General features: G+C 35.3%; 1 protein-coding gene and 1 long non-coding RNA gene across 3 annotated transcripts; one reads left to right on the top strand and one right to left on the bottom strand.

Moving 5' to 3' along the window:
- Positions 1–15,133: 15,133 nt before the first annotated feature.
- LOC141560653 (uncharacterized) lies at positions 15,134–44,659 on the bottom strand. Of its 2 annotated transcripts, XR_012487767.1 has the most exons (6): positions 44,570–44,659; positions 43,740–43,795; positions 42,115–42,250; positions 41,725–41,814; positions 34,657–34,739; positions 32,683–33,324 (listed from the first exon to the last, which is right to left on the bottom strand). It is a non-coding gene; the product is annotated as an uncharacterized LOC141560653 (long non-coding RNA). The 2 variants fall into 2 exon arrangements; XR_012487768.1 differs by lacking the exons at positions 32,683–33,324; positions 34,657–34,739 and adding an exon at positions 15,134–15,919.
- LOC141560652 (protocadherin-8-like) lies at positions 44,389–51,140 on the top strand. Its single transcript, XM_074299208.1, has 4 exons — positions 44,389–47,044; positions 47,419–47,483; positions 47,581–47,714; positions 50,488–51,140. Exons 1-4 carry the CDS (start codon positions 44,456–44,458, stop codon positions 50,838–50,840), a joined length of 3,141 nt encoding a protein of 1,046 aa, XP_074155309.1. The 5' UTR covers positions 44,389–44,455; the 3' UTR covers positions 50,841–51,140.
- The last annotated feature ends 20,949 nt before the right edge of the window (positions 51,141–72,089 follow it).

Consider the following 72,089-nt stretch of genomic DNA (forward strand, 5'->3'; position numbering starts at 1 on the left):
GTTCGGGGTTCAGGGTAGATTTGGCTCCCCTGCACCCCCTTGGGATTTGGCACAAGGGTAGGGAGTTTTGGGTAACCCCCTTCTGGTGATGCAGAAGTTCCCTGTAAAGGAATTTATAGACCTGAAAACCTAGATTGATAAAAGAACTTTATTATGGGGATTGGAAGTAAAATTAAAGTCTGGTTAAGGAAATAGGTGAGGGTAAAGAGAATATGGCACTGGAAAAAGTATTCCAGTGGGTAGAGGTTCCTTGGGATGCCAAGCATAGGGCTAGCATGTTTGGAACCTCTGCAAAGAGAGGATTTTAGTTTGGCTCTTTTTATAATGAGAGATTTAGCTAAAGGGGGCCCAGGGGTGGAGTCCCAAAGAGGCTTCTCACTGGATTTTAGCTAGGGCTAGAATCTGAATTGAATTCAATGGGTTCCAGGACTGAGCCAACTCCATCCAGATAATAAAGATGAAACTCTTTGTCCTTTGGGGTGGAGTCCCTCACTGAGGTAGAGTTGAAGGAGATTTTCTCCTTTAAGGATTTTCAGAGTTTCTGGGTCCCCTCTTCATTCTTTTCCATAGACTAAAAACCCTCTCAAACTAATCTCAACATCTCTCAACAGACAAGTTGCTTTTATTAAGAAGGTTTTAGTGTTTTCTCCATTCCTCCTATGGGGAAAAGTTCCCAACTTTAGGAAAAAGCAGGTATTCATATATTTACATATCTACATATGTGTATATATATGTATATAGATATATATATATATATACATATACATATACATACTCATATATAAGCACATATACACTCATATATAAGCATAAGTATACTCATATAGAAATACAATTTATATATATGGAAATATATATTACATGTATATAGATATGTATAATTCTCTCTATGTGTATATATATATATGTCTATATCTAGATATAAACATTTCTATGTTTATAGCTACATAGATATAGATCTGTGGTGTGTTTGTGGGCACCTCCCAATGCAATCACTTTTCTTTCTTTCCTGGCTTCTGTACAAGATCTTAAATTCCCAGGACAAGGTACTGATCTCTGATAAGGTTGTCCTTTGTCTCCACTGTGGTGTGTTTGTTCTGGCACTGATGGCATTATTTTCTGACAAGTTTGAACTTGCCTTGACCTGAATTGCCAAGATTTACTTAAAGGCCAATCCCAGGGTGATTCAGAAGTATGAATGAGCCATAAATTCCATCCTCGATATTATGTCAATGTGGAAGCATGGACCAAGAACAAGATCAGTTCAAACTTTGCCAAAGAGTTGGCCCTGTCAAAAATTAATCCCTTTGGGAAATTTCACACTTTGTTCAGATGACACAAAAATAGAAGAGGAGTTCCTTGTGAGGCACACTCACTACATACAGCAATTTCTTGTTCTAAAAAGTTTACTCTTTGTAACAATCCAGTAAAATAAAAAATACAAATATTTTACCTCTGTTTCATAGAAGATCTAACTGAAACTGATTAAATTGCTTGTCTAAGATTGTGGTTAGTAATTAGCAGAGTTATTTCTTAATCCCTTACAATCTGGCTTCTGACACTTATCATATTTGAGAGATGAGCTTTTGGGACACATCACTCATTCAGTCAAAAAGCATTTATTAACTATTTATTATAAGTCAGACACTGTATTATACACCTGGGGTACAAAAATCAGAGAAAATACAGTTCCTAACCTCAAGCAGCTGGCATTTGAATGAGGAGACAATATGAAAACAAATGTGTATGCACAAGATCTATATTAATCCATCATGTCTCTGTCTCTCATATAAATGGGAGGTAATTCTTTTTTTTTTTAATTTTATTTTATAATTATAACATTTTTGACAGTACATATGCATGGGTAATTTTTTACAACATTATCCCTTGCACTTACTTCTATTCAGATTTTTTCCCTTCCTCCCCCAACCCCCTCCCCCAGATGGCAAGCAGTCTTATATATGTTAAATATATTACAGTATAATTTAGATACAATATATGTGTGTAGAACCAAATTTTTTGTTGCACAGGAAGAATTGGATTCAGAAGGTAAAAATAACAGTTTACATTCATTTCCCAGTGTTCCTTTTCTGGATGTAGCTGGTTCTGTCCATCATTAATCAATTGGAATTGGATTAGCTCTTCTCTATGTTGAAGAAATCCACTTCCATCAGCATACATCCTCGTACAGTATCATTGTTGAAGTGTATAATGATCTTCTGGTTCTGCTCGTTTCACTCAGCATCAGTTGATGTAAGTCTCTCCAAGCCTCTCTGTATTTCTCCTGTTGGTCATTTCTTATAGAACAATAATATTCCATAACATTCATATACCATAGTTTACCCAACCATTCTCCAATTTATGGACATCCATTCATCTTCCAGCTTCTAGCCACTATGAAAAGGGCTGCCACAAACATTTTGGCACATACAGGACCCTTTCCCTTCTCTAGTAGTTCCTTGGGGTATAAGCCCAGTAGTAGTATGGCTGGGTCAAAGGGTATGCACATTTTGATAACTTTTTGGGCATAATTCCAGATTGCTCTCCAGAATGGTTGGATTCTTTCACAACTCCACCAACAATGCATCAGTGTCAATGGGAGGTAATTCTAGAGGTAAGAAAACAGTTTGGGAGTTAAGGTAGGAGATCTCTTGAAGAAGATCAGATTTGAATTGAGTCTTGAGGAAAATCAGGAAAACCAAAGGCAGAAGAAAAGAGGAAGAACATTTCAGATCTGTAGGACAGATTGTGAAAAGACATTGAATTAGTAGATGGAGCATCACTTGTATAAGGAATAACAAAAAGACAATTATTTCTAGATCACAGAGTATTTGGAGAATGAAACATCAACAAGACTGTAACAGTAGGAGGAGGACTTTAAAAGCCAAACAAAGGATTCTTTATTTGGTCCAAGGGGTAAAAGAGAACCACTGGAAGTTAGTGAATGGAAGGGTCAAAAAGTAAGTTCTTAGTTTTTTTTGGAAAATCACTGGCAGCTGAATGAAAGTTGTATTGGAGAGGAGAGAGATGTGAGACAGAGACACCAACCAAGAAGGATATTTCAATAGTCCAGGTGTAAGGTGATGAGAATTGGCACCATAGTAGTTATTGTGGGAGTGGAGAGATATAAAGGCAGAGATAATAAGATTTGGCAACACAATGGATATGTGTTTATTACTTAAATACAAAAATATAATTCCATGTGTATGAAATATGGGTGGATGTTTAGACAATGTTGTTTTGAAATGATCTGGGGATTTGGCCAATATAAAAAAGTGAAAATGATAAATGTTGAAGGGGATGTAGGAAAACTGGGACACTAATATATAAAAGTGTGTATGTTCTTTGATTCAGCAATTAAGCTAGGTATGTATACAAAGAGGTCAAGAAAATGGACAAGTATCTATTTGTACAAAAATATTTATATCAATTTTTTTAGTGATGAGTAAGAATTGTAAATTGTGGGGATGCCCATCAATTGGGGAATGGCTAAACAAGTTGTGCTATATGATTGTAATGGAATATATTGTGTTATAAGAAATGACAAATAGGATGATTTCAGAAAAGCCTGGAAAGATTTACATGAACTGAGGCATAGTGAGTTGATGTAAAGCGAACTAACACGAATCAGGAGACCACTGTTTTCAGTAAACGCAATATGGAAAAAAAACCAGTAACAATGAAGAGCTGTGAATGAATTAGCTATTCTCAGCAATATAATGATTCAAGAAAATCTGAAAGGACTCATGTTGAAGCATGCTAACCATCTCCAGAGAAAGAACTGATATTGTCTGAACATAGACTAATGTATACTATATCTTTCTATCTGTCTCTCACACACATACACATTCCCTCTTTTCTCTCTTTCTTCTTCTTTTCCTTCTTCTTCTCTTCCTTCTTCACCTCCTCCTCCTCCTCCTCTTCCTCCTTCTTTTCCTCCTCCTCCTCTTCCTCCTCCACGTATTTGTCCTCCTCCTCTTTGTCCTCCTCCTTGTCTTCCCCTTTCTTCTCCTCCTCCTCCACTTCCTTTTCTTCTTTTGTTCTTTTCTTCCTCCTCCCTCTTCCTTTTCTCCCTCCGTCCCTCCCTCTCTCCTTCCTTCTTACTTTCCCTTCCTCCCTCCCTCTCTTCCTCCCTTCTTTCCTCCATCCTTCTCTCTCTCCCTCCTTCCCTCTTTTCTTCCTTCCTTCTTTCCTTCTTTGACTCTCCCTTTCTCTCCATCCCTCCCTCTTTCCTTCCTGTTTAAATTTTCCTTTACAAAATTACTAATATAGAAATGTTTTACATGATTATCATTTCCATGGTTGCACAAGTATAAGCTCTGTCAAATTGCTTACTATTTTAGGGAGGGAGGACAAGAGGAAAAGAAATAGAATTTGGAACCTACAACTTTGAAAAAAAAGTTTAAATTGCTTTGACATGTAATTGAAGAAAAATAAAGTATGATTTAAAAAAAGAAAACGATCTGGGTATATTAGTGATTTGTAAGTTCAATATGTGTCAATAGTGTCATGGTAGTAGCCAAAAAAACTCCCCAAACCTAACAACAACACCAAAGACTCAATGTGATCAAGGACTGCATAGTTTCAGGAATAAAGAAGCAATAGTCCTATTGCATCCTACTCTCATGAAACCAAAAGATTGTTTTCCGTTTTGGTCACCATACGTTAAGTTGATAAGCTGAAGAATGTCCAGAGGAGGGAAGCCAGTATTATGAAGAATTTTGAGTTTCTGTCATGTGAGGAAAAAGTTGTGAAAAATGACTCAGCAACAGCAGCAGCAACAACAACAACAACAAAGGAATATATTGGAGCCTTTCTCTCCCTTACCTAATGTTACTTTATGGGAATCTCAATTGTTTCCCAAAGTTGATAAATTAGAATCTCAAAACAATGTTCTGCCAGAGATTCAGGGCTTTTACTGCCTCAGAATAATTTCATCATAATGAAATTAATTTTGTTCTGCTTGGTACCAGAGGGTAGTGTGAGGATCAATGAGTAAAAGTTACAGAAAGTCAGATTTTGGCTAGAAGAAAGCATTCTTTTGGAATAATTAGAATTAATCTAACCGTGGAATGGGTTGCTAAGGGTAGTATAATCTCACCTTCCCTGAATTTATTCCAACAAAGGCTGTACAAAATATATTCTTTTTCAGATATGATTTTGATTAAATGATTAAGGTCTATTCCAACTCTGACAATCTGGGGGATCCTCTGGTATGGATGATTTTAGCATAACATAACACTGATCTCAGCTTATGTAGTTCTAGCAGACTAGTTACAGCACATAATATGGCTACTGTACTTTATGTCTTTCCAGGCTACTTTCTCAATTTAGTACCATACCCATCGTGGGTCACTTTATGGAAATTCTTCAGGGAAATCTTGTAATATTACCATTTTCCCCCCCAAATTCAAGATGTCTACCATAGTATGAACCTCTTCCCAGGACTGATGAAAAGATTATAAGGCTTGATAGTAATTGCAATGATAATGATAAGCAATATTTATGTCATGTTTTATGGTCCACAAAATACTTTACAAATGTGATCTCATTTAATTTTTACAACTATGTTTGGTAGGTTTCATTAATTTTTGTTCAGATTAGTATTTTATTTTTTCAAATTACATGCAAAAACAACATTCTTAATTTTTTTTGCATCCCTCTCCTCTCCCCTTCCTGTGTTAGCAAGCAGTTTGATTTATATTATACCTGTGCAACCATGCAAAACATATTTTCTTTCATATTAGTTATGTTATGGAAGAAAAGACAAAAAATTCCCTACAAAAATAAGGAAAAGAAAAATAGCATGATTCTATCTGCTATAGATTCAGGTTCTATTAGTTGTTTCTGTGGAAATAGATAGTATTTTCCAATATGAGTAATTTGGAATTGTTTTTAATCATTGCATTTCAGGAAACAACTAAAGCTACCTAAGTCGATCATTGTGCAATGTACCTTTTACTATATACAATGTTTTCCTGGTTTTGGTCACTTCACTTTGCATCAGTTCATGTCTTTCTAGGTTTTTCTGAAAGCATTCAGTGCATCATTTCTTATAGGATAATACTATTTTATCACAATCATGTACCACAACTTGTTCAGCCATTACCCAATTGATGGGTATCTCCACCAATTTTCAATTCTTAGCCACAACAAAAAAAGTTGCTATAAAGATTTTTAGACAAGTAAGTCATTTTCCTTTTTTAAAAAATCTCATTAGGTTAGATGCTATGATTGCCATCATTTTTCACAGGGAAAAACTGAGACTTAAAGACTTGCTTAGGGTCCCATAGTTCAAAAGTATCTGAGACAGGATTTTAACTCTTCCAAATCCATCTCTATATCTGGTCTTCTACCTTGCTGTGCAAACCCCTATAGACATTTAAGGAAGAGCATCATTGAAACTCAGCAGTGGCCCGTCGTCTGACCTTTTCTATATAAAGGCTGTTAGTTTGCTATAGATTCTGTATAAAAGGACTATTACCCAGAATCGTAACATCTGATAGTGAAATAAAGGGTATGCAAGATAGGTTTGTTGGCCAAGTCAGACAGCATGGTACAGTGCACTAAGTACAAAATTTGAGGTCACAATGCCCAAAGATTTGAGGTCACGGTGGCCAGATTTGAATCCCAAATAGCATGCTATTTCTTGAAGAAGTCCCTTCTCTGCACTCCTGTTTCTTCCTTTTTAAAATGTAGGCGATCCCTGTCAGATTGGCTAAGATGACAGGAAAATATAATGATGAATATTGGAAGGGATGCAGGAAAACTGAGACACTGATACATTGTTGGTGGAGTTGTGAATGGATCCAACCATTCTGGAGAAAAATTTGGAACTATGCTAAAAAAGTTAGCAAACTGTATATACCCTTTGATCCAGCAGTGTTACTACTGGGATTATGTCCAAAGAGATATTAAAGAAGGGAAAGGGGCCTGTATGTGGAAAAATGTTTGTGGCAGCCCTTTTCGTAGTGACTAAAAATTGGAAATTGAATGGATGCCCATTAATTGGAGATTGGCTAAGTAAATTATGATATATGAATGTTATGGAATATTATTGTTCTGTAAGAAATGACCAGCAGGATGAATACAGAGAGGTCTGGAGAGACTTACATGAACTGATGCTAAGTGAAATGAGCAGAACCAGTAGATCATTATATACTTCAACAACAATATTGTATGAAGATGTATTCTGATGGCAATGGCTGTGTTCGGCAATGAGAGGATCCAAATCAGTTCCAATTGATCAGTATTGAACAGAACCAACTACACCCAGTGAAAGAACACTGGGAAATGAGTGTGGACTGCTTGCATTTTTGTTTTTTCTTCCCAGGTTATTTTTACCTTTCTAAATCTGATTTTTTGTGTGCAACAAAAGAACTGTATAAATATGTACACATATATTGTATTTATGATATACTTTAACATGTTTAATATGCATGAGACTGCCTGCCATCTAGGGGTCGGGGTGGAGGGAAGGAAGGGATAAGTTGGAACAGAAGTGATTGCAAGGGTCAATATAAAAAAATTACTCATGCATATGTTTTGTCAATTAAAAGCTATAATAATAAAAATGTAGGTGATTATTAAGATACCACCTAATTCTAAAACTATCATCCTATTATTGTCTATCATAGTTTTTCAAGGAATTTTACAAGGCCTTTAGCAATGACCTTCTTTGGTGAACACATGCTGTCTACTCACCCATTATTTTTAACAGGGAAGAAAACCAAAATAAATGTTATGGAGAAAACCCAAATTCTGACTAATAATGTTATCTTAATTTTCACATTTGCCAGAAAAATATGGGCAATTTAATGAATAACAGAATGCATTGCTCATTAGCTCTAATTAAAGAAGTGACATCCATTTTTCCTGAAAGCCTAATAATTGCTATTCTTTAGTTGTACAAATTTATCAGAACAAAATTGCAGATTTCAAACTAGTTTTCTGAGATTATTTTTGTATGAGAGAATGTTAAATCTCATTAGTTCATCTTGACCTTGGCAAGAATTTTGCCTTTAACCTGTGTGATAAATTTGGAGTGGGAGGATCTGAGGTATAAATCTTGGCTTTCACACTAACTCTATTACTAGAGATGAGTCATTTCAATTCAGTGGTGTTCAGTTCCTCATCTAAAAAATAAAAAGACTAGACCAAGATTCCTTTCAGCTTTAACTGGATGATCCTCGATTTCTTGTGAATGGGTTTCTAAAAGTATGGTGGTTTTTCACTGCTACATGAATCCTCTGGTTGCACAGTGACCCACAACAAGGTGCTATTTCCTTCTAAATATGTGCATTCAGCTAATAGAGATTCTGCCAATCGATCCCAATAAAATCCTCTCAGGTAATTAGTATATGTACATATACATATCTATCCATGAATATATGTCACTATTCTGGAAAAAGGGTACCCAACACAGGAATATGTAAATTATTAAAAAACAGATATCCTTATCATGATCATGATGATCATCACCAAAGAGCTATATTGAACCTACTATGTGCCAGGCACTGTGATAAGCACTTTTTTCCCCAAATATTATCTCATTTGATACAACCCTGAAAATAGGTGTTATTATTGTCCCCATTATATAGATGAGAAAACGGAGGTAAACAGATGGTTAAGTGACTTTCCCAGCATTACACAGCCACTTTGAACCTCCTGACTCCAGTATGACTCTCCTAAATCAAGTCAACAATCATTTTCCAAATATTCACTAATGCACCAGAAACTATAACTGTATGGTGGGGATTAAAGAAAAACAAAAGCAGTTCCTTCCCCTAAGAAGTTCTTGATCTAACTAGGCGACAACATGTAAGAAACTATGTATCTAGATGATATATACAAAGTAATTTGGAAGTACCCTCAGAGGAAAACTATTAGCCCTGGAGGGAGGGGAAGGATTAAAACTAACTCCTAACACCATGTGGCAAAGTTTGGATGGTGTCCATGTTGATCTGTGCAGTGGTCCATTTAGCATTCATTTTAAATTGGTCCTTTTAACTATAGCTTAAGTGTTTGCTCATAAGCAAGACTGAGCAATTTCTGAGTCCTTGATTACTAAATTCCTTACCCATGTGCACTGTAAAATTGATGAAGGTGTGTAACATTTCTGCCCAGAACATTATTATACAGCACACCAGGAAAACCTCATGGTGAATGTTTATTTATTTTTCAGATTAAAAAAAAATGCCCCCATTACAAAAAGCTTCTTGGAAGATGGCCCAAAATTGAATTTGAAATTAATTTTAATTTGTATAACACTTTTGTGTGTGTATGTATGTGTGTGTGTGTGTGTGTGTGTGTGTGTGTGTGTGTATGTGTGTATGTGTGTATTCATCTCTACTGGACTGGATCTCTGTTGCTGCCATCATTGAACTCCATTTTGTAGAAAACACTGATTCATAGAGTCCTTGAGATCTGCTTTTCTTTCTGCATGGCATAAAATAAGTGTGACATTTTTTTGACTCATTTCAGAATTTAAGAGACTTAATTATTCAGTTTAGTCATCTACATTGAGCTAATAATCATATTACTATTGGGTAGAAACAACTATGGATATCATTTACCTTCTTTTTTTCTGACCCACTTTTTCTGTCTCTTCATTTTCCTCTTTTACTTTTCATTTGTTTTGCTACTTTTATTACAGCAAGTAGTATAAGTTACTGGAACAACTTGATGGTTTTATGTTTCCTTCTCTAAACAATTTCAATAATGTATCCTACTTTCAGTGAAAAGCTTATCTACCTGACTCAATAAATAGCAACTATACTAGACTCTGTCTTGTCTTTTTGGTATGAAAGTCCCTTGAGACAAACTGCTACTTTTATAGAATTTTTGGTCAGAGGCAAAGATATTACTCTATATCAACAAGAACCATTTCTATTCCTGTGTAATAATTCTCTGATAGAAATAATAAAACTACAGGCACAGAATTATTCAATAAAGTAGCCACAGTCTATGCTTCTAATAGTTCTTGATCATCCTTTAGTCCAGTTCATAAACTAACTCAAATGGCTTACATGGCATCCATAACTGTCATCACAGATTATTCTAGAAATGGGCTAAGTGCCACAAAAGTTTAAAGACAGCCAAACTGATTAAAACAGCCCTTGTTTAAAAGTCAATAAATTTATTAAATAATGAATTAGACTAGATGACATCTCTATGACTGAGGCAGGTGACTCCCACTTGGTTCCTGATTTCCCCCAGAAATATATCAATCCAAATAATTGTGACTTTTAAATGCATTTTGGTGCAACCATTAAATGCCAAAGAAGTTGAACCAATCTACAACAATTTTTATCTGGTTTACTGATAATTGCTATGCTCATGAGCACATAGGTTTGGGTGCATTTACACAACACATGGAAGTACACTTGAGAATGAAGCTCATTTACCCTTAAGTATAAAGGAATGTAGAAATGGGATCCTATAGTGCAAGAAGGGCTACATTGGGAGAGACTGAAATCAATTCTCACTTCTGATATTAGTTGCAACTCTTTTACAGACAAATAATATAACTTGAGTCTCATTTTCCATATCTGTAAAACGGAGATAATATACAAAAAATAAGAAACAATGATATAGACCTCACAGTGTTTGGATAATTAAATAAGAAAATATAGATAGCTTTGCAAAGATTGAAGATTTTTTTAAAAAGTCAGATCATCATCACCACCATCACTACCATCATCATTATATGTTTACATAAATAATACATGAAAGTCAGTATTAGAGAGCTGATCTGTAACTAGAAAAAGACAGACTCAAGAAACATACTGACTCATTCAGTAAATAAAAAAGAATTTGTGCAGGGCTTACTAAATGTGCCATGAACTGCACATAAAGAGAGAAGGTGACAATTATAAGCTTACTGTCCATCCAATAAATGATATTCTTTTGTTATGGGAAATTGTATTAGTATTTTCTCTGATATTTATAATCATAAGAAAAGTTGTCCAGTAAAGGGGTTATATTGTAAATTATTACATGTCAAGATCAAGAAAAGGTTGGGACCTGTGGGACATTTGCTGATATATACATGTATCTTCACTGTACACTTTCTAGTTAGGCAAGTTTCCTATCAATGTGTTTTCATGCATACTTCTTCCCCCAGTCAAACTGGCAAATTTTCTATTCTATAGACAAGATGACATTCTAGATTTTATCTCCCTACCTCTGCAAAGGTTGCCTCCTTGTAACTCCAATACCCTTCATCCTTGTGGCTTCTTAAAGGAAGCTTTAGTTTAAAGACTTAGTTCAAATGCCACTTCTTCCACAAGTCCTTTCCTGATATCCTTGTTTGTTGACATTCCCATCTCTGACAATTTAAATACAAAGGGGTGATTTATCTGTATTTACATTTTTTTGGGAAAAAAATTGATTTCCAGCATCAAATTTTCTCTTCCTTCACCCATTGAGAAGGAAAGAAATAATACAATACCTATTATACATATGAAGTCTTTTACAACATATGTTAGTCATAAATATATTTTGTATATACTTGACACTGTCTTATTTGTATATACATTGTATGCTTCCCCTTCCCCAATTTAATATAAGATTCTTCAAAGGAGAAACAGATTCATTTTTGTTTTAATAAACATAGCACCTGGCACCTGATAGGAACTTAATAAATGCTTGTAGATTTGAAGATCTAAACCAACCATGAGAGGAAGCCTGGTGCAGGGGTAATGGTGGATTCAGAGATTATAGGCTCCATTTCTAGCACTGCTACTCACCATTTGGGTGGCTCTGATCAAACCAGTTTTTTTATCTGGTATTCTGTTTTCTAATTTGTAAAATGGAGAGGTTGGACTAAAGGGCCTGTGAGTTCCCTTATAGCTTTATTTCTATGATGCTATAAGCAACAATCATTTCCAACTCTGAGAGTCTATGAAATTCAGGGATTTTCTGTATTGAAAGGAAAGAGAAAAGTATTCCCTTTGGCAATATAAAGGGATGATTTATAAAGCAATGCAAGCACCAGCATCTCACAAAGCAAATTTTCCCTTGAAACCATCAATGCCATTTTTTTTCTTGTTTTATACAGTATCAATTTACAAAACTTCAAAGGTCATAAATGACTAATCTTGATCAATATAATTGCTGTTTAAGGTACTCTATTGCTATCAATTCTAGCCTCAGTGTTAAACTACTACAAAGGCTAAATTGTGCTAATGCCTTCCTATGTGTTCATTTTTTAGAGAGAAAAAAGCTTCAGTAAATCATCCCAAAGAATATATGTTCTTATGCTAACATCTGTCCTGTTCTTTGCTTTACACAAGTGATTTCTTTTCTGTGAATGATAATTCTCTTCCAAGAGAAAGAAAAGTTTTGATATGGCATGAAACTAAACCTTTTTATTCTTTTATGTGGATTCTTACTTGTCATCTTTTTTAGGCTTCCTATTATGAAATTTAATTTCAAAATGAAATATACACACAGGACAGAATATTTTTTTAATTTAATTATAGTTTTTATTTACCAGATATATGCATGGGTAATTTTACAGCATTAACAATTGCCAAACTTTTTGTTCAATTTTTCTCCTCCTTCCTCCCCACCCAGATGGCAGGTCGACCAATACATGTTAAATATGTTAAAAGTATAAATTAAGTACAATATGTATACTTGTCCAAATAGTTGTTTTGCTGTACAAAAAGAATAGGACTTTGAGATAGTGTACAATTAGCCTGTGAAGGAAATAAAAATGCAGGCAGACAAAAATAGAGGGATTGGAAATTCTATGTAGTGGTTCATAGTCATCTCCCAGAGTTCTTTTCCTGGGTGTAGCTGGTTCAGTTCATTACTGCTCTATTGGAACTGATTTGGTTCATCTCATTGTTGAAGAGGGCCTCGTCCATCAGAATTGATCTTCATATAGTATTGTTGTTGAAGTATATAATGATCTCTTGGTCAGGACAGAATATTTTTAAACTATGCTCACCCTTCTGGGCAGTTGTCAGAAAGGCATCCCATCCACTTGGACTTTTCCATGGCATTTGAAAATGAAAGATAATCCCTTTGCTTTTCTGGTTTCCATAAGAGAACATACTTACAGTTCTTGTTCTGCTTCTCTGTCTTCTTTGTCTTACTCATCAATCAATTAAACTCCTACTATGTACTAGACACTCTTTGAGGACCTTGGAACATGGAAACAAAAATATTTCCTGCACTCAAGCTTATATTCTATTGGGAAAAGTAACATGCATATTTATATGTGGAAGTATGCTATGGGCTTACTGCCTTAGAGTCAGGTTTCCACATCTTTCCTTCAGGTTTACAAGGAATCCCTCATTAGCTTGAACTTTTATTCCAGGTATGTCCCTGTTACTGTTATCCATCAGTAATCAGCACCCCAGTTCCATTTTAAGCAATTGACATCAATTAGTTCTTCCAAAGGGGATGTTTATTTTGAAGATGTGGCAATAACAAAAGTATAAACATCTCCCCACAACATATCATAGATAAACTTTTGCCTATACCCCTTCAAACCTCTGTGGAGAGTGGGCTAAGACTTAACACAGCTATGTGGTATCATGTTCTCATGCAAAAGTGATATCATTGCCAGGTGAATCTTAATTCAGTTACAGCCTGATTGAGTCCCAATGATTTTTCTTTGGGGTACCAGTAAAGGACTACCTGCAAACCCCAACAGGGACTTGACTTCTAGACTCCCAGATCTCTTAGCTTAACAGGTTCCTACAATTTTAGAGGCTCTGACATCTGATTTTTGGAAGTTTACAAGGTGAGAGACTAGATGAATCCCTATCACTTGAAATAAAAGAACAAATATTAATGCAACCAGCTTTTAATTTTTTCATAATCTCCAATATCTAGCTCATTCTATTTGCACTCAATTATCCTAATTCAGGCTTTATCTTTTCTTGTTTATACAAATAGCCCCTTGCCTCTAGTCTATCTCCTTCTAATTCACTTTCCACACTATTATTTCAGCAATCTTCCTAATATACCACCACCACCATCTGCACCTTTATATTAAAAAAAATATTCAATGGCTCTATACTTTCCTCTTAATAAAATTTAAATTTCTGATGTAGGCATTTAAGGAACTCTACACTCTAGTTTTATCTTTTTCTTACTATTTTACTTCACACATTATGTTGCAGTAAAACCCAAGCACTGTAGGTTGAGTTTTCTGTGGTGCTAACATGAAAAGATTTTGAGTGTGAACATATGAATTTGACATTTACTATAAAGTTTAAAAATTATTACTTTTTAAACATCACCTTTATTTCCAGACATGTCCCTTCTCCTTCCCTCTGCTGTTTTCCATTCCTTGTAACATAAAAATTTAAAAAAAGAAATAGAAAAAAAAAGTTTTCAACAAAACTAACCAACACAGTGATCAGGTCTGACAGTGGGTTTCTATATCCAAAAGGAAGCTTAATTTCCCTTCTTTCTTATCTCTTCTCTGGGGAAAAGCTTAGTCATTATAACCACAATGCCAGGTTTATTTATTTTTGTTGGTTTCAGTTATTTGAGTTATTCTGTGTATTGTTTTCCTGGTTCTGGTTACTTTGGATCAGTTGATATTTCTTCTAGTAGTTCTCTGAATTTTTCAAATCCATCTTTTTGTAAGGCCCTATAACATTCAACTGCCACAATTTGTTTGACCTTTTCCCAGTTGATAAACATCTAGACATTTTGCTACCATAAAAGTGTTGCTATTAATATTTTGACATACGTGGGACTTTTCTTTTTGGGGTTGATCTCTTTTTGTTTTTTCATAGAAATAGAATTTTTAGGTGAAATTCTCTTGTTTATGTTTATAATCATCTATGCAAACTCAAAGTTATTGATTCTAACTTTTCTAAAAAAGTTAAAACATTCTAAAGATTATGCTAGGTTTGTGATCAGGCTTTATAATAATTTTGATTTAAGATATTTTCTTCAATATTTTACTTTTCTGTAACTGAAAAAAATGTATTTTATAGTTTATACTCAATCCTAAGAATATTAAGTATAAATAGCATATATTAAAAAAAATCAAGAGATATTAAGTTTTGGGAGAAATAATGGTTAAAAGTCTTGATTACAGGAGATATATTTGACCCCAGATTCTAATACACATTAGCTATATGAGTTCAGGTGAGCCACTTCATCTCTTTATTTTAAGTGTAAGGATGAATAATATAAGGATCTATGAATCTACTAATCTACTATCAGTTGTAGAAAACAATATGTACACCCAGAAAAGGGACCCTGGGAAGAGTGTAAACTGAGAGCATTGTTTTTTTGTTTTGTTTTGTTTTGTTTTGTTTCTCTTCCCAGATTATTTTTACCTTGCGAATACAATCCTTCCTTTGCAACAACAACAACAAAATTTGGTTCTGCACATATATATTGTATCTAAGATATACTATAAGATATTTAACATTTATGGGAATGTCTGCCATCTAGGGGAGGGGGTGGAGGGAAGGAGGGGAAAAACTCGGAATAGAAGGGAGAACAAGGGATAATGTTGTAAAAAACAAAAACAAAAACAAAAACAAAACAAAACAAAACTACCTATACATATGTACTGTCAAAGAAAATGTTATAATTATAAAAATTAATAAAAAATGTTCAAAAAAAAAGAAAACAATATGTATAAACAAGTCTGGGACATTTATATGCTATACTCTGTAGTGGAAGTCAGTCAACTTGAACCACTGGTGGAAAGTTTTAAGGAATCTTTAGCAGTCACTTGTTTTTCCAAAGTTTAGTTCTTGAAAAAGTTATTTTGACTCCTTCTTGATGGTCTCAAGGTCCATGAAGGTTCTGAGAAAGAGAAGAATTTTCTCTAAAGTAGGGCTTCATAAGTTTGTTTTGTTTTTTTTTTTTTTTCATCAGACTCCTGTCTGATAAAGTCTATGGCTGCCTTCTCAGAATGATGCGTTGTTATCTGCAATTATAATTGAAAGAAATTATATCAGTTGGAGGCCATTGAAGAGTCAGTTGACATTTTTTTAACTATCCAAACTTTCAGATCCCCTGAAATCTAGCCATAGAATTGTACCACTGCTTTAAAGGGACCTATTTTTATGGGGTTACTTTTATAGCTCCATAATTGTCCTTAATATGGATTTGACATTACATCATAGGTTGTAACAACCAATTTTGCAATTATAACCCTCTTTCCAGATACCTATCTAAACCTTTAAACCATTCCATCTTTTGCCCTCTCTGGGAGCTCTAGGTGACAAAAAAAACCTTAGGAACCAGTTCTTAGATTCTCATTCTTATTTGCAAACACATCAAATTAAACAGCAACTGGAGGCAAAGGAAGATCAGGGCAAAGTCCACCCATGCTGGCTTATGTACTCCAGCATGACTTTCAGCCAATATAGCTGCATGCTCTTAACATCTCACCAGTGGGGGAGTGGGGCGGGGAACCAATTCTATTAAACTCAAATTTGAGATTAAAAAAGGATGTTTTAGTATCTTGCCATAAATAATTCAGAATAATTCATGCTGTATTCTGCCCTAGATATGAGTACACAATTCCTGAGGGTTCATAAATTCTGGGGAAAGCACAGCTGAAAAGCATCTCAGTGGTTTGCTAGCTTTGTTTAAACATAAAGTAAATTTTATAGGGATTAATTGGAAGGGAAGTAAACCATTCCCCTTGGACCTTTTCCATTCAAACAAATAACTTCCATGACTCCTCTTCTATTTGTAACCCCCATATCTCTTTGCTTGTATACATTAATAATATCATTTATTCAATTGACATAATAGTTTGAAATCTATCTAGTGGTATCTAAGTCACTTATAACTGTTCCTTTTCATGGCCATCTGTCTGAAGCCTTCTCTAAGGAGATGACTAACTCAATCCATACAGCACCTGCTATCTTAGGATTCACAGACAGTCACTTTAGCAGATGCTGGGCTTGTTTTTATTGATTGCATATTTTACCAAGGCAGCAATGAGACCAAGTGATCAACGGCTCAATCCATAAAGTAAAAATAGTGTTTATACATTAACATGAAATGAACTTTGGATACTGTAGTCAGATGATGGGATGAGGGCATAGTTTGGGTATGAATTTTCCCCTGGGTACTTACATTTTAGCCTAGCTTCTTTGAGAATAATCTATTTGGTGCTGATCTCTCTCTCTACATGCTGTAGATGAGATTTTTCTATCCCCATTTTTCTAAGATTTCCCTCAGTAGATTGTTCTGATGGCTCTTTCTATAAGACCCTGTATATCTTGATGAAAACTGGAGTAGGAGCAGATTAGAAAGCTGTATGTTTACAAATATTTAGATTTCTGGTATGATAGAGAGAAAAGGTTTTGTGTTTGGAAGGATGGGGAAACTACTAACTGATTTTATTGGCATATGGAATTTGGTCAGGAAATCTTATCTCTCATTGTAGAGATGTGATTTTTAGCAAATTAATCAATTGATCAATTAGCATTTATTAATCAACTTCTATTTCTAAGCCCCAAGGTAGACTCTGGTATATAAAGACAAGAATGAAATAGTCTCAGGCCTTAAGGAGATTGACCAAAGTTGAAAACTACACATGTATGTAGACTAAATGTATATATAAAATACACATAGAATAAATAAAAGGTAGTTTGGTAAGGGAAGGCACTAGTAATTAAGTGAAACAGAAATGACTTCATGTAGAAAGAGTTTGAGCTCTGTCCTTAAGGCTGATGGTAGAGAAGGACTACATCCCAGACAAGTGGGTCTCAAACTGGACAGTCAGGGTAAAGGTTCAGAGATGGGAGATGTAATGGTATGTCTGAGGAATGGCAAGCAAGTCTTTGTTTTAGAGAGTTGCCTAAGCTAATGGGACGTTAAGTGATGATCACATAGCCCATAGAGATAAGAGATAGTACTTGAATTCAGGTCTTATTGACTGAGATGTTGTTATCCACTTAACTATGCTTCTGTGATTATAGAAAAATGTCCATAATTAAATCCTGATTGCTACCAGAGAGAAAGTTAAAAGCTATTTGGGAGAAAATATTTGAAAAATGAGAAATTGAGCAGGTAATATGGAGCAAAATACATATGGTGCTTGGAAAAATTAAATACATTCTCCTTTCTTTCATCTGTTTATTGGGTGGCAGATTTCTGTCTGAGAATCATTCTAAGGCATTGCTTGATGAGAATCTGCTTTCTAGATTCCTGAATTAATCTTCTGGGTAAAATGACCAGCTTATATTTAATTTCTAAGATGGTCAGATATAATAATAGAGAATAGCATGAAAAAAATTGAGTTTTTCCTTCAGTTTGACACAACACGTATTTCTTCTCTACCATGCCAGAGGCTACCCAAATGTTCCTGAGAACTTCCAGTCATTCATTCATATCAAAATGTATCTTTTTCTCACAGGAAACTTGGCAGATGTTTAAGAGCACAGAGAAGCCCTTCACACCAGTATTTAACTGAGCATACTGTGTATTGTAATTAACAATCCCACTATCTGTTTACCAGAAAATGAAGGAAAAGGATATACAAACAAAATCAAGTGAATTAGATCTGTTTGTATTTAGACTAAGGGCAATGATGATTTTTTAATGAAAACATTTTTTTTTTAAATGTGAACTTTCAAAATATATATATTTTTTCTTCCCGGGGAAGTACTTTATTAAATAATGATAATTAAAACAATTAATTCAGAAATGGTGTGTGGGTGTGTATATGTGATGTTTCTCTTATTCACCTGATGGAAATAAGCACTCAAATGCCACCATAAAAGATTAAAGACAAGTGGTCATGTTGGCTATCAAGAAATATTTTTGAGGTTGCCTGAGACTCCTGCTGTAACTAGCCACTGTTCTCTCTCTGGATACCATATTCTTCTTCAATTACAAATTACCTTCTCTCTCTGAATTAAAATATACCAAGTATCACACACCATAAGGTAATCATATGAGTTGAGCTTAGGGAGTCAATAAGCTGATTTTTTTTTTTTTTCATCTCTTAAGTCCTTCCTTGGCTTTAACCCCGGAGGTAAATTCTACCAAGCCATCAATCGGGAAACACTGCCAGCTTCTATTGGAAATGCAAAGTTCTGCCTTGATGTCAGGATCAAGGAGCTGCATTTGTAATATTGTGCTCATGAAACAAACCTCATTTTTTCCCCCCAAGTAATTGGCTTCCTGCTGTCAGGAGCTCTCGAGAAGAGTTTGACGAGTGTTTGGATTTGTCCATTAGTGCTTTCTTTGCGTCTCTATCCGCGTACCCCATTTTTGTTTCGGCATGTTATTAATGCCCTATTTGCATTGCAGAGTTGAATTTTGACTTTAATACTCTACTTTTCCAAGCATAATAGCATTATGCTGTAGCAGACATTTTTCAGGACCCATATATCTTGAATAATCAAAGGTGGAACAGACCCAAGTGAAATTTCAGAGATTTGAAAGATTGAGTAGCCCTAGCAACCTATTCAAGCCCTAGATGGCCTCCATTTTTTATTCTTTTCCTGTCCCAGTTTTCCCTTATTTCCTGAAAGTAGCATTTGCATTTTATGAGATGCAAAAATGACTGTGCTATGGTTGTTCTGGCCTTTGGCTTATTAAAAAGAAAATTCTCAAAGCTTTTTTTTTTTTTTTTTTTTTTTTTTTTTTTGAGAGTTCAACCTGCTTTAAATTATTCCTTTTGGGAAAAACATTCTAGTCTCTAAAGTGCTTACATGGGAACTGCTCTGTGCCGCATATCGATAAGCTAATCAAACAAGAAATAAACAAAATTTTTGGAGATGACTGCTATCTAAAAGCAATAATAGAAGTGTTAAAATTCTCTCCTGGAAGAGTTTAAAGGGTCAGGGCTCAGTAAGTTTATTGCATGAGAAACTGGTAAAGGAAATTCAGAAACTGATCTCACATCTATCTTGATTTAAAAAAATAGAAAAAGAAAAATTGAAAATACAGAGATGAGTAGCCTCCAACCAAAAGTTTTTAACCAGTTGAGAGATTTTTATGTTTACATCTGGGGAAAATGTTAATAGTTGAATAGAAAAAAAGGAAGGGAATAAAAATATATCTTTCCTATCAACTAATAGAGTAAAATTTTAGAATCTATAATTATTTATTCTAATATTAATTCAATTCAGCAGAGATTGATTCAACCTCTAACATGAGCAAGGCTCTTTTGGTCTTCAAAGGCTTTAGGGTACAATGATGAACAATCACTAAATTCCTGTTCTCAAAGTGTTTGCAGTCTAAAGGAAATTATCAAGAAGGTATTAAGGTATATAAAAGGTATATAAAAAGGAAATTTTAAGGAAACATGAAAATTTTATAAAATTTTATAGTAGAAAAATGGAATAGTAGAAAAAGCACTGGATTCCTGATTGAGATTCTAATCCTTACTACATGGTTTTAGATAAATAATTTACCTGTCTCTATTTCCTCATTTCTGTTAGTGATTAATTACATTAATTATTTAAAAGAATAAAACAACAAAGAAAGAAAAATTCAGTTCTGGATGTGACTCTTGTCAATAGGAAGAACCTGATTTCTAGCAATAGAAATGACTATGAGAAGTAGGGAGAGAAGTTTACATGGCAAAATATTGTGACTAGTGATATAGCTCAGAATGAGATAAGGCTGGTTAGGAAAATGCAAGGCAACATTAAAATTTTTTTGCCTTTACTTTTTGTTTTATTTTATTTTTTAATTCTTGGGGGGAAAATGGGGCAGCTAGAAGGTACAAAAGATAAAATGTTAATCTTGGAGTCAGGAAGACATATTTCTTAATTCAAATCTAGTCTCAACTAGATTATAGTCTCAACTATAATGCCCTAAGGCATTATAACCCTGTTTGTCTCAGTTTCCTCATCTGTAAAATGGATCAGAGAGGAAAATGGCAAACTTTTTCAATATCTTTGTCCCAGAAAACCCCAAGTGTGGTCATAAAAATATGGTTGAACAACAACAAATTGAAAAAAAGAATGCTTAAAGAAAGAATGGGTATGAAGCTTGATAGCACAATGATAACTGAAAACAGTGAAGAGAAAGTTATTCAATTTTTGGTATGCTTCTGTTAAAATGTGGCATAGTAAGTAGAGAACTGAGAACAAGTCAGGAAGAAGTGGGTTTTATACATGTTGATTGTGTGATGATGGACAAACCACTTCTAAGATATTTGTTTTGTCTCTACAGGTTATGAATATGTCCAAAATGCTTGTTTAGTGCAACTTGTAAGGAGGGATGGATAGATGTTTCTGGAATCTTGTCATCCTTTTCTAAGGGAGATTATGATTCCTGCTTTGAAGGGAGTAAGGAGAAGGGATTAGGAGGCTGTTTACTATTTTCATTTGAGAGAGGGACATTGAATTCGAATTATATTGATTTATCCCCCTAAACATTGCTGGTCAAAAGACATGAATTTTAGGGTTAAAAACTGACTTTTCTTGGATCTTATCTCTTAAAATGGAAGTATTACTAAAATTTATGCCTATGGGTTTGAATGCTTATAGGCTACTTCTACATGTACTTGTACTTTTTGCAGGTTACACAAAAAACCATCACAAAGAGTGAACCAGAGAAGTTATACAGAAAAGAATATAACAGTAAATATATAGGTCGAATGAGTTTTCCACAGGGAAAAATATTTCATCTCAACCAAGAGAGTAGTCCAATTTTATTCAATGATAATTTCTCCGAAGTCTTTAAGGAAAGCGTCTAAAAATCAGAAGCATGTTAAGGTACCAACTTTGCCATCATATCTACCTTCAAAGTTGTTCTGTATTTGTTTTGATATATCTTGAGTCAGTTCCTAGGAAAGACTGGAACTACGCAGGTCCTCTTTCTAATAATGAAAAATATCTTTCTTCTTCAAAGATCTCAGCACCATTGTTCTGGCAGGAACTAATTTTAGAATCATCAGTCTCTCCATCAATTAAAAGAGTCTTATGCAAAATATTTCAATCTTTTCTGGAAATTTAGGTTATGCACTTAACCTTTCAGTGCTCTAGGCAACTCTCTGGAACTCAAAAAGTAATTCTGTTCGGAAAAAGGTTGCTTTCTTGGGAATTTTATTTCTATACCAGTGATTTCCATCTAGTTCCTATCCTTATATACTTTTGCAACTAAAAGAAGGACTTTTGATCTAGGAAAGATTAAACAAAAAAGGGTAATAGGCAGTTAATACTCAAGACAAAGAAAGAGAAAGTAAGTGAATCTTTAAATGAATTCAAGGAACCTGGCCTAGTTGGACTACTTCCTCTGCTACAGTAAATGTGATTATTAAAGCACATTTGATTTAGTAGGTTTGTAGAGACTGGGAGAGGAACTATAGAAGGGCAAATGTCCTAATTTTTTAAAAAAAAGGGAAAGAAAAGAGTTTGCAGACTATCATTATGAGTTTTATTCATAATAAAATCCTAGAATGTATTAATACAAAGATGATTAATGAACATCTAGGATATAAAATGATCATAAACAAGTCAGCATGACCATAAAATATTATACTAGACTAAATTAATTTTATTTTGACTGAGATACTAAACTAGTAGATAGGGGAATACCACAGATATAGTTTACTTTTATTTAAACAGAGAATTTAATCAATAATCTTATACTTGTATTATACGACTAAACTTCTTGATAGATGAGACTGATTTCTTTTCCCTTTGAATTTCCAATGCTTAACATAGTTTCTAACACATAGTAGATACTTAATATTTGTTTGTTGACTTGACAATGGACTTGGAAATAGAAAGATGCCATCTCATACAGTTAAATAGGTTTGGCTCTGATTAAATGGTCAAATGACCAAATTCAGGGAAGACATTAAATGGTTCAATATTAATTTGGATAAAAGTGTCTAGAGGAATTGCTAGAGATTTGTGCGTAAACTTATAGAGATGGAAATTTTTATAAATGACTTGTATAAAGCTATAGATGATATACTTACAAAATTTCTAAATGATACAGAGCTAAGAGGTACAGATTACACACACACACATTTATTTGATTGGAAAGTTGGTATAAAAAAAGCTACATAATTGACCAAATTTAATCATGTGAAATTTAATAGGAATAAATGTTATTTTAAACTTATTGTGAGAAATGATTTCTTAGGTATAACATATTGGAGATATGATTAGACAATAGTTTATCTAAAACATGTTTAGATAAAACTATTACCCTTTGATCCAGCAATGTCATTACTGGGTCTGTATGCCAAAGATACCATAAAAGAGGGAGAAGTACCAACATGTATAAAAATGTTTGTAGCAGCTCTTTTTATAATGGTAAAGAATTGGAAATTGAGTGGATGCCCATTAGTTGGGGAATGGTTGAATAAGTTATAATATATGAATATAATGGAATATTATTATTCTAAAAGAAATGATGATCAGGCTGATTTCAAAAAAGTCTGGAAAGACTTATATGAACTGATGCTGAATGAAGTGAGTAGAAGCAGAACACTGAACACAGTAACAGTAAGATTAAATAATGATCAACCATGATAGATTATCTCTTCTCAGCAGTATGGTGATCCAAGATGATTCCCCAAAATGCCATCTCATCCAGAGAAAGAGAGAGTTATGGAGACTGAAATAAAGATAAAAGCATGCATAAAGATAAAAAACATGCTATTTTCACTTTTTTGGGGGGGGTGTTACTTTTTCTTTCTCTTGGTTTTTTCTCTTTTGTTCCAATTTTTTCTTTTACAACATGACAAATATGGAAATATGGTTAAAAACATATTCAGGAGATTTAGTGAATTGTAAACTTGATACAAGTTGATAATGATATGGCAGCTGAGAAAAGAGTGCAATCTTATGACTCCATTGAGAGAACTCCAGCAAAATAAAGAGGTTAGAGTACCATTACATTCAGTCTTGTTCATACCTTGTCTTCAATTCTAGGTTCAGTTCTGAGCAGCACAATTTAATAAAGACATTTATAAAGTTGAGAACTGTTAGAGGAAGACAATCAGAATGGGGTCAGTGACAGAACATGTGAAGGAACTGGGGAGGTTTAGTTGGAGAAGAGAAGACTTAAAGGGAACATATTAATAGTCTTCAAATACTTAAAAGCCTGTCATGTGGAAAAGGTATTAGACCAGTCCTATTTGGTCTGAGTGAAGAGACCTTTGAGGTAATAAGTACAAATTACAAAGTGTCAAATTTAGAGTTGATGTCAAAAAAAAGAAAATGTTCACATTATTAGAATTATCCTAAAAAAAAGGGCAGTAGTAGGTATGTTCTCATTGTAGATCTTTATAAGCAAAGGCTGGAAGGCTATTTTTTGAGTGTCTTATAGTGAGTTTTCTCTTTCTAGAATAAGTTGGACTGAATAGATACTAAGGTCTACTCAGAAATTCTGAGATTCTTACGTAAAATGAAAGTGTTAGTTGCTGAATCCCTGCTGATTTGTTAAGAAGTAGTTTCAGAAGATCTAACTTCGGCATTTGGGAGATGTGCTACAAAATGAAAGAAGTTATGAAATTGATAAATGTCATTGAATTCACTGACTATCACTAATTTCTCATGATGCATGTGGAGAAAAGTGATAATGCCCTCTCATCCTCATATGAATCAAATAAAATGAATCTAGAAAGAATCTGTATTTTCTATCAAGTTATGACCTTCTGGACTAGAAGTTAAAGGGCTTTAAAGACAAAGTGGTACTTTTATTACCAACCAAAGGTTAGGAATTCAGAAGAAAAAGAAAAACACTGGCAGTGACTAGTATGGTATCAAATAACTTAATTTTGTATTATGTGTTGGAGCTTAAGATGTGAGAATGATGGGCTCTTGGTAAGACAACATACATCTCACTATGCTGGGCTGGAGGCTCAGTGATCTGAACAAGGAGAATTTAAACTGAAAATGAAATGGGAAAAGGGATAAAACTTTAAAATGGATTTTTATAGAGGCATAAAGTATGATATAGGAAGAATAGCAATTGAGGAGGTTCCTAGCAACATGCCAAGAGAAATAATTTGGAAAACAGTAAGGAACAATGTCTCAGATGTGTGTGTGTGTGTGTGTGTGTGTGTGTGTGTGTGTGTGTGTGTATTGAAATTTCAATGTTAAAGTAAGAAGGTCCAGATGATTTTATAAAAATCACCAAGAAATAAGATATATTGGATTGGTACTCATCCCTGAAATATATAAATGGGATTCCACACCTCCTCAGTATTTCTTATGCCTGTGCCCCCAGAGATGGGCTCCTCTGTTAAAGGAGGGTACCCAAGATGTTCATCTTATATTTCTAAATGAAAATGATCATCATCTTGTAAGATTAAATAAATTCTGAAACCCACATCTCATTACCCTTTGTCCTTCCTTCTGACATCAGAATTTCTCCTACATCTACTATTTAAGGAGGAGACCCCAGGGCATTCATCTCATCATTTCCTGCTCTTACTACCACTATTTATCATGCCATTGTGCTAAGTAATCCCCTGTCCTTTTTGAGTTTTTTTCTTCCATTAGACAGTAACTTTTTTGGGGAAGAAATTATTTTGTGCCTCTTCTTTGTATCCCCATGTTTAGTACAATATCTGATACATAGTAGGTGCTTAACAAATATTTATTGACTGTATTTAAAAATAGCAAGGAAAGGAAGCAAATCAGTAGTTGTGTCAAGAAAAAAATATATTTTATATAAAGCCCTGAATTTGGAGAAATGTTGATAGTGGTGATAGATATTTATAAGTAAGGGTAAAGACAGGAGAAACAGAACAGGGCCTGTTTATTTTGGAATAGATGGACCACTCATGCTGATGGAAGAAATGGGGTAATGAACTTCTGATAAAAGTCACAAAAATACCATAGAGACAAGCTAAAGACATTATGGAAATTTTTTTAAAGTCTCAGTTCACTAAAATCAAAATGTCTATTAAATTATTGATTTACTGTGATTGTAATTTCATTTTCCAAACTGCAAATGAAGTAATGAGAGAGAGTAAACTGTTATTCTGTATTTAATTTTGATCAATAAGGAAGCACAGGTTGGTGGACTGGAAGCAATGGGAACTTTGATGGAAAGTAACTATAACATCCTATTATCTGTTTATAATAACCAACATAGAAAATATACTGAGCATAGCTAGATATATACCTATGTAATAGAAGAATAGATTTCTAAAGTTTAGGGGAAAGTTAATTATAATCATATCTTCAGAGAGTCTAAAGGGAAAAAGTTAAGAATGACAAAAGGCTTTTATAAAATAACATTATGATGATATAATTATTAATAGTTCTAATGGTGAAGGAACTGGTAAATTATTAAAGTAGCTCTATATGGAATTATAAGGAACTATTCAATGATTTCTGATTCAAAAATATGGAAAGAAGAACATGTAACAATATCAAAATCCAAAGAATGGCATGGACTTGAAAGCATATTGCTAGGAAAATTAAAGCTCAGAGTGAAGTAAAATATGTGAAAAATTTCAAGGACAAATTTAAAATCTCTTTATGCTATATTTGGGCACAAGAAGATTAGCATAGAAGGAGGTTCATTGCTTCTGGTGGATAGCTTAATGTTAAAGAATGACATAGAGAAAGTGAACTAAACTGTTATTTTACTTCTGTCTCCTTTTTCAAGGAGAATATTCTTTATCCTAGAAAGGGAAAAAATGAATATGCTTAAGAGGGAGTCAGAGATAAGTGAGTAGATAGAAAGACAATGACAAGCAAGTATAAATGACTTCAAGTTTCCTGGTCAGGACCCCTTATCCTACAGTATGCTAAAAGAATATGAATATATGATTGTTGAGCCTCTGATGATGATCCTTGTGGAGTTGAAGGAAAGGTTCTAAGGGATTAGGGAAAGTAAAATCCTCAAAAATGGGAAAAAATTAGTTTCAGCAAACTGAATTTGCAGTACTGATGTTGAAAAGCTTGTTTTTGAACTCATACCTCCACAGTGGTTCTTCTGTTTATGGAGGAACCAAGACATTCCATAGATGGTTCATTTAAAAGGACCAGAATGTCTTTAACACAGACAAACTATGCCAGACTAATTCCATCCTTTTTTGATGGGATTATCATTGTGGAAATCAGGAGAATGATGCTGATATAGAGAAGCTAATTTTCATAAAGGCATTTGACAATCGAATAATATCTCTATAGGTAAAAAGTAGAGAAATGTAAATTAGATGGTGGTATAAGTATGTGGATTCAGAACCATCTGAACAACTATATGCAAATGCTAATAATTATTAAAGTTCATTTGAAAGGAAGGTTTCTCTTCCCATTCACTGTTACATTTAACATTTGTATTAGTGATTTGGATGAAAAATTTGCTATCCTTTTTCAAATGTAGATTTGTTATTTTATTTCTGTCTCCTCTTGTAGATGTCTTAAAGTTAGTATGGAGACCTAATTTTTGGGATTCAGAATCACAAGAGTTAAAAATGATTTCTGAAAGGGTGAAATGATTGAATAAGGTGAAATTTAATACTAATAAACTAATTTATCAATCATTCATTTAAATTTTAAAAATCAAATGTACAAACCCACAATAGTAAAGACTTAGCTAGATAATATATGAAAATGGTCTGTACTTTCATGAAATGTAAATTATGATATGGGTTAAAAATGGGATGAGCTTGCTAAAAGACAAAAGAAGATAAATCCAGAATCTGATACAAAGAGTCTTGGAGGAGTAGGATGAATGAGGTATGTGAAAGTTTGTATTTAGCTTTAGTATTGTATGGTTCTAAGCAGAATAATTATTTTGTTGAAACCAGTATTCCTATGATTCCTTAATTATTTTAGATCCTTTAATTTTGGCTTATGACTCTACTTATTTACCACTTTCACTAATTTCTGTTGTCATGTCTTATCCTGTCATACTTTGTGATGCTTCTTTTTGTTCATTTAAACATGGCTTGAACCAAGATTACATATATTTTCCTTATTGCCCTGCATACTTCTGAGTACAAGAAATCTAGTTGCAGCTTTATTCAGGATGATTCTTCAGGGCTAAGTGTGTTGAAATTCTTCCTACTGACTCCCCATGAATTTTTGACAACTCTTGATGCTGCAGCCCCTGGGGCATGAACCCAATTCAGGATAAATGGATTGTTAGAAGACCACAGCTCTTAAGTCTCTAAGCTACTGGGGAAAAGGCTCGTGATTTATTCCCTAACTTCATGCCTCTTTCCCCTTTCCTCATCCAAGTAGTATATAGCATACTTTCACAATATTACCTTCATTTCTGACTTCATTTATGTTCACTGAAATATTCTCTACCATGCTTTCCTCAATCCTTCTTTCTGTATTTCCTCACATGAATATATATTCTTAGAATACAATGCTACTCTTTTGCTATTGTTGTTAACACCATCAAGGTATAACTCCATGTTAGAGGCAGCTGGTGACACAATGGTTAGAGTACTGTATCTGGAGACAGGAAAACCTGAGTTCAAATATATCCTTATATACTTATTAGCTTTAAAATTCTGGGTAAATCACTTAACTTCAATTTGCCTCAGTTTCCTCAGCTGTAAAATGGTGATAATAAATGCATCAACTTCACAGGGCTTTTGAGAGGATGAAATGAAATAGCATTTATGAAAAATGCTTAGCATAGTTCTGGGACACAGTAGGTACTTGTTTCCTCCATTCCATCACATGAATAGAATTATTTGGTCAAAGGGAATGATTATTTTTTTTAACTCCTGTTGTGTAGTGTTAGATTGCTCTTGAGAAAGATTTTATAAGTTTTCAATTCCATAAGCAATGAATGAGCATATCTTCCCCCTCATAACTCTAATATCATTTAATTTTATTGCTTTTATGTATGTGTATATGTATACATTTTTGCCATTTTGATGGGTATGAAATATAGCTAACTATTAAAGATATCTTAGCAATGCAAAGTGGAAAAAAGGAGAACTAGTAAAATGAAATGTGAACCGAGATAAAACAGGGAAAACTGAATAAGAAAAAAATGGCCAAAAGATCCTAATGATGACTTAGGAGCAAAGAATAAAGAAAAAGTTTTATTTTAATTGATTTGAATATAAATATATATCATTACTCATTAATTAAATTAATAATTACAATTAGAATTGGTTGTGGACAGCTAGTTGGCACAGTGAATAGAATATTGAGGCTTGGAGTCAGGAAGGTCTGAGTTCATATATGGCCTCAGACATTTACTGGCCGTGTGACCCTTAGCAAGTAACTTAACTCTGTTTGCCTCAGTTTCTTAAACTGTAAAATAAGCTGGAGAAGAAAATGACAAATCACTTTGGTATTTTTACCAAGAAATCCCAAGTAGGATCATGAAGAGTTGGACACAATTGAAATGATTGAATAACAAAAGTTTTATTGTTGTCTCCTTTCTTAGATTTTGCTTGTAATGATTTTTTTTGCATCTTTCCTGCTATTCTTTACAAGTACCATATCTATATATATACATAGATAGATAGATAGATAGATAGATATAAACATACATTCATATACACACACATATATATATATATAATAAAGTATCATATCTATGTATGTATATACAATACATATATATATGTATATAGACATACATAATGACATTTTCTCCCTTTTTGAGTAAATTAAATCATTTGGTGCCATCTAGTTCCATTAAATCTCAGTCATAAGTTAAAATTTGTCTTGTTGAAGTAGAATCTTATTCAACTTGCTTGTTACTCAAAATCCATTTAAGTGCAGATTTCTTAGCCCATAAGTTTTATTTTTGTCTCCTTTCTTAGATTTTGCTTGTAATGATTTTTTTGGCATCTTTCCTGCTATTCTTTTTAAAGTGTAGTTACTCTGCATGATATCTGACTTGGTAGATATAAGTAGGCAGTATTCTCTCTCTTTTCTATTCAGTTTAAAGCCTTTTTGATTAGATTCACAAGACTCCAGGAAAATGCATTTCCACTAGTTGTTTGATGCACTTCATCCCTGGCCACGAGCCCATCATTCTTGTATTCTAAGTACTACTCCAGAAAAGCAAATCCTATTCTCGGATGCCATCTTCTTAAATACCTCTTAACTTCCCCAAATTTTCTTTATAGTTTGAAGCCTTTGCCTTTGATTAGTGTTCCTGATGAAAACATTACTTGCTTCCCTAAGGCCTTTTCTTTATTGTTCAAGACTTCAATAAAAATTTTTGAGACTTTATCTCCTTATTTCCTCCCTCCTAAACTATAAGTACAATAGCAACTTATCAAAATGATCCCTTTGTTGATTAGCATGGAGATTTTGACCTTCTCTCTTTCCAATCTGAGCTGATTTATCCCTATTTGCACTGTGGTGGCATTCTAATAACTGGGCTTCATTATACTGGTTCTGGATTTAGTGCATCTGATAGACTTTAGTCACACTTTAACTGAGAACTCTAAAACTTAGGCAATCCATTAGCTTTAGATTTCCAGAAGCAAAGATTACGGTTATGTACTACTGTGCCCAGCAATACTTAAAAACCTTTATCAATGCTTATTAAGTTATTTGCAATTTGTGTCCAAATTAATTGCCCAAAGTAGAGAATATTCATCCTAACAAGTCTTAGGAGGTTTTCTATCATATCTTGGAAATAAAATTCTCTTTTCCGAGTACTTTATTCTAATTAGACTACTTTTCACAAGAGAGTCGCAAAATAGCAGGGGTACCATTAGTTTCACTCATTCAATAAGTGCTATACTATTTTGAAAACCAATATAAAAGAAAATTATGGCAACCTGAAACCTTGGAAGGAAATACAGTGGGTATTTCCAAGTGTCATATGCAGTGCCCAAGGGAAAAAAAATATTATAGTAGGGATCTCCAATATGCTACACCCACATTTTTTCTCTTCTAGCATGACTGGTTATTTGGTATGCTCTTTGTTCCTCAACCTTCCATTCCTAGTATGTGATAAAAATCAGCTATTATAGTCTTCTCTTCTTTTGCTGGCCTTCACACATTCCCAATAATGCAACATGTAAAGTACTCAAGAATAACCTTTCCAGCTTTCATTGTAAGCCCCCAATGGACATAATTTATACATTTCTTTCAAAAAAAGATAAGTGGCAAATGATGTTAGCAGTTTCTATACTATTCCCAGATCTTAAATAATATCTATTTTGTGTTATCAGCTAAAAAAGCAATTTTTGAGTTGACACTGGACTCTTCACGGAAACCTTGTCAGTCACTTGCTTTTCTAAGAGAGCCAAGTATCTTTTATTCTTGATTAGATGTCTTGATTATCTCAGTGAACAATCAAATTAAACAGACCGTTAAAATAGTCACAAAAAGGAAAGCAAGTAGAACTGTGATTCACTCGTTTTAAAGAGAAATGCTATAGCATCTGATAAATGAGAACAAAAAAAAAGAACAAAAACTAAATATTGAGGCTGTCTCATCACTTTTCACTGTGTACTTTATAATTTCTGCTACCATTGCATATCTTGTTTTGTTTCTGCATGAATAGTTATGATTACCCTTTAAAACTGCATGTGAGCCAATTATTTAGTCAATGGATGTATGTATAGCCTTTACAGCTCATACTAGACTAGGATCTGAAGCGTGAGGATATTCTAAAGATGACATCTAGCGGTTGCCGTGGTAACTGAATAGACTACATCTCAGTAATCTTTTGCATAGATTTCTAGAATTGAAACTGGCATTTTTTCGTTTTAAACATAAGACACACACACACTGAGAGAGAAAGAGAAAGAGAGAGAACACACACACACACACACACACACAGAGAAAGAGAGAGAGAGAGAGAGAGAGAGAGAGGGGGGGGAGAGAGAGAGAGAGAGAGAGAGAGAGAGAGAGAGAGAGAGAGAGAGAGAGAGAGAGAGAGAGAGAGAGAGAGAGAGAGAGAGAGAGAGAAACAAAGGTGCTATTTAATTCTTTTGGATTGGGTTTTATATTTCTGATCAGCTCTATTCTGTAGATCTACCCTATATGTTGTGGAGCCATTTTGAAAGGAGTAAATGAATCAAAAAACCATTATTGAAAATTTCACATTGAATTAGAAGAGGGTACTCTAGGGGACTGCCCATAAAGCAAGCTTTTATTAAATGTATTGAGAATCAGATGGGAAGTTTTGTCGACTTGAAGAAGATAGGACCTGGATTTGAATTCTAGCCTCCAATGAGATAACTATGTGATCATAAGTAAATCACTTCTCTGAATCTCCATTTCTTCTTTTATAAAATGGTACAATAAAACAATGTCAACATTGTCTACTTTTTACAAAATTGTTGAGATAAAATATGAGATATTAGCATCATTCTGTGTTTGCCCCTTTGAGGGAAGTACACAACAAAAATGTAGCTTGACCTCTAATCAAGAATCAACTGAGGAGGGTTAACTGGATTTCAACAACATTTATTATATGCTCATTTTGTATAGAGTTATTGACATCAGTTGATACTATAAATGTACATTTTATAAAAGATGTCAAGGTATAGTAATAAATTTATAGGGTAATTGGGTTACACCATAACTTTTCCCCAAGTAATAATTTTATTTTGATAGATATAATTAATAACATTTTTATTCTATGTGATAATGGCAATATTATTATAATGTTAGCTGCCAATACCTTTGGGGAGTTTTATTTTTTAGTAGAAAAAGCAATTCAATTCAACAAACATTTCCTTGGCATTTATTATAGGCATATTAAGGATGCAAAGACAGAAATGAACAACAATCAGTCAGTCTGTGACCTCAGATAGTGTTATATCTGATTCTAAGTCACCTCCAAAATGCTGCTGCTGCTGCTAACTGACTACATGGCCCACTGAGGAAGATAAATCTTCTCTCAAATACAATAGATTAAAGTCTTTTTTTGTAGGAGAAAGAGTTTGGTGCTTTTTTAGAGTATATCGGGTGGGGTGGAAAGTATTTGCGTCTTTTCCCAGGAAGCTGGCATTTTGACACAGCTTGAATCATCTTTTTGGCCTTGTGGACTAATATAGACAGTGGACTATAGATGAAAGATGAAGGAAGATGACATCAAACAGAATACTGGCAAGGACTTTGAAGGTGTAACATAGGACCTGGAATGACAAAATGGCAAGTGAGTTTGCACTTATCCCCTTGCTACTGTCAACATTAGATTTTGACGATCCAGCAGTGAATACCACATAAAAATCTGTCCCTAGAATCACTTTAGCTGTGCTATTTCAGTGTTGGAGTAGCAGGAACAGACCGAAGTGCAATGAAGTTTCAGATCTGGGAGTGAATAGAATTTTCTGGGAATATCAAAGTAGTTTCCTGCTGTCCTGTTTGTCCATGTAGCTGTGAGCAAAAGAATCAATGAAAACTTCAACAATGCTCTCATATCTTGATGTGGACAATCATTCATCAATTAACTGCACAGTAGATTCAATCACTAATCCTTGCATGGAGTCTGAAAGATGAGAGATGAAATCCTGATTAACTGAAAGAGTTTTTGCAGTTGGGAGGGGGTGGGTCAAGTAACTAAAAAAAAATTCAATATGTTAATGTGAGTGATATTTCTGTTTTTATTATCCTCTTATATAAGCCAAATGAATTACTCACTAAGATAATGATACTAATACATAAAGAGAGACTATTTATTGAGAGCATGTAGAGAAGGCAAATATATTGGGACTTAAGCCAGAGTTTGAATAAATCCTACTCTTAAATAAGACTCAAAACTCTATGAAAATAATCAAGAAGACCTAGCTCTTGAATGGGGTGGCAGTCACTGGTCACCAGTACTCTTACCCATTTCATGAGTACTTCCTGCTTTAGCACTTTTGGAAAGTATGAAAAATTGGGGGCAAGAGAATGAACAAATATAAGATCCTTAATTCCATCCTTCAGGCCTTTCACAGTTACTAAAAGGGCTATTAGATTTTTGGCAGATGGGATTGGGGAGTTTGGAAGAAAAAGGAATATTAGGACAAGAAAAGGTAATTGTTACCCATCTTCTGTTGGAAGATAGAGCATGAGGGGAAGAAGAGAAATTTTCTACTCTTAGACAGGTGAAGTTTTCTCTCCTTGGGAGAAGATACCATTTTCAGATATCTAAGGGAGAAAGGGCATCTAGATTTATTGTCTGAGGACCCTAGGCTAAAGGCTGCATAGGAAAATGTAAAACAAAACACTGGATATGTTGATTTATTACATTAAACTGTGTTTATTTGTTATGAGGAAGGGGATGGAGGATGGTAGACCATGATAGAAATGGAAAAAAAGAAAAAAGTAAGTGTCAATGACACATGAAAAATGAACAGAAGGGGATATACATGGATGAGGAGTATAATTCTGTTACTGCCATGCTAAATTTAACATACACTTTTCAGTTTCATGTACATTTTTTGTTCTTTTTTATTTAAATGTCATGTTTCTTGATTTTAGTTAAGTTCGTAATGAAAAATAGATGTTTAAAATGGGTTTTTAAGAAAGAGCATGGGGACCTGGAGTCTAGAAGCCAGGGTTTTAATCATGTCCCTGATATTGGCTTGTTGAGTGCTCATGGAAAAGTCATTTACCTTTTCAGTATCTCAGTATTTTCATCTGTAAAGTGATAATAATAATAATTGCACTGTGTGCCCTGTAGACTTGTTCTGAAGAACACATTTCCTCATGCAAAGTTTAAAGTGCTACAAAAAGTATGCATTGTTATTATCCTAGACTTTAGAGATTATGGAGCACAATTCCTTTATTTTTGAAAAGGGGAGTACATTAAAGAGGGATAGTAATTTCAACTCACACAGATATGAAGTGATGTATCTGGGTTTTGAACTCAAATCCTCTGGCTGCAAATCTAGTGCCTTATCTTTCATCACCTGTAAACTAAAAAAAAAATCACTAAATTTTCTTAGAGGGAGAGAGTGGCATGGTTTTGCTTTTTGGATGAGCTTATAAGAGGTCTTAGGCTGTGGAGAAGTTTGGTTCAAGTGGAATGAATGTCTGAGCCTTTGTCTGATCCTGCATCCTTAGAGATACCTAGCATGAGCAAATAGGAGAAAGTCTGCAGGCTTTCTCCTGTAGAGAAAAGAAAGGAAACCTATCCATTTTGCCTCTGGAGAAAGTAACCATGTCTGAGAGAGATGCTTGAAGCCACCTGCTGGGAGCAACGGGGAGCCAGGGAGAGACAAACACCTGATGATGCTTCCCACAGGAGTGATGCTGAGCTAACCTAGGAGCCACACAGAGAGCAATGAAGGATGCCACCTGCTGGGAACTTTGCAGAACTGCCAGCAGAGTCCTGCAGTGAGCAATGTCCACCCAGCATGACCGGCTGGGAGCTGCGTGGGACGGTCACACAGCAGCTTGAAGCAGCAGCCGAGGGGAGCTGTCTGTTCGTGACTGTCAGGGCTTCAGATTTCATGTAGGCTGTGGGGAGGAGATCACTCTTCCCTGCAGGGTGGCTGTTGATTTCCAAGAGTTTTGTTGTGAGTTCAACTTTCCTCCCTCAGTTTTTTGAATTGCTATCTTGCAAGTGGGAAGTCTGGCAAATATACCAGAACCAGGGGATAGCATGGAGAGATTTTGTCAGATTTCCTGGTCAGGGTCTATGGATTAAGAGAGTAAGAAAATACCTCACAGAATATTTGAGTCATTAAGGTCATGGGACAATTTATCTCCTATCTCCAAGCAATTTCTTGATGGCAGATAGTATGTTGTATGCTACTTTATATTTTCTTTCCAGGGTCTAGAATACTTTCTAGCCTATAATGAATTCTCTGTCTCTGTCTCTGTGTCTCTCTCTCTCTCTGTCTCTCTCAATATATAGACCTGTTCCTGTAATGGAATATAAACTCATTGAGGGTAAGGGTTTTGTTTATTTTTATTTTTTGCATTCTTAGTGCTTATATAGTGCCTGGCATTTGGTTAATTTAATGCCACATTAGAAATCTGATAGATATTCATTAGATTTTCTACTATGTGGGGGCAAAAACCATTCAGAGAATATATAGTTTTAATATATATATCCTGCTTTCCAGTAGGGGATAAAGGTATATTATAAAGGTATAAAGTATAAAGGTATAGAGAATGCTCAGGAAAAGTTCTGTGAGGAATTTAGGAAAATAAAATCCCTTTTACCTGGAGAGGGAAGGTAGCTATCAGAGAAATAGCCTTGGAGATTTCAAGGCTGGAAGAAAGGGAAAACTCCATGGACAGAAGAATATAAAAAAAAAAAGATGGGGAGGACAAATCTTTCCTCCTCAGAGGGAACAAAGAATTGTGTATGGGAGAGAATAATATGAAAATAAGAAATGAAAGCCTGAATATGAATAGTATTTTCACCTTTTTTGTTGTTGTTCTTTGCTTGCTTTTTTTTTTCTCTCTCATCTAGATCATTTAGGAGAAAAGATGAAAAGACAATTGAAGACATTGAGAAGCTTGTTGAGGAACTTCAAGTCAGATGGCATGAATGAAAATATTTTTGAAAGCAAAACACTTTTGAGTGATAGAAGAGGCATTGTGTACATATTGAAGGTCCAAGGACTTGAACACTTGACTGAGATTAAAGGAGAGTGTTGAAAACATGTAGAGTTACCTAGTTTAATTCACACTTCATTTTGCTTTATACAGCATCCTTTCCTTTTCTCCTTTCTCTCATGTAACATGAGAATGAGTATGCTGTTGGTGTTAGCTGAAAATTAACTCCATTATTTATCTACCAAGCCCAATTTTTATGAGATTTTAGATGTCACTAAGTAAAAGGATAGTATCCATATACAGTCTATTGACTTCTCTTTCCTCAATGTAAAATTATTAACAACAGCAGTAGAGCCATGAATAAGAACTGGTTTGTAAATCATGGTACTTTTTATAATATTTTATTAGCAGACTGGTGCTTTAGAGGAAAAATGCATTCCAAAACAGAAGGTCATGTAGCTTAATCCTTATTTTGTGTTAAGGGTACTAATGATTAATTTTGCTCTTCTATAACACTGCCCTATCATTTCCATTGGGGTAAAAAATATGTTTTTGAAGTCAATAAAAATGATTTATGTCTATATTACTCTTGCAGGCAGCATTTTGGCTGATTTAGGTCTCTATAGCCCTGAATTATTCCTCTCCAAATCATTTAATAAAAATAACAGCAATTTACTGGTAACTCCTTAGAAGAGGCTGTGCAGTGAAGCCCTAATAACAAAATTTAGTATGCAATGGCATAAGAATGTGAGATAATGTAACCTAATATGAAGTACCTAGACATAAATAACTTTTTTTATTTATTTTTTTTTGCTAAGATTGCCAAAGGCTGATTTTAGTTATGTTTGAAGTAAGCATTCTAAAAGAAAAAAAAATCAAGCCATTGGGTTGATTTGTTTTCTTCCAAACATTTTTAATAGCTTCAGTTTCTGAGACTTACTTCATGAAGACAGGAACATTGCACTTGATAACATTATACTCATAAGTCTCCAGAATGTTCAGCTGAGAAATAAAACTATACTTAACAGTATAGAGATCTGTTTTGAACTATACACAAATGGTTTATGACCTAAGGAGAAATGAGTTTCAAGGTCCTAGAAAAGTTCATACATACTTTCAAACTTGGACACTATTTTCTAGACATTTTTTAATTTAAAATTTCTTGTAGTTTAATTTCTTCTAAAAACATGGACATAATAATTTCTTCTAAAAACATAAATACATGAAATAGGAGAAGTAGACTTTAGAAATATTCAGTAGTCTGTTACATTCTAGTTAATCATATTCTACATAACTGGAGAGTCTAATGTGTACTTTAGTTGACCTAGAAATATTTAAGTATACTTAAGAATGGTAATGGGCTTAAATACTGGTATTACATACTCTACAAAAATATGGAGGCCTTCTGTTTAAATGTTCTCAGAGTTTAAATCCTGTTTTACGGACTTGACTTCTCCACAATTTGGTGAAAATTAGTGTATCATGTGTCTTTGTTTCAGAGACAAAAGTGAACTCTGTAGGGAAGCAAGTTGTTTTTGGCTTTCTGAAAACACCAAAATGCCTTTTTACCAAACTGAACAAGAGGCACAAATTGCTGCTTCATTTGCTGGCTTCACTTACATTCTGCTTTTTCTCCAAGAGTTGTCTTTTCATTTCTTTTTTTCTTTTTGGTTTGTTTTGTTTTGCATTTGATTCCAACAGAGATCAAAACTACACTTTGTGGACTTACAGCTTGGAAATATGCTGGCAAATGTGAAAACAAGCAATAAAAAGCAAATTTCTGCCACAAAGCTTTTTAATATAAAGACAGATTCTTATCTAACAGGGCCAACAGAATGAAACACAAATGTACCAGCAGCAGCTCAGGGCTGTAAACACAGGATCCTGATGACAGGCCCCTGGAGGGGACAGGTCATACAGGTTCTATATTATCTGACATTGTCTTACAACTGGCACACTACAAATGCTAGCCTTAGAAAATGTCTCTTTCTTAAAACTCCAGATGTCTTTTATTCATAAGGCAATATTTTAAAGAGTTGATTATTTGCTTTGAAATTCTGATAATCCTAAGAATGAATCCCAATAGCAGTATAACAAACTCCTTATAGTTATTGATGCCAAATATTGGGGAAAATGAAAAAAGAGAGTATTTTCCTAAATTTTGCATATGTTTCCTTATATAGAATCCACATATTTGTCTCCATATGGGTCAATTTTTTTGATGAAGTACATTGGTAATTTTCATCCAGCTTTTATTATGACTTGGAGATACAATTATAGATTATTCTTTATTTTCATTATGAGGATGAAATACTGTGATTATAAACCCATTTAACAATTTTATGGGGAGAAGTGGTTAATTTCATTAAGATTCTTTTGGGTGTGGGTGGTGGGTAGTGGGGATAAGTTGTCCATAGGGAGGAAACACATCAGTGAATATTTATGTGTAGCTTGTTACTAATTTTATATGATTCTTTGCAGCTTCCAGCTTAGGGACCACAGGGAATAAAGGAAGAGAAAAACTATGGTCTTTTCAGGCTGGGGGGAAGGCACCATAACTAGCCAAAGTAAAAAAAAAAAAAAGTAAAAATAAAAAGTAGCAAAAGTAAAAAAAAAAGATTAGGTTTCTATAAGAATATGAGAAAAGTACTTACAATATGACTTTTAAGAAATGGGATAAACTTAACTATGTAATACCTGGGTATCTATTCTTATGAACAAATGTGTCTAGGGAAGGAAAAAAGGTTTCTAAAGGATAATGTTTTGCTGGTCCCCAAATACCTGTGCTCTAATAGAGTGAAAAACTAAGGAATATGTCTCTGCATTTTGCTATAACTTTATTTGAATATAATGTAAGACATTAAAATATTAATGTGTTTTTCAGTGTGTTGTGTTGGTCTTGTTTGGGGGTTTTTATATGTGTCCTGAGATGACATGCCTCTCTATTTGCATTATCACCATCCCTCTCTAGGGTCTCATTGAAATCTAGGTCTGAATAATTTGTGCTATATTCAGTTAGTCATTAAACATTTATTAAGTGCCTACTATGTACTAAGCAGCTGGATCAACTCACCTCTCTGTATTTAGAGATAATGCCAACTGCATTGATAAAAGAAGTTTCCCCACCAGCCAGTTCCCTATATCAATGAAAACTCCATAAGTAATTATCCAATTTTCAATCTGAATATTTACACTTCAAAAATACTAATCCTTCAAATTAGGATTTGATTTATGGTTTGTTTGTTTGTTTGCTTTGATTGGCTAGATTTAAGAAAGTGATCTAGTTTGAATAATGCGGATTAAACTTAAAAGTGTGCCCTTTAGACTTTTCATTTTTTTCTGGGAGAACTACTTATTAAACATTTGCCAGTACACTCCTCTCAGCCTTAGGTAGAAGCATGTACTATTTATTGCAGTAAATTCTGGGGGTTAGGAAGTCAAAAATGAAGTGGTCTAATAGACCCAAGTTCCCTCTCTCTGTCTCAATCCTTCCAGTTGCTAATAACCTCACTATAGTCATTAATTTTCGGTTACTTTTCTACATACTTGTTCCCAGTAACTGGGAAACCCTTTTGGGGCAGAGGCCATATCATTTTGTCTTTGTATCTCCAAGATCTAGGGCAATTGTTATAGTATATGTCTCTATCGGAGAAGGTAATGCAGTCTGTGCATGAGGGGCTGCATATGGAAGGACAAATGGGAGATGAAAGTTCCTTGTGATGGCCAATTTGCCAATTTGCCTGGAATGTGAAGGAGACAAATGGGCAGCAAACCTGGTAAAGTTATCTGAGTTTTCAAAGCCAAGCACAGGAGTATATATTTTATTCTTAGAGGCAAGGAATAATAATTGATTCTCAAAGAAGGGAATGGCATCATCCAGATTTGTATTTTAGGGATAGGGAATGGACAGATTTCTCTGGTTGATTCCTGAGAGAAGGAATTCCTTATATTGAGAGTCTTATCTTCTCTGTAATTTATAGTCTTTTTTCTTAATTTTTTTTAAATTAATTTAATTTTTAATTTATGGAATTAAAATAAGCATTTCTATTAAAATATAACAAAAAGATGATTGCATATGAAACTGCAAATCTATTAAATACTACTTCCTATTTATTTTAAATATATAAAAAAGTTATCATATACTTTTAAAACAAGTTACCAAGAATAATGAGAGGTTGTGACTTATTCAGAGTCACATAGCAAGTATGGGGCAGCGGTTTAGAGTTGAACTCAGATTTTACTGGCTTTGTAGTCAATTCTCTCCCCAGTATTCTATGATTCATAGAAGATGGATAGGAGAGACAGAGAGAGAAATAGATAGATAGACAGATAGATAAATAGATAGATAGATAGACAGACAGAGATAAACAGAGACAGAGACAGAAAGACAGAGAAAGAAGAGAGAGACAGAGAGAATGAGAGAAGAAAGAGAGGACAGAGAGGAGAGAGAAAGAGAAAGAGTGAGAGAAAGAAAGAAAGAAAGAGAAAGGAGAGAGAGAAAGGAGAGAGAAAGAGGAGAGAGGGAGAACCAATTAGGGGGCTATTATAATAATTCAATAATTCAGATGAAAAGTTATAAGGACCTGAATTAGGATAGTTAAAATATGAATGGAACAACAAGAAGTAAATATTAGAAATACTGATCTGAGGAGTTATGGAGTGGGGAGAATAAAGGATGAGTGGAGAATGCAAAATAGGATGATTTTTTAAAATGTTGATGCTTTTAAGAAAATTACACAAGTTAGAAGATTTGTAGCTTTGTGGGGGATTGTGAGTTCTCTTTTATTCTTTTTGAGTTTGAGAGCTATTTAGGAAACATCCAACTGATGATGTCCAATAGATAGTTGGCAATTTAGGAATGGAAATCGATAGAGTCACTTGAACCTGTGGATTTTGCACACTAATGGAGATGTGATTCCTAATTTATGAAGAGAATCATGAGAATTGACTCTTTTTATACATTCTATAAGGGACCTTTTAAGTTGGTACTACATACTTTGGGGAAAAGATGTTTGGTTTCAGGAACCTTCTTCAGAGATAGTTTGTAAGAAACACATTCATATCCTTCACTAAATAATGAAAATAGCATCCGGATTAGCAGCTGCCCTGATGGTACATTATTTAACTTGAAAAGGCTACAAACCAAGACTAAAGTAGAAGGAGAGTTGAAGCATGATATTTTGATCACAAATGACTGTGAACTTGATGCAGCCTCTGAAGTTGAGATGTAACATAGTAAGGATTGATTCTCTGCTGCTTGTGTTAATTTTAATTTAACATTAAACACCAAGAAAACACAGGTTTTCTACCAGTCAGCATTATACCATTCATATATAGAACCATTATTACAGCAAATGGAGAAATATTGAATGATGTGGATACGTTCACTTACCCTGGCAGTATACTTTCTAGGGATTTACATTTAGATGATCAGGTTGATGCAGGCATTGGCAGAACTAGCTAGCTTAGTATCTGAGAGGTTCTGTAACAAAGTATGGGAAAGAAGATGTATTAGAATGCTTGACAAACTAAAGTTCTATAGAGCTTTTGTGCTGATCTCGTTTTATGTCTATTTAAAATTAGTTATTTGTATATCCCCTCTACCCAAAAGCTATAAATGCTTTCCCTGATTTTGACTCCTTGCTGTTCTTTGCATAAGACAGGGTACCTTTCCATGCTCTCCCTATGCCTGGAATTTTTTCCCTTCTTATCTCTAACTTATGGCTTCTCTGGCATTTTCCAGTTCCAAATAATTTATTTAAAGTTCCAAGAAAAATATTACCTTTTACAAGAAGACTTTCTTAACTTCCTTGGTGCCTAGTATCTTTCCTCTGTTGATTATTTCCAATTTATCCTGCATACATCTTGTTTATATATAGTTGTTTGCACATTGTCTCTCCCATTTTGAGTGTGAACATCTGGAGAATAAGATTTGGTTTGTTTTTATTTTAATTTTGCCTTTTTTATTTCCAGTGTTTAGCACAGTTTCTGGAACATAGTATCTACTTAATAAATGCTTGTTCACTTGATTTATTGACTGATTCTCCCGCCCTATCCTAATTCTCCAAGTTGACATCTTGCTTAGATTTTCAGTGCTTATTCTTCTCTTGTATATTTTCCATTAAAAGTTATTTGTATACTGTTTTATTTCTCTTTCTAGAATGTAAACTTCAAGAGGGGGAAGGTGCATTTTGTCATTCCGTATTCCTCCAGGGGTAGCAAAGCATTTTACATAATAAAGTGTTTGTGGAATCAGAACCGATTTAACTTATCTAAATGAGCATTGTCATTACTTAAACATTCCATTAAAAAAAAAAAAAATCCCTTTAGCTCTTGTTTGCCACAGCAAGGTCTACAAGTACACTTGTAGGAATATTTACTAAAGCACCTAGAAGTCAATGAACTTAAGAAAAGTCAGTTAGTTCCAGCTTTTGATTCTTAGGTCCTGGCTCTTACCATCAACTTTGTTTATGAAAGATGTAAAAATAAATGTTTGATGACATACCCATGAAGGAATCAATAACATCACAGGTAACTTGAACACCTTATTTTAAAATTAGGTTCAGCATGTGAACACAGTCTCTGTGCTGATTTTGTTTCTGATTATTTGTTATAGGACACTGCATTGTTGACAATTCAATAGAATTAGTAACCATTTCATCATTAGCAAGTTGGGCTGCTTAGCATTTAGAGCACTTCACACATAAAAGGGCACTTAACATGAAACTATTTATTGTGATTTGAACAGATGGTTTAATGTTTCTATAGCCTTCAGCAAATCAGACCACCCTTGGCTTTCTTTAGCCATGGGCTTTTAAAAATAATTGATGTTGGGCAATTTTCTAGTAAGACTAACTGGAGCACTTTCCCTCAAACCTTTTCCTTACCCTCAGCATTCCCTACTGCATTGGTTTGTAGTTGACTGGGGTAACATTTTCCTCCCCTTGCCTATAATTCCCTGTTATCACAGATAAGCAATCACTGACATAAAAGAAGAGGATGGGACTGTAATTTCATTATTAATGATTCCTTTGCTGTAGGAAAGCTATTTAGAAATGATTACATTGGAAAATTGTTGTTTCCTGATTGGGCACTTGCAGACACTAAAGAGGAGTTCCCTAGAACAAGTCAATAAAGAATATGAGAAAAACAAACAAAAACAAAACCCCAGAATAGATAGCCAAAATTATATCAAATAAAGTATCCATGTTTATTTCAAAACATCCCAGAAAAGTAATTATGCCCATCAGGGAATTACATAATTGCTCTCTGGGAGAACTACAGAGCAGGAAAACCCTGTTTGGGCATCCTAAAAGTTATGAAAAGTACATATAGAAAGCAAGTGACATATCTTAAATTATAAAAGCTTACGCTAACACATTGTGATCTGCAGGAGACATTGTTTACCTCTTAGGCTCGGTTTTTTGAGATTGTTGAGGGGGATAATGTGACCCCGGAGGCCCCTGAAAAGGAGGATTGGTCAGAAAAGATACTCATTTGCATATTCGAAACTATTTAACCTCTGGGGTAGGGCTCAGAAAAGGCAAACTGTTGCCTGGGGCAGAGAAAACTGATTACACAGCTGAGAGGGTTTACTGATGGCATATATTTAACTGAGGGCAAGTGTCTCCAGCCTTAACCCTTTCTGAGGATTTAGTCTGCGTCTAGAGACTGCAGTTTAAAGATTCAGATTCCTTTTTTTTCTTCTTCCTTCCTTCCTTCCTTCCTTCCTTCCTTCCTTCCTTCCTTCCTTCCTTCCTTCCTTCCTTCCTTCCTTCCTTCCTTCCTTCCTTCCTTCCTTCCTTCCTTCCTTCCTTCCTTCCTTCCTTCCTTCCTTCCTTCCTTCCTTCCTTCCTTCCTTCCTTCCTTCCTTCCTTCCTTCCTCCCTCCCTCCCTCCCTCCCTCCCTCCCTCCCTTCCTTCCTTCCTTTCTTTCTCTCTCTTTCTCTCTCTCTTTCTTTCTCTCTTTCTCTTCTCTCTCTCTCTCTCACTCTCTCTCTCTCTCTCTCTCTCTCTCTCTCTCTCTCTCTCTCTCTCTCTCTCTCTCTCTCTCTCTCTCTCTCTCTCTCTCTCTGTCTGTCTTTTTTCTTCTTCTTTCTTCTCTCTCTCTCTTTTTAAACGAACATGTTTCATAGGAAACTCAGATTTCCCACTATCAGTCTATGCAGGAACAGCCTAACGTCTGTGTGGCTACTATGGCTTCTGATTGCAAGGCTCCGCACAGAAACAGTCCATTACCACATCTATGAGGAAGAGACCCCAGGAACAGTTATAGGAGTGCTCTCAGAAAACATTACGCTTGATGCACAAGGTAAAGTTCCCAGAAACTTCCGCCTGATGAAGCCCTTTAACAACTCTCTGATCCGGGTGAGTGAGGTTGACGGACAGCTGACCGTCGGGGAGAGCGGCATTGACCGAGAGCAGCTATGCCGGCAGGCCCAGCCGTGCGTACTGGCTTTCGACGTGGTCAGCTTCTCTCAGCTGATACATGTGGAGGTGGAGGTGAGAGACATCAATGACCACCCGCCGCGCTTCCCGGCCCCCGAGATCTTTGTAGAGATGTCCGAGAGCTTGGCTGTGGGCACTCGGATTTCCCTGGCAGCGGCAGTGGACGAGGACGTGGGCTCCAACGGTCTCCAGAGCCTGCGCCTGGCCGAGCCACACAGCCCCTTCCGCGTGGAGCTACAGACGCGGGCGGACGGCGCCAAAGGCGCTGACCTGGTGCTGCTGCAGGAGCTGGACCGTGAGAGCCAGGCTAGCTACAGCCTGGAGCTGGTGGCCCAGGACGGGGGGCGCCCCTCGCGCTCCGCCACGGCCACACTGCACATCCAGGTGCTGGACGCCAATGACCACAGCCCAGCCTTCCCGCAGGGCGCTGTCACCGAGGTGGAGCTGGCGGAGGACGCTCCCGAGGGCTTCCTGCTGCTCGACCTGGACGCCGCAGACCCGGACGAGGGCCCCAGCGGTGACGTGGTGTTCTCCTTCAGTGACCGGACGCCGGCTGAGGCGCAGTTCCCTTTCCGCTTGGACCCGCGCTCAGGCCGCTTGACCCTGGCTGGGCCCGTGGACTACGAACAGAAGGAGACCTACGAGCTGGACGTGAGGGCTCAGGACCGAGGCCCAGGGCCGCGCGCGTCCAGCTGCAAGGTTATCGTGCACATCCGCGACGTGAATGACAACGCCCCGGACATAACCATCACCCCCCTGGCGGTGACCAAGACCCCCGCCTACGACCCCTCGGCCTTCTTCACCGGCCCTGCCTCGGCTTCCTTGGGGACATCGGGAGGCCCAGAGCCGGGGGTGGCTTCTTTTATCTCGGAGGGAGCCGTGCCAGAGAGCCTCGTGGCGCTTATCAGCATCTGGGACAAGGATTCGGGCTCCAACGGGCAGGTGCGATGCGCCCTCTACGGACACGAGCACTTCCGACTGCAGCCGGCCTACGCGGGCAGCTACCTGGTGGTGACGGCGGCGCCCCTGGACCGCGAGCGCATCTCCGAGTACAACCTGACCCTGGTGGCCGAGGACCGCGGCTCCCCCCCGCTGCGCACTGTGAGGCCCTTCACGGTGCGCGTGGGCGACGAGAACGACAACGCCCCGCGCTTTGCTCGTCCCGTCTACGAAGTGTCAGTGAGGGAGAACAACCGCCCGGGAGCCTACCTTACCACCGTCATTGCTCGGGACCCAGATTTGGGCCGTAACGGCAAGGTGACCTACAGGCTGGTAGAGGCCCCGGGGGGTGGGGGCCTAGTCTCCAGCTACGTCTCGGTGGACGCGGATAGTGGGGTGCTGAGGGCTCGGAGGAGCTTTGACCGCGAGGCGCTGGCCGCGCTGCAGGTGGGGCTGGAGGCGCACGACGGTGGCTCTCCTGCCCAGTGGAGCCGGACCGTGGTGCGGCTAGTGGTGGAAGACCAGAACGACCACGCGCCCGAGGTGACTTCTCCACCGCTTTCCAATGGCTCGGCTCGCGTGCCGCTGCCCCGCGGGGCGCCCCCAGGCTTCCTGCTCACCCAGGTGCGGGCCCGTGACCGGGACGAGGGGCCCAACGCAGAGCTGACTTACATCCTCACCTCCAGCGACGGCGGCCCCGGGGCGCTAGCGCTGCACCCGCACACCGGCGAGCTGTCCCTACGGAGGAGGCTGCTGCCCTGGCCCAGCGAGCCTCTCACCGTGGAGGTCACGGTGCGGGACGGCGGGCGGCCCTCCCTCGCCTGCACCGCCACCTTGTCCTTGGTCCCCGCTCCAGCTTCACCCCCGGGCAGAGATGTGGTGCTAGTGCCGCCTCCCCCTCTGCCGCCGCCCTCCAGAGAGGAGCAGGCCGGGGAGCAGCGGAGGAGACTGCGGGGGGCAGCCTGGGGGAGGCCTGACCTCGCCACTGTCTTCATTGGACTTCTAGCGGCTGCTTGTGGGATGCTGCTCGTGGCCATAGTTACGGTGGCCTCGTCGTGCCAGGGCTGGGGCCTGGTCTGGAGGAAAGCGTTTTTCAAATGCAGCAGCAGATCAGAACTGGCCAGTGAAGACAGCTGGACACCTGGCAGTCGGGGGTCTTCTGGAGGGGCAGCTAGCAATGGCTTCGAGAGCCTCGACGGGTCCTGCCATCTGTCTGTCACTGATGAAGTGCAGGAGGGGGAAACCGTCAGCACGCCTCTTTCCAGGGACAGTGCGGTGTCCCTTTCTCCCTCATCTCCGGAGAGGAGCGAGACTCCCAACCTCGAGGTACCCTCATTCCCCAGCTTTAGGAATTTCAGGAACCCTTATAATCAGAATTCAGATTCAGTGCTCCCTGGAGCTGTGCTTCTGCAGCATACTCTCAACTTGCTAATCCCCGGGCTAGAGGTGGAGCACGTTTTAATGAGTAAAGAAGATTCACTCCCCTACAGACTTACAGATCTGATGATTTTACGTTCTTGTAGGCATAAATATGATTATGCTCTGTGCATTGTCTCTGTAGTTCAGTTTTAACAGTGAAGGGTTTAAATGAGTTTTTTTGGGAAGAGTTTCTCATGACTGATTGGTGTTTCTGCCCCATGGGTTTTGATATTTAAAAGTGAAAAATTAACTGCTACTTTCATCTCCCCTCTCTTTAATAGGGTTCAATCTCAGCTTCTTTTCATTCCTCGTCTCTGTGGCAAGAGGATAAATCTGCGAGTTTAGGGTAATTTCAGAATTATTTATTGTTATGTCTTAGCAATGTGCTTGGCATTTTTTATGTTTAACATTTTTATGTGTAATTCCTTCTTTTTGACTTCCAGTACCAATTCAAGACAAGATGACTCTAGTGTGAAGGACAGTGGGAAAGGAGACAGTGAATGTAATGATAGTGATTCTGATATTAGTAGGGAAGGGGTCAAGAAAACCTCCCTTAAGATGACAGAAAAGCAAACTGGTAAGTGTGTATTTTCTAACTATGGAGACTTCCTACCCTACAACATACTCTTCCTATATTTGCACTAAGACTAAAAGAGCAAGTTTTAGCAAATGCTCATAAATGCAACATTAAAGAAAGGCTCTTGCTGACTCCTGCTGGCTCAAAAAGGAGAAAGAAACTCCGAAATCCAATGTGTCCTGATAATTAACCCTGTTTTATATTATGATTCTGAGAAAATGTCGAGCATATTAGGAATTGAATTTGACTGTACATGGGAGATTTTCAGAAAGGAATTTTTGGGCATTCAGTTAGGTTGGAACACTACTTTTAGCACGGACAAAACTCCGAAAGTTATTTTCGACTGCACAATATATAATGCAGTTCTTTGGATATTATATACTAAATTAATGTAGTCTAAGATCTTAAGCAGCTGCATTATATTGTTTTACTGCTTGAAAGACTTGTGTGTTATCTGAGAATCTAACTTTCATTAAGAATGTGCTTTCAGACTCTTTATCAAAAGATGACATAACCTCATTTCAAGAATCATTCCCCTGGAGAAGTACTTGTTGGCTTTATACTTTATTTTTATTGTTTTTAAGTTAGTTCCCTATTCTGGAAATACCAGTAAATCAAGAAGGTGCAGCAAATTAAATGCATAGAAAATAATTGAATGAAACCAAAATAATAAATAAGCTTAAAGAGTACATGTTCTTGGAATTAATTAAGGAGTGAATCTGACTTGACATTATTTCACTAGAAATTATTTCAGTATTCAACATTATTCCTTGAACCCCAGAAACAGACTAACAGTCAGGAGTAGACTAGTACTTACATTTTCAAACTATTTTTCTTTTTCTAGATTACAGGCCTCCCTTTTAGGAAGGTAAGGTGTTTATTGGGAGTGAAGTTCCTTGGTTAGTCTTGATGCTTTCAGAGCACAGACTCCAGAGCCTATTGATAGAGAGGTACATATATCCCCTAGAACATGTGATTCCTGATACAACAGAGTCTCATTGTTTCCCCCTCACATGTTGAAATTTGTGAAATCCTGACTGGCTTTAAAGATATGCAAGACTGCTCTGGGATATATATCATATAGATATAATAACTGAGTGCTCCAATTACCTTATTCATTTTTTTTCTCTGAAAGGTATAGGAGTGAGACACAGGTACTCTCCAATACTCAACTGTGGTATTAACATAATCAAAATATTTTATGATTGTATACAAAAGATTAATAGATGTTATTATGTTATATTATCTATATTATAGATGTTATAATAGATATTAATAGTATATATCTTTAAAATTTGCAAAGTGCTTTATAAATATTACATCATTTTATCTTCACAAGAAAACTAAGAGATGCTATTATTATTATTTCTTTTTTTACAGATGAACATAGTGAATAAGAGAAAGGTCAAGTGACTTGCTTGACTGGGGTCAGATAGTAATATTTGAGGCTTTTTTTTTTTTTTTTTGCTGAGACAATTGGGGTTAAGGGACTTGACCAAGATCACCCAGCTAGGAAGTGTCAAGTGTCAGAAGTCATATTTGAACTCATGTCCTCCTGACTTCAGGGCTGGTGCTCTATCTGCTGCACCACCTACCTGCCCCTGGGGCTAAATTTGAAATCAGGTACAATGACTCCCCACCCAATGCTCTATCCATTGTGCCATCTACCTGCCTCTAAATATCAACAGTGGTGCTCCAAAATCTCTGATTGATTTTCTCATAGTAACTATATTTCATTGATTAGAAACCATTTGAACAGATAATAATGTTCACATTTAGTATTTCTTCATCATTGTAACCCTCATGCCAATTGGTTAAAATATGCTTATTGCAGACAATTTCCTCAATAAAACTTCTCTCTCCCAATTAATCTTTCACCAATAGAGTAACTTTTTAAAAAAATCATCATAAGTCGTTATCCCTTACTACTCTTCCACACCCTTAGTCATTCTTGATCCATATGTTCAAGCTAATCATTGTATTTATGATCACCCAAATTTCTTCCTTTCCTTTAGTGGATCAGGTTTTCTTGAGTCAATTGCTTCTCCTTTCCCCTTTGTCACTAATAATTTCATCTATGAATCTCTGGGCTCCCTAAGTCAACCCTATAGTATATCCCAACATTTATTTTCAATTTTTAAATGTTTTCTAAACTTAAACTTTATTAAAGTCTTCTAATATTATGGAACTTTCTAATGATTATGGAGCCATTTCCCATTCCCATTAGTATTCCACACTGAACTTTAAATAAGATTATTGGAATTCTTTATTTATATTACTGCATCATATGTCACATTCATCTATAAAATTTCCTTTGCTGGAAGGAACACTGAAAAAATGACAAATGAGGCCATGATATGAAAGTTATTATAAGCAATGTATTTATTTTTTATATCAAAATTCTAATATATAGTAATAAGAGACATAGAAATCATGGATAAATAAAACAAGTACAGATTCTAAACCTTATTTTATCTAATGGTTTCAATATTCCATCATTCCGTGCTATTTGTATCAACTACATTAACAAATAAAAGCAGTGATTAATGTAACTTTTACTTTTATTTCTTTAGCATACCTTCAAGTAAGAGGGTACAGGGAAGCCAAACATGAAAAAAAGAAACTGAAAAGACTGCAAAACTGGCCCCTTAATAACCAAGGATTGATTTTATTTTTTAACATATTGCCATACAACATTCAGTTCTAATATGATTTTTTTCCCCACAAATGCTTAAGAATAGCCCAACTCTTCTTTTTTCTTTTTCTTTCTAAGGTATTCTGGGAAATATGGCAAGAAGAACTTTTAAGGATCCCCAAAGATCTTTTTTAATATGGGAGTCCCCAACAAGCAAGATTAACAATTCCTGTGGGATTGCATTTTCTTCAAGTGTCATCCATCAGCACCATTCTCAGCTGAGAAATATTAATTTTTATTCAGAAGACTCTAAATTAAAGGAGTATTATTATCAAGTTAGTGCCCCCCAGAGTGAAAACCTACCAAGTATGTGTGAAAGAGCCCCAAACAGTAGGACACCTTCTACTCCATTAAGACTGCATAATGGATTAAATCATCCTCCAGAGAACACTTTATCGTTGCACACCTCTGAAGTGAGCACATCATTCTGAAATACCAAAGGATATAGGGGAAAAACTTGTGGATATATATGTTTTTGTGTTTTTGATAGTTTCTTAAGACAAGTTGTAAAAAAAATCTATGATTTTTTTGAAGGTTTCTTTAAGGTATGAAAACATTAGTGTTGGGGATCCATTACAGATCCCAAGTAATTTACCAAAGATTCTTATTGAGACCAATAATAGAATAAGTAATATTTGTTGTTAAATATGTAAAGATTGTAAGATGTATTTTATATACTGGTACAATTTAGAGATGTAAATAAAAAAGAGTAATTTCAATGTTTATTTCTACTTCAAAGTGTATGTGATTTAATTACTAAGCTCACCCAATATCAAAATTATATAAAACTGGAAAGGGTTTCTTAAGAATTGCTTGGTTCTCCTCTTCAAGATAAGGGGATCTAGAAGTCCTAGAACTACCTCTGTGATTTAGACTTGAAGACAACTCTTCTTGGCAACATTGATTGATTGTCCTCTGACCATAGCTTCCTCTTTTTATTCTAGAAAGCAATAATTAATTCAGCTATCCCCAGTGAAATCTAAATAGTTTTGTATATCATATTACACACTATATATGATTTTTGTGTAGAAGTTATATGATATAGTTTCTCAGAGATTTATCTCAAGCAATATAGCTCTTAAAGTTAAAATAAGATATGCAATAGGTCTAAGAAGCTCCCAAAAGATTGTTGATCTTAAATTCTACTACTTTAAATCCAAAATCAAAGGAATTGTAACTTCATTTTAAATTACAAAAAACCCCCTATTGTTTATCAAGAAATGCTCCTATATTCATCAAAGTAAGTCCTTGCTGGTAAATAGATTATGTATTTAACTTTTTTCAGTGCCTTATAGATCCTTTTTTAAAAAATTATTTCCATAACTACTTTTTTGGTTGTTGTTCAGTCTTGTCCAATTCCTTCTGACTGGAATTTGGGATTTTCTTGGCAGATATTGAAGTGGATTATCTATCATGTCCTTTTCCAGCTCTTTTTATAGATAAGAAAATGTAGGCAAATAGGATTAAGTGACTTGCCCAGGATTACATTCTTAGTGTCTCTTGTTTTATTTGAACTCAGGAAGATGAATTGTCCTAATTCTAGGCCTTACCCATTGTGCCACTTAGCTGCTAATAAATGCCAAAAGAGTGTCCTGAAAGAGTAATAAACACCTTTCAAAGTATCTAATTTACTACTGTAGAGTGACAGATACTAACAAGACCAGGATTCAGTGCAAATGTACCTTGCTTTGCAGAATATTTTTCTAAGTCATCTTTTGTAAAGCAAAGAATAAAAAACATTTTTAGTAATTTTGCAGCCTTAAGTTTTAGGTATATTAAACATACCTCTAATCCTGATGCTAAATGTATCATAGCTTTGTAATCCCTAGTAGTCTATAATAAAGCCCAAGTTTATTTTTTTTTATTTTTTTTTTTTCTGGTTACTGTCTCAGTGAGAAGTATCTAGGCTCTTTTTCCTTGCTAAGCACACTTTTGATGCAATTGAAAACTGCTCTATAAACAATTGCTTAAGAAAAACAAGGGAAGCTTTATATTTGTTCATCAAATAAAAGAGTATTTTTAATTACCAGTAAATCACTGACATTACTACTTAGGCAACATTCTTAATAGGTTGTGCCTGCAAACAAATAATGTTGATCTTTGACAGAACTACTTTCTTCATTAAAATAAATACAGAAGGAATAGAGCTAACAATTGATTATTCATTTGCTTGTATACTGTAATTAGCAGCGGAATACACCAATCAATTTTTAGCCCACTTCCCTAGTCTATACACACATAGGAATTGATTGCTGGCTTGAATTTGCTGAATAAAAAGTGAAGCTAACTAATTTCAATTTGTATTTCATTGAGTAAATGTCATATATTGATTTCTGTGACTGACTGCTAGGGAGGCAATATGTCATTCTTTGAAGGTGGCATAGTATCATTATATGATGTAATTTTATTTCCTTCCTCTGTATGAAGAAATGTTTAGATATATATTGGAGGAAAAGCCTCAGGCTATATCCCATCCTATCATGCTCTTTCAATCTTTTACTCTTTTTGTTTCAATTTGTCCATTCTTGTTTCTCACTCATTTATTACTACAATGGATGTAGAGTGATTTTGGTATTGAAGGTTGAGAGGAACATCCACTCAATAGGACAACTGGATCATAAAAAGTTTTCATTGGATTTCTTACACTATAGTACTTACATTTCAGAAGATGTGCTTTAACCAATGAAACAAACTAAGTCAAAGTGGATTTCTGTCATCTGTTCATACCAGTTTTCTTAAGTTCAGGCCATACTAGCATTGTGAACAGGTTTTATAAAAATTTTTTTTAAAGATATTGATTGATTCATTTTGCATTGAAAAATTTGCAACCTTGACCTATTTCTAGTGGCTACCATCAATTTCTAAAGTAATTTTATTAACATAATAAAGGCATAGAGTATATACAGAGAAGTGCCAATTTTTCTTCTTCATTGCAGTTTATTTCTCTCCTTTCCTTATTTAGAGAATCTTTTCTTCCATCCATCAACACACATTTATTAGGCAATTATTGTGTAGTAGGCACTGAACTATGGGTGAATGTAAAAACAAAATTTAAATGGTCTCTGTCCTCACAGAACTTACATTATAATAGAGCAAATAGTATGCTGGCGTGTGCATACAGAATGTTTATATGATATGTGTAGTATGTAGTTTTTGAAAGGGAGGTTGAAATGTTACATGGAATCAGGAAAGGCTTTGTGAATAAAGTTGCATCATTATATCAGAGTTCTGAAGGAAAGTCGGCATTCCAGTTTGGAGCTGAAGAGGGAAGGTATTCTGGGGATGGGGTGCCTTCTTTATAAAGACAAGAAAAATTAGTTATAGAGAGTGATGTATGAGAAAGAGCAAATGGGCCAGCAGAATTACCTAGTCAAGTATGTGGATGGGAGTGATATGTAAGAAGATTGGAAATGTAGGAAAAGCTCAAGATTTAAAGGACTTTAAATGCTAGAAAGAGGATTTTGTATTTGATGCCAAAGGTGACAGATTACTCCTGCATTTACTGAATAAGTACTTTAGGAAAATCTTTTTGGCTAGAATGGACAACAGAGGACACATTGGAATGGAGAGAGACTAGAGGCAGGGACAACAAAAAGGAGGATTTTGCAATAGCCCTTGAGAAAAGTGACGAGGGCTTGAACCAGGATAATGGTTGTGTGATTAGAGAGATCTATAGGAGAGCTAGAAATGTGGCTAACACTAAGTTTTCAAACCTAAGTGACTGAAAGGAGGGTGATGTTCCAGGCAGTAATAGTGAGATTTTGTGAAATCTGCTTTCTCTGGATAAACAGAGCAAGGTTCTCTGTATCCCTCAGTGTGAATTTCTAGGAAATGTAGTCTCAGATAGCCTCATTATGATAGGAGAGACTGGAAACCCACTATAAGGATATGTTCAATTGGATATTAGATTGGGATAAGACTCAGAGTTCAGGATTTAATAAAAATGGAAAAAAAGATCTTTTAGGAAGCAGAAGAGCCAGGTCACTCTTGTCTCACTCTTCCTTCTATAGTCATGGTAGACTACTGCTCAAGTACACATTGGGATTAAGAGGAGATGGATAATGGAGGCCCAGAGTAAAAAGAAAAAAACTTGCCATGACTAATATTGAGTATGACAGAGTTTCAGCCAGTGCCTTTGTCCACTGAGGTAGATAGGATAGCTGAAACTAAAATATTAAACTTCTCTAATCAAGGTGAACATCATGCAAATGATTTCTTGTCTCCTTTTATGTCTAAGAAACCAAATATATAATCCTGAAATTTCTATTTCTAAAAGTCATTTACCTTATGTTTTAAGTAATACTAAAGACAGCCAACTTCCTCATTGAGGGCTTCATTATCTATGAAATGGCATAAAGAAAATGAGCGGTGGTTGATATGTTACATATGTGGAAAGATAAAAAGTAAAGAAATTCAAACCTTTTGTCAAAAATGCCGGGCTTCCATTCTGTTGAGGGCTTCAAGACCAGAGTTAATACTGTAATTAATTTATTATTGTTGTTGTTTGATAAACATCTCAAAGAAAACAAAGATAGATCTATTTTTATTTTTACATTTAGGTGAAAGTAGTCACCTTTGCTGTCTAGAAGCAACCTACATTATCAGGTCACTTTTTTTTTTTTTTTTCTTGTAGTTGAAGTAGCTAGAAGATAAGAACTGTCTAATAAAAGGAGAAAAATACTGCCTGGAACTGGCATGTAATACCCAAATTCTAAGAGGTGGGACTAGAGAAGAGATTGAGCACATTTCCTTTCTTTTTCTATTACTTTCTCTAGTATGAAGGCTATAATAAAAAAATTAAGAATTGGGATGGATTTGTGGCAAAATATAATGAGTCCTGCCTTAGCCATGTTGACTTTGCTGTGCCAAAGGGATATTTATTTCAAAATGTTCAATAGTCTGAGATTTGGGTTTGAAACTCAGGAGAGAGACTATGGCTATAGATAGAGATTTAGGAGTATTCTAAAAAGAAATGACAATGGAGCCATTGGGAGTTGATGAAATCAATAAGAGAGACTGTGTAGATAGAAAAAAGAAGAGAACCATGGACAGAACTTTGGATATATAATCACTGTTAATGAGCATGGAATTGGATCCAGAAAAGGAGACTGAGAGCAGTAAGACAGATTTGGGGGTATGGAAAGAGCCAAAAGAGAGCAGTGTCACAAAAACTTAGAAGAGCAAGTATATAGAAGTAGTTGATGGTCAACAGGATTAAATATTACAGAGAGGTCAAAAAGGATGACCACTGAAAAGAGATCACTCATAACTTAATAAAAAGTAGTTTTAATTGAGTCAAACTGGAGAGGCTTTAGAAGAGAGTGACGAGAAGTTGTAAAGGCACCACGTCTCCCTTTACTCCCTTTTATGTTCATGAATTTATTCCGTCCCCTTACTTTTTCCATTTGGTGATATAAATGTCCCCATCTGTTCTAGGTGAATAGTATCAACTATTTTTATGACAAGTTTTGCAAGTGGATTAGCATTCATAATTCAATTCACCTGAACATGATAATATTTTGTAATATCCTCATAAGAGGTAAAATTTAAATGTAAATATCATCACAGTGATCTTTACAGACTTTGAACAGTTTGATTATTTAGCCTCTTAACTATTTTTCAAGTCAATGGCAAGCTTGGTAAACAGATGGAGCTGTATAAATTGAGAAAGAGAAACTAGAAATAATAAATACACGGATCCAAGAGATAAATACTGAACAAATTTACAATAGCCCTTTAAGAGAAAAACACTTGCATCCTATCATAGCACTGCTTTGGCAAAGACAGAGATGGCCTCTTGTCATTGACAGAGATTTATTGAGTACCCCACGAGAGCAAAAACAGCATACTAAGTACCATGGACTCTATGTTGTTATTCCAGATTTCAGAATGCTCTGTTATTTTAAAAACCTCCCCCATCAAACAAAATAAATTTGTTTGTTATCATATTTTTGTACAAGAATAACATTTGCCTTCACAGGTCCAGGGATGAGGACTCCCAAGGACATCTGACCTGACTGAATTACTTGATTAGATTATTGGATTCATTAGCAGGATACAAAATTCTATCCAATGATCTGTCACTTTATTATCTACATTCTTGTTGAACCTCAATCATTTGTCATACCAATTCTTGACAAAAATGACAGGTTTGGAACAAAGGAATGCTTTTTCTTTCTCCCTTGGTGGTATTGCCTTCAAGGCTTACTGCTGTTCAGGGTCCTGTTGAGATTTTGATTAAAAAAGACAGCTATGGTGCAACTTCCATTAATGTTCTATTTTTCCTGTAGCAAAATGTAGGTTCTTTCAACTTTCCCAAGAGAATTTCATTTTCTATGTCTGTTGGCAAATTCAATTTTTAATTTTACATAAAGTACTAGAAAATAGTTAATCCCTGGATCAGGGGTTATAGTCTCAGTTAACTCTTACATTTCTCTCTCTCATTATGCAAATTCTCAGTCTTTGAAACCTAAATTCTATGTAGCTCAGAGAGAGGCTTAGGTCAGCCATCAGTTGGTATAATACAGCTAGAGGGAGACCTTTATTTATTTGGCTGTATGACAATGGGGAAGCCATTTAACCTTTCAGCCTCAGATTCCTTTGTGTGTTCTGATACTATAAAATTTGTTTAGAGTCATTATTTAAAGAAATTTGGAGTGGTTTGGGAGTGAGCAAAATGAGTTCCTACCTTGACGTCACCATCTTGCCTCTGCCTCTCCTCCCCATTGACTCTAAAATCAGAATAAATGCTTCTGTTGCCCTTTTAAAGCCAATATGACTCTAGCCTTCCTTTGTAGTCTGATTACACATTACTGCCCCTCATATATTCTATGCTTCAGCCAAATTGACTATTTCATATTTCTCATACAGAACATTCTATTTTTTACATTCATGACTTTGTAATAATAATAATAATATATATATATATATATATATATATATATATATATATATATATATATATAAAGACCTTTGCAAACCTTAAATCTTTGTAGAAATGCTAGCTATTACTACTGCACAGATTGTCATCTGTACCTAGAATACTTACTCTCTGAGTGTTCACCTTTTAGAAACTCTTTGCTGAAGGTTGAGATTGGGAATCTGTGTGATTGAAAGGATGCTTGTGTAGAAATATCAAAGTGAAGAGGGAGTGAGAGTTTTGGAGGAAAGAAAATGATTTTGGTTTTGAACAGATTGCATTTGAAATTCTTATAAGACATTTAGGAAGAAGTTTCTAACAATCAGTCACTCAATTAGTAATCATTGATTAAATACCTTCTATGTGTCACCTGTCCATGTAAATCAGGCAATGGGAGATTGGGAAGCAGAGGTCAGTAGACAGATCAGGGTAGGATTTGTACTATAGAGGAGTAATTTGCATAGAGATTATAGTGGTGTATGTGTGTGTGTGTGTGTGTGTGTGTGTGTGTGTGTTTGAATGAAATGAAATCACCAAAAGAGAGAATATGGAGAAAAAACAAGACTGGGCCTAAGATACTTTGGGGAAATAATTTATAACACGTCAACATCAATAGTTTATCTTTAAAAAAAATTGAGGGGAAAGATCTCTTTGATAATACTGTATTAGAAATACCAAGTCAATGTAAGCTATAAATTTATGTATAGATTAGGACAAATCTAAATTACATCATAGATAACTGAATAGGTCTCTTTAATTCCTTTGGGTACTCAACAAATTGGCAATGAATTTGCATATTTTACCATGGGGAATACATTAAATATTTTACAGTACTCCCTTGCTAACATATTAACTAAAGTACCAAAGTTAGAGTTGAAATGATCATGTGAATTCTTCCAAGTGAAATGAGGATCACATTAGTTTGATCTTATATGCTCTTTGGATATTAACCATTCATCCATATGAAGTGAATGGACCAAAATTTCCAGGTAAAAAGTTACAATACTTTTTCTAAGACACTAAATAGTTGACGAGTTCCTGGAAGAGATCATTTAAATGCTAGAGATAAGCATAAAATTCACAGACAGTAGATTTATAGTATATATTGTACTATTTACATTGGTTGGTAAGAATGGTATATCAAAAAAGAATCAATACAATGGAAATAGAAGAATATGCTGGTAGTTGAATAACAAACTTATTAGATATAAATAATAATAGTTTTAAGCATATTTCAAAGTTACTTATTTTTTAAAAATATGTTATGAAATACTGTGAAACTGCTAACAAATATAAACTCATGATCAAAGGATATTAATAAATAAGTAAATTATTATTAACAAATTAATAATTAATTAATTATTAATAAATAAATAAATGTTATAAATAAATAAAAATATAATTATCAAGACAATAAAATGTAAGCTCCCTGAGAATAGGGACTACTTCACTTTTGTCTTATCTCCAGTGTTGTATAATACCTGGTATATATTAGGTACTCAAATAAATGTTTATTATTAAATTAATATTCTATCTCTTCCCTCCCTTCCAAGTTGATATGATACTCATGTTAGACAAGTAACTACAACATGTCCAAAGCTAATTTAGTGTCAATTTTACAAAAAAGGGGGAAAAAAAAGCCCAGTCAAAATGTGGCTAAAACCCAATTTTCTTAGGCTTATTTTCTGTTTAGTGTTAGAACAAATGGCCACTGAAGAGTAAACACAGAACACAGAAACACAGAAACCTTCCTTTCCGTCTGGAAGGTTATTATTATTATTATTTTTTATTTTGTTGTAGGAGAACAAACTGCTTTAAGCAGATGCTAGCTCAAATAAGAATATTCCCTTAGTACGATTATATTTCCTTTTAAGTTAAAAGAAAATGTAAGAAGAAAACATTTCATTTTATCTCACCCCTTGTTTTCCCTGAAGCAATTCCTTCTGGAATTAAAACAGTTGGTAACTGGAGGAAACTGGATAGGAGAAGGAAGATGATTTTCTATTTTTTTATTATTTAAATTAAAACAAAATATATATCTGCACTAAAGAAGGTACAAACCTTAGGGAAATATAAAATAACTGAGATATATACAATGTAATATACATACACACACATATATATATATATATACATATATGTGTAAATACATATTATATATACATGTACCCATACATAGGTATGTGTGTATATGTATGTGTGTACATATATACATGTATATATACATATATACATGTATACATGTACATATATACATATACATGCACACATATATACATATACATGTATATATATGTGTACATATGTATATATACATATACATGTATATATATATTATTTACCAATTACTAAGATAGTATACTTAAAGGAAAGTTGGAATATTAAGAGTAAGAAAGATAAGTACCAGTTTTTAAAAAAATGATTAATATAGTTTATTGAGAAAATAAAAGTATATAAACCACAAATAATGGCTAATAGCTAGCATTTAAAGAATGCATTATAGTTTGCAAAATGATATATATATTACCTTACTTGATCCTAACAATAACTCTATTGTACCATTATCATTTCTATTTTAGAGGGGAAATTAAGATTTAGGAAGGTCATGTTTTTTGTCAAGGTTAGAAAAATAGCAATGTTGGAGGAAGGATTTCAACTTAGGTATTCCTGACTCTAAGGCCCAACCCTCTATCCACACTCTACCCAGATACCTAAAAATAATCATTTATGCTTTTAGACTATAACTACAGAATGTGAAAATAATTCAGTATAAATAATTTTTTAGTCTAGACACTTAGTATCATTCAGATTTGATCCTAGGCAAAATTTGGGGAGCAAAATGTTTGATTTCAGCACTCTGAAATTTTTTATTCCATTCTCAAGTGTCCAAAGGATCTGCATTTGTAGGACCCTTCAATTGCCAAATCTTACATGTGACTGCCTTCCCTTGGACCACTCTTTAATTTTACATTCTCTTTTTCCCCCCATTAAAACCTTATCCATATGGTTTCTTGCTTCTTCAGAGCTGTGTATATATTTGTGTATGGTGGGGGATAGTTAGATATTCTGAAAAATGGACCTCTGATAAATGAAACCTTGTTTGATATCTTATAGATTAATACTTTAAATCATTAAGGGTAAGAACATTTTTTTTGATCTCCCATAGTGCCTAAGTCTAGCAGGAAGTAGACATTCAAATGCAAACTGATTTTATATTAGCTTGTTATTTAATTTTTCAGGATCTTACTTTAACAGTGGGAATTCTGTAGTGCAGAAGGCTCATAGAGGAGATATTTTTTTCTCCCTTTCTGGGTTATTTTAAAATTTCATATTTTAGGTGTCTATCAACACCACCTAAGGCTGGGACTAACTAGAAGTATTGTGAAAATAAAACAACCAGTTGATGATTATTATTGAAGTCAAGAAATGGCAATACTGAAGTAGGAATCTAAAGTTTGATCTGTGGAGAGGAGTAAAAAGAGAAAAGGAAGAAGAGATAGAATTTCAACAATTCTATGATTCAGCAAATAATTGAGTACTTACTATTTACAAGTCATGCTACCAACAGGGAGATAAAGACAAAAAATAAAACTATCCCTGTCCTCAAGGAGTGTATAATCTATTAAGGAGGATATAACAGGGACAAAATTAATGAGAACAATTATTATTATCCAGTTATTAATATGAGGGATCCAGGGTTTTTTCCCCTTTCTATTTCCTTGTTCAACATTTCTGATCCTGTCCAAAGAATTTACTCCCTCCAGACCATCTTATCAAAATGGAGTTCTTATTTACCATTATTCATTGTTCATTGGGTGAAAATAAGGTCTTTTGTATAGATTGACTGGGAATAGGGGGCAGTGGTCTGGCTTCAGATCAGATTTTTTGTCTAAGAAGGACCTGATCAATGTCCCATTCCTTCAATCCCTCATTATAATAAATCCACTTGGATTATAATACTTATTTTCACATTAATTGCTAACCAGAGTTGTTTTCCATCTGTTGGGAACACCCACTCTTCCAAGGGTATTTAAACATTGGATGTTTTCTATGGCAATACTTTTTATAAAATCTTTTCCACTGGAAACCTTTTTTGTTTGCCAGAGAAATTTTTATGTAACTCCAGGAATATAGATATATAAAATAAGTGTCCAAAACATTTGCTGATGATAAATCATGAAAAATTTTAAAATTCCTTGGTATACATATAATCTTATCACTAATTAAAGACAAAAGCAAGTTTTCATACTAATAAGATGCATGTGCTTTTTGATTTTTACCTTAAGAATTAAATCTTGGCAGAATATTTGATTCCTTTTACTGTTGCCAAATTTTACATGACCCCCATATTCAGTTAAAAGACCCCACATGGGATTGTGACCCACACTTTAAGAATCTTTGTTCTAGGGGATATGAAGAAAACCACTGACCTCCATTTATTGTTTATTTGTGAGCCACAATTAATAAGATGATTATTAATTATCCAGGAACTATATCTTTTGTACTTTTCATTTATCATAGTAATTTACTTATTGTAATACAATTATATCTCAAGTGATATAAAATACCATCAAGAAGGAGAGGATGCTGACTACTGGGAGAATCAGGAATGACTTGGTATTTGGAAAAAGTAGAAGTGAAGGAGATGGCAGGTCATGGACAGGGAACAGCCAATAGGTGAGTTGGTTAGGATAGTATAAGAAAGAGAGAATATGAAATGTCTGGAAAGGCAGGTAGGAGCCAGATTATGAAGAGTTTAAAACCCCACTATGGATTTTGCATGTTGGCTTCCTCTGTCTAATACCTTTTTCTTTCTCTTTCAGCTACTGAGATCTTGCCCCTTCTTTGAGAGACAACTCTGCAGCAGCCTCCTTCAGTAATTAAACTTTGTGTAACTATCTCTTTTGCTCTTCTTTGATTTGAGCTCACATAACTCTTTATCTCTTTTATGTATTCTTTGTATTTTCACTAAGCTATTTCATGGATGTTAAGCACTGACTTGGATGTGGGAAAGAGAATCATGGCTCTGCTATTAGTTATGTGACTTTAATCAAATGACTTCTATGAGGTTCAGTTTTCCTATTTTTAAATATGGTGTTGCACTATATAATTTCTAAGTTCCTCATCAGCTTTCCTTTTCTTCCAATGGTAAGAAGAGAATAATATTCTATACTAGAACCTGGGAGATACTTGAGAGATTTAATGAAATCCAATGCCTTCATTTTTAAAAATAGATGAGGGAAATAGATGAGGAAACTGAAGTTCAGAAAATTTAAGTGATATTTCTTTAGTCACACAGATAGTAGAAATAAAAAAGAATTTAAAATAAAGATCACAGAATCAAGAATTTTAAGACTTGCATGGAATTGTCTTGGTCATCTAAGTAGAACATTGAGTTTTCTTTCCACAATTTTGGAGTGTGGTGGAATAAGTTTCTGGACATGCATTAGATATGTTGGTTTAGTTCTAGTTTCATCTCTGTATGAATGTAGGGAATGTTGATCCTATTTCTCTTGTCCTTTTGTACTGGGAGAAATAAGTCTACAAATAGAAACCAACCTGGATTCTCCAGTCTAACTTAATTTCTGGTTTTCTTATGAGCATGGCTGTAGATTGGATGATTTGATTTTCTTTTTTGTATTAGAATTTTGGCAATGTTATTTCAAAGAAGTTTTACTTAGGATATTCTAGTGACCAAGCCAATGATATCTAAATGTATCAGACAGACAGTCAATAAGCATTTATTAAATACCTATTATGTGTCAGGTTATGTGGCAAACACATAGGACATAATGAAAGGCAAAAGACAGGCTCTGTCCTCTAGGAGCTTATAGTCTAATAGGGAAGACAACCATCTTCAAAGAAGATAGATGTAGCATGAATTATAAACAATAGAGGGACAATTAAAGGGGAATCAGAAAAGGTTTCCTATAGAAGGTAGGGTTATAACTGGGACTTGAAGGAATCCAGGGACGTCAGGCTATGTTGAAGAGGGAAGACATTGTAGGCATGGGAGACAGCCAGAGAAAATGCCAGGGGTTGGGAGATGGAGTGTCCTGTTAGAAGTGTGGAATGATTTCAGAGAGGCTTGGAGAAACCTATATGAACTGATGTTAAGTGAAATCACCAGAACCAAGAGATCACTATACACGGCAACAAGAGTATATGATGATCAATTCTGATGGACGTGGCTCTCTTCAACAATGAGATGATTCATACAAGTAAGTATGGTGGTATTCAGTGGTGAAGAAAGCCATCTACATCCAGAGAGATAACCATGGGAACAGAGTGTGAAACACAATATGGCATTCTCACTCTCTCTGTTATTATTTTTTTGCATTTTGTTTTCTTCCTCAGTTTTTCTTTTTCTTCCTTCTTAATCTGATTTTTCTTGTGCAGTAAGATAACTGTCTAAATATTGGATTTAATATGTATTTAAATATATTTAACATGTATTGGACTATCAGCCATCTAGGGGAGGGGGTGGTGGGAAGGAGGGGAAAATTTGGAACAAAAGGTCTTGCAAGGGTCAATGTTGGAAAAATTACCCATGTATATGTTTTTAAATAAAAAGCTTTAATTTGAAAAAAAGGGAAAAAAAAAGTGCGGGTCATAATCTCATGTGAGGTCTCATAACTGAATGTGGAGGTTAATGGGAAAATATGGGGATGGATCATAGAGTGTGATGTTCCATCCACTTTTGATATTTTATGATTTTTTGACTGGATATTTTTAAACAACACTGAAATGAGTGTTTAAGTGAAGAATCCAGCCATTTCCAAAATTGAGATAAAAGAAATAGAATATCATAGGATATCAGTGTTGGAAAGAATCCATTCTATAGATCATATGTGACAAATAGTCATCTGATGCTTTTTAAAGACATTTAATTATAGATAGATCTTGTAGTTCCAAACACGGCTCATCCCATTTTTAAGAAGTTATATTTTTAAATTAGAGGAACATAGGATGGTGTACCTCTCACACTTGTGGAGGAGGAAGGAATTTGTGACCAAAGAACTAAAGATCATTATTTATCACAAAATAGAAAATTTTTATTACATCAAATTAAAAAGCTTTTGTGCAAACAAAACTAATGCAAACAAGATTAGAAGGGAAGCAATAAACTGGGAAAACATTTTTACAGTTAAAAGTTTTGATAAAACCCTCATTTCCAAAATATATAGAGAATTGACTCCATTTTATAAGAAATCAAGCCATTCTCCAATTGATAAGTGGTCAAAGGATATGAACAGACAATTTTCAGATGATGAAATTGAAACTATTTCCACTCATATGAACGAGTGTTCCAAATCACTACTGATCAGAGAAATGCAAATTAAGACAACTCTGAGATACCATTACACACCTGTCAGATTCGCTAAGATGACAGGGAAAGATAGTAATGAATGTTGGAAGGGATGCAGGAAAACTGGGACACTGATACATTATTGGTGAAGCTGTGAATGGATCAACCATCTTGGAGAGCAATTTGGAACTATGTTCAAAAAGTTATCAAACTGTGCATACCCTTTGACCCAGCAGTGTTACTACTGGGCTTATATCCCAAAGAGTTTTTAAAGAAGGGAAAGGGACCTGTATGTGCCAAAATGTGTGTGACAGCCCTTCTTGTAGTGGCTGGAAACTGGAAATTGAATGGATACCCATTAGCTGGAGAGTGGTTGGGTAAATTGTGGTATATGAATTTTATAGAATATTATTGCTCTGTAAGAAATGACCAGCAGGATGAATACAGAGAGGATTGGAGAGACTTACATCAACTGTTGCTGAGTGAAATGAGCAGGACCAGGAGATCGCTGTACACTTCAACAACAATACTGTATGAGGATGAATTCTGATGGATGTGGATATCTTCAACATAGAGAAGATCTAATTCAGTTCCAATTGATCAATGATAGAATCAGCTACACCCAGAGAAAGAACACTGGGAAATGAGTGTAAACTTTTTGCATGTTTTGTTTTTCTTCCCAGGTTATTTTTACCTTCCGAATCCAATGTTTCTTGCACAACAAGAGAACTGTATGTATCTGCACATATATATTGTATCTAAGATATACTTTAACATGTTTAACATGTATATAAGACTGCTTGCCATCTAGGGGAGGGGGTGGAGGGAGGGAAGGGAAAAGTTGGAACAGAAGTAAGTGTAAAGGATAATGTTGTAAACATTACCCATGCATATGTTCTGTCAATAAAAAACTATAATAAAAATATCCCCCAAAAAACAAGTTCTATTTTTTACGAAGTTTATCAGTGTTTGCTGCATAATAAGCACTTTCTAAATTCTTCCTCCCTTCCTCCCTCCCTCTCTCCTTCCCTCTCTCCTTTCCTCTTTGTTTCCCTCCTTCCTTCCCTCTCTCCCTTCCCTCCTTCCTTCCTTTTCCCCTCCTTCCCTTCTTTCCCTCTTTCCCTCCTTCCCTTCTTCCTCCTTTCCTTCCCCTCTCCCTCCCTCCCACCCTCCCTTCTTTTCCTTCTTCCCTCCTTCCCTTCTTCCTTCTTTCCCTCCCTTCCTTCCTCCCTCCCTCCCTTCATGCCTTCCTTATCTCTTTTGGATCTATTTTTCAGGTCAGTTGTTTTCCAATGAGAATTTTACCTTTTTTCTATTTTTTTCATTCTTTTGCTTTTCTTTGACTGATTTTTGATGACTATGAGACATAGCTTTCTCTTTCAAATTCTAATTTTTAAGTAATTATTTTCTTCAGTCAGCTTTTTAAAAATCTCCTTTTCCATTTGACCAATTCTATTCTTTATTTAATAGTCAAAAATTAATTTTTTTCTTACTTGCATTTTTTCACATACATGTAATCATTTAAAAAATTCATCTTTGTATGATTTTGAGTTCCAAGAATGGGGCCTTAGTTGTCTGTAAATAAGGTCTCTCTGCTAGTAGGCTCCAGGGGTAGGATCTTACTTATGCCTCTGGCAGGGCTTCACAATTGGTCAGCAATAAGGTCAAGACCTTCCTAGTGGCTTGGGCTAGAGGTGGAGTTTCTGGGGTGTGGCCTTACTAAGGTATATAGACTCCTCATTTTCCGAGGGGTCTGCTGGTTTGCAGAAAGGTGGACCTTACTTGTGAATTGCCTCATGCTTAGAATCTTGCTGCAGGCCCAGTATTCTAAGCATGGCTGCTTCTCTTCAACCTTGCTCCCTCTTACCTCAGTGAGGAAAACCTTTCCTGCCAAACTGGTGGGATATTTACCTACTTTTAGAGCAATTCTGAGGCAGTTTTCTAGTTGTTTGTAGAATTTGGAAGGGCTTTGGTAGGTTCCTTCTTCCCTCTACCATCATGCCATTGTAAGTTATTATAATTCTTAATGTTAGACTCGATTTAGTGGTGAATAGATATCTCTGTTACTGGGCTTATATTTTATTTTATTTTAGTGTCAAATAAAGCACACTATATGCAAAAATCCTTCAAAATATGGCACCTTCTCTACAAGCGTAGGCAGGAGAGAGAGAATGGTTATATGAAATTGTTCAGATGAAGTTCTAAGGTCTAGATGCTAATGAGATAATTTTCATTTTGACTGAAGACAGATGAGGCAAGTTGGTAAGATTAGTGCTTTTTCTCCCAAGAAATAAGAGCAACTATGGGTGTCATTTGAAAAATGTTCACAGAAATTCCTACAAGGATGACAGGTGGCAAATTATTTCCTCCCCCCTCTTTTACAATTGGGTGAATTGAAATTTGCAGAGATTAAATGACTTACCCAAGGTCAACGAGCAAAATAATAACTGATTTAAATCTTCTTATTCGGCTGTATCCCCCAAACCAGAATAGCTTCTACTCCATTACCCCCTGGCCTTTTCCCATTAGACTGAAAACATCGACATGTAGAACAGACTGAAACAATTTTCTAAAATGCCATTAAAATTAAGAAGATACTTAAAAGGACACATGAGGAGCCACATTCAACAAGTACAGAAATAAATTAAGAGATGGGAAAGTATTAAAACACCTGACCTGTGTGGGTATCTGAATAATATGCAAAAATGACCTCATTCATTTAGTTCTAGCATTTGCTGTCCTAATCTGAAATATGACAAATGTTCCCAAGGAAAAGAGAGAGAGTAGAAGGAGAACATCTTAATATACAGTGAAATATAAATTAAAAAGCTCTCTAAAGCTATTAGTAAAACTACTGAAATACATTATCAGGTACAGAGGTTCAACTTTGGATAAATGTTCTTTGAAATCAGATTCATCACTAAAATTAATCTGAGAGGCGTCAAATCTGCATGGAGTTAAAAGCTGAAAAATGAGAAGACTTCATTGAAGTTCCAAATTGTATGGGGGATCAGAATTCATAATCCATTGTCATTGATAACTGGAGCACACGGTCATTTTAAATGACTTACATCTTGGAAAAGGTAGAAGAATAATTCAAAATACTACTGCTTAGAGAAAAAAGGCTATTAGTGGATAGATTTGGTTTCCTGTGAGCTGCTGAGATAACTAAATTTTCTTACAGGAAACAATGAGTATCATTATATTCATTAACAAGACTTATACTTTTTGTTCAGACAGGAAAAAGTTGGGAAAATGTACTAGAATTTCCACCCACACTCTTGAACCTAACTACTGTATGCATTCAGTTTTGTAATATTCCATGTAATATTGATTTTGGATATATATTTATTCCAAAATTTTTGGCAATCATCTAAACTGGAAAACATCAATTTCAATAGTAAAGGATTAGATTTCAGTCAGAGATTACATGTATACCTAAATATTGCACTATGAGAAGTTTCTTTGTTGCATCTTTGCCTCAGGAGCTGCATTGATTATATAATTATCTGCAAACAAGATATCATGCAATACTTCTCCCTTCACTTTAATTTTGGCTTGTAGACTTTGTTATCTAACCTTCATGCCATTTTTGTCCTTGCTAAAAGCATCCGACAACATTGTTGAACATATCATATGTGGGAGAAATCACATAACTCTGCTTTATTCCATTGGTGACTGGAAAAGTGTGAAAGTATTATTAATTATCCAGAATCCATGCAAGCATGCTGTCTTAAAACTGACATACAATTTTGATGAAATTCTCCAGACAACCAAAATTTTGCCATAATTTTTCACAAGCCATCATGATTGATGTCATCAAAGACCTTGGACAGATCAATGAATGCTGTGTCTATAGTTCCATGCTGCTCCTGACATATCTCCTGGAGTTGTCAGACAGCAAACACCATATCAAGTATTCCTTGGCCTTTTATGAAATCACACAGACTCATAGGTATACGACTGTATTCCAGGTGAATTATCAACAATGACTAAGAGATAGGAAACTGTTCCCTCCACCATAATTGTCATAGGACAATATTTCCTTTACTTTTATCATGATAGACAATGGAAATATCTATGGGACTGAGATATATTAAAGTATGGATTTATTTTTTGATGTTTGTATTAATTTTGGTCTAACAATTAACATCTAGAAAACAGATATTTTCCACCAGCTAGCACCATGCTGTCCACGATATGGAAACTATTGGTTTTACAGCAAATGGAGAAGAAATGAATTATGTGGATAAGTTCAGTTTACCTTGGAAATATACTTTCCAGGGATGTATATGTAAGATAATGAAGTTGTTGCACAAATTCTCAGAGTTACCTCAGTATTTGAAAAATTTTGAAAAAAAAGTGTGGGAAAAGAGATGTTTCGGTAAACTGAAGGTAAACTGAGATGTTGTGCAGAGCTCATTATTGTATGGCTATGAAATCTGGATAGTATACTAGCACCATGCCAGAAAATGGAATCGCTTCTATTTGAATTAGAAAGATTCTGAAAATCACCCTCATTCTGATGTTGTTTCTTGAGTTGAAGTGCTAAAATTCAAATTCTATTGCAGAGACCATATCTCTGATGAGCTTGCCACAGTTGTTCAAACGCCAAATGTACATTTGGTTAGATCATGATTTTTTATTTTATTTTATTTTTTATTTTTTATGGCTTTTTATATACAAAACATATGCGTGGGTAATTTTTCAACATTGACCCTTGCAAAAACCTCTGTTTCAACTTTTCTCCTCCTAGGATCCACCTCCTCCCCTAGATGGCAAGTAGTCTCATACATGTTAAATATGTTAAAGTATATGTTAAATACAATATGTGTATACACATTTATACAGTTATCTTGTTGTGCAAGAAATATCGAATTTGGAAAGAAGGTAAAAATAACCTGAGAAGAAAAAACAAAAATGCAAGCAAACAGTAACAGAAAGAGTGAAAAGGTTATGTTGTGGTCCATACTCATTTCCCAGTGTTCTTTCTCTGTGTGTAGCTGGTTCTGTTCATTACAGATCAATTGGAACTGCTTTGGATCTTCTCATTGTTGAAGAGGGCCACGTCCGTCAGAATTGATCATCATATAGTATTGTTGTTGAAGCATATAATGATCTTTTGGTCCTGCTCATTTCACTCAGCATCAGTTCATATAAGTCTTTCCAGGCCTTTCTGAAATCGTCCTGCTGGTCATTTCTTACAGAACAATAATATTCCATAACATTCATATACCACAATTTATTCAGCCATTCTCCAATTGATGGGCATCCACTCGGTTTCCACTTTCTAGCCAATACAAAAAAGGCTGCCACAAACATTCTTGCACATACAGGTCCCTTTCCCTTCTTTAAGATCTCTTTGGGATATAATCCCAGTAGAAACACTGCTGGATCAAAGGGTATGCACAGTTTGATAACTTTTTTTAGCACAGTTCCAAATTTTTCTCCAGAATGGCTAGATGTATTCACAATTCCACCAACAATGCATCAGAGTCCCAGTTTTCCCATGTCCCCTCCAACATTCTGCATTATCTTTTCCTGTCATCCTAGCCAATATGACAAGTATGTATCTCAGAGTTGCCTTAATTTGCATTTCTCTGATTAATAATGACTTGGAGCATCTTTTCATATGGCTGGAAATAGTTTTAATTTCATCATCTGAAAATTGTCATATGAAAAGTTCATATCCTTTGACCATTTATCAAATGGAGAATGACTTGATTTCTTATAAATTAGAGTCAATTCTCTGTATATTTTGGAAATGAGGCCTTTCTCAGAACCTTTGACTGTAAAAATGTTTTCTCAGTTTATTGCTTCCCTTCTAATCTTGTCTGCATTAGTTTTGTTTGTACAAAAGCTTTTTAATTTGATGTAATCAAAATTTTCTATTTTGTGATCAATAATGATCTCTAGTTCTTCCTTGGTCAACACATTCCTTCCTCCTTCACAGGTCTGAGAGGTAAACTATCCTATGTTCTTCTTATCTTGGTGTATGGTGTTAAGTGTGGGTCAATGCCTAGTTTCTGCCATACTAATTTCCAATTTTCCCAGCAGTTTTTGTCAAACAGTGAATTCTTATCTCAAAAGCTGGGGTCTTTGGGTTTGTCAAACACTAGATTATTAAAGTTATTGACTATTTTCTCCTTTGAACCTAACCTATTCCACTGATCACACAGTTTTTTTTTTTAGCCAATACCAAATGGTTTTGGTAACTGCTGCTTTATAATATAGTTTTAGATCTGGTACAGTTGGCCACCTTCTTTTGATTTTCTTTTTTCATTAGTTCCCTTGAAAGCTTTGACCTTTTGTTCTTCCAGATGAATTTTGTTATTTTTTCTAGGTCATTAAAATAGGTTTTTGGATAAATCCACATAAATCCTCAGCAATTTTATACATTACCAACACAAACCAACAGCAAGAGATAATAACTGTCTATAGTATAAAATATTTGGGAATCTATCTACCAAAGGAAAGTCAGGAATTATATGAGCGAAATTACAAAACACTTGCCACAAAAATCGTCAGATTTAAATAATTGGAAAGACATCAAGTGCTCTTGCATAGGCTGAGCGAAAATAATAAAGATGACAATACTCCCCAAACTAATCTATTTATTTAGTGCTATACCAATTAGACTCCCAAGAAACTATTTTAATGGCCTAGAAAAAATAACAACAAAATTCATATGGAACAACAAAAGGTTGAGAATTTCAAGGGGATTATTGAAAAAAAAATCAAATGAAGGTAGCTTAGCTGTACCTGATCTAAAGTTATATTATAAAGCAGCAGTCACCAAAACCATTTAGTATTAGCTAAGAAATAGACTAGTTGATCAGTGGAATAGGTTAGGTTCACAGAACAAGATAGTGAAAAAATATCAATAAGAACATAGGATAGTTTACCTCTCAGACTTGTGGAGGAGGAAGGAAGTTGTGACCAAAGGAAAACTAGAGATCATTATTGATCACAAAATGGAAAATTTTGATTGCATCAAATTAAAAAGCTTTTGTACAAACAAAACTAATGCAAACAAGATTAGAAGGGAAGTAACAAATTGGGAAAACATTTTTAGTTAAAGGTTCTTATCTGATAAAGGCCTCATCTTGAAAATATACAGAGAATTGACTCTAATTTATAAGAAATCAAGCCATTCTCCAATTGATAAATGGTCAAAGGATATGAACAGACAATTTTCAGATGATGAAATTGAAACTATTTCCACACATATGAAAGAGTGTTCCAAATCACTATTGATCAGAGAAATGCAAATTAAAACAACTCTGAGATACCACTACACACCTGTCAGATTGGCTAAGATGACAGGAACAAATATGAATGTGAGAGGGGATGTGGGAAAACGGGGACACTGATGCATTGTTGGTGGAGTTGTGAAAGAATCCAACCATTCTGGAGAGCAATTTGGAACTATGCCCAAAAAGTTATCAAACT

The sequence above is a fragment of the Sminthopsis crassicaudata genome, chromosome 3 (genome assembly GCF_048593235.1).
Source record: "Sminthopsis crassicaudata isolate SCR6 chromosome 3, ASM4859323v1, whole genome shotgun sequence".
Classification (NCBI taxonomy): Eukaryota; Metazoa; Chordata; class Mammalia; order Dasyuromorphia; family Dasyuridae; genus Sminthopsis; species Sminthopsis crassicaudata.

Bases quoted from the DNA above. Each gene is read 5' to 3' on its own strand.
- LOC141560652 (XM_074299208.1), top strand. From the start codon at position 44,456: ATGTTTCATAGGAAACTCAGATTTCCCACTATCAGTCTATGCAGGAAC. The intron at 47,484-47,580 runs GTAATTTCAGAA...TTTGACTTCCAG, and splicing joins GATAAATCTGCGAGTTTAGG to TACCAATTCAAGACAAGATG. The intron at 47,715-50,487 runs GTAAGTGTGTAT...TTTCTTTCTAAG, and splicing joins GATGACAGAAAAGCAAACTG to GTATTCTGGGAAATATGGCA.